Genomic DNA, 60,948 nt, shown 5'->3' on the forward strand with positions numbered 1-60,948 from the left:
TTCTGAGTTAGAGCTCTTCAGAAAGACATGGAAATCAAGAAGTATATTTTTGTACACTTTTCTATGCACTCTAGTGCACATAACTCCACTGCTGAATGAAAAAGAATGTTCAAACTTATGAAATAATGGGAGAATTTGTTCTGGTCAGATGACTCATTAAACACATCATATTTGGAAGGATGGTTCTACACAGTTCCTTAAAATCACAAAAGTTCCAGGTGGGAACCTCATTGTTTGGACTCTCTAAGGAAGGATGAGGAAAGAGTTGAGATCTTGTTATCCATTACCACAGTGGTACCCAGTCCTGGTCCTCAGGGTACACTGTTTGACACGTTTTACATATGTTTCCCGTTCAGCATGACTGATTTAAATGGTTGTATCACCTCCTCAGTATGCTGTTAATTCTCTATTAATTTAAACCAGGTGTACAGCAGCAGGAAAACACCTTAAACCTTTGGGACAGTGGGCCCTGAAGATGAAGACCATGGTGAGGGACTTCTGTGACAACTGAAGATTTAGCAACCTGTCAAAGTCTAATTGCTAAACTAACATAATTTCAGTTGGAAAGATGTTCATTTCCTTTCTTACCAAACCAGGCTAAGGTGACAAACCCAGGGCCTTCCTGCTGCAAGGCATCATGCGTCACCATGCAGGCCAATCTGACGAACTTTAAAATAAATACCTTCAATGGTTGTCTGACTCTCATAAGTAACATCTAGAGGCATGACATTGTTACGAGATTGCAATCCCTGATTGCAATCTCATATTTTGTGCAGTTATCCAATTATATATGGGATTTAAGCATTTATAAGGTAAATACTCTGATTACATATATACCACTTTTATAGTTATAGAAAGCAGTGAAAGCACTTTACAGTAGAGTCACATTCACCTCGTCACACTCACACATTCATTAACTGACAATATTGGTAGGCAACTTTTGGTATGCTCAGAGGTGGAAAGAGTACAAAAATAATGCACTCAAGTTAAAGTACAGTTAAATTGATAAGATTTTACTTAAATACAAGTAAAATTACCAGTGTAGATTGATACTCAAATAACAGTAAAAAGTACCTAATTAAAACTGACTTTTAAAATCCCACCTAACAGTTTTAAATAACTGACTCTAAACTAAGAACCTGATCCTCTGTTTTCAGCTTCAGCCAATACAAATTATAATCACAAGTAATCAGATAAAAAGTACATACAAATTGTACTTGATTACAGTGATGAAAGTAAGTGGTTATTTCCATCCCTGGGGCCCCTAGGGGCACATCAACATGTGAGAGGAGGAAACTGGCATCAATCAGTAGGTGTGTGGATATGAGACAATTTCTTCACAGCTACTAAATAGGAGTTAGTTACAGATGGTGATGGGTGATAATGAATGTCTCAGTGTGAATCAACCAAGGAGTGAAAACAAAGTCCCAAAAAACAAAAACATAATATTTCTATGAGATCCATTTCCATTGTCAGCAACAGATATTGCTTTTACTATTAATATTAGTTTAAGTAATGTAAGGTTGATATTAAAATAATGTGGGCGAATACTGTGGGGTGACAACATGGAACAATAAGGAACAAAGTAAAGCAGGACTCGACATGACAGATTTTTGCAGTGATACCTCAGAGTGAGAAGCTGCTGGGTCTCAAACCTGCTCAGGACCTTTCTCTGCTTCCATGTTCTCTCTGTGCATGTTTGATTTGGAAACCTTCCACAGCCTAAAACTGTGCATGTTAATTAGCACTCTAAATCTCCCTAAGTGTAAGTGTGTACTAACCAACCCCCAACATACTGAAAACCCTGGCAGGATTAAGTGGTTGAACTTGGATGAAATTAAAGTGTGAGAAACTCTTAAAATAATTACAGTCCAACAGATGACTCAGTCAACTGTTTATGGCTCTTGACTACAGCTGCCACTTTCTCTTCCTATAAGGCTCTTTTGTTATTTGAGGAAGCACATCTTGTCAAAGAATGTTCTCACCTTTTACCTGTCAGGATAGCAACGTGTCGGAACCCTTTACCACCAGTGCAAATCAAGTCATGTCTAATGACAGTGGTTTGCATGAATTGTAAGTCTCTGTAAGTATCTTATTCTCATCTAAAAGAAAGACATTGAGGAAACCCAGTTAACTCTGTTTTAATTTAAATATTTACATTTTTGTTAAAGTTCCATCAAAAGTAGCCTGACATGAGGAGGGTTAGGAGGGCTTTACTTAGAAATAGAAAGCTTGGCAAAAGTATTGTAATGAAAATAAGGATCATTTTATTAAGAAAAAGCTAAAGTTTTCTTTTCTGTATGTCTTTGAGACCAGCATGTCAATAAACATCTAATGTATGCTGGCATACAACTGAAAATCACAAACTGAAAAAAACCCCAACAACAAACCAGAGACCTAGAATGAGCACCTACTAGGTACTGTTAGTTCCATTACATGTTACGATGTTTTTAAATTGGTCCCAAACTGAAAGTGTGTGTACCTTGTGTTGAGTAGCTTGTTTCATGCAGTTGTCTGAAAAATTATTAATCTGACTTCCTCCACACAATCTCTCTGCAGTTTCTTTAAATTTTCACCTCTTCCATTTTCTCCACACACAAATGAGCTGTTCTAATGAAGCTGGTGAAACCATTCTGCACAGCTCTGTTGGTGTTCTACTTACAAAAGGTCTTTGTTGGAAGACAGTACCTTCTTGGTTCTTTTCAAAGGTAACTCCACTTCTCCATTCAACTTCATCCCAATGTCAAGGTATCACTTTCACCTGCCATGGCTCCCAGTTACACCATGGAATTCCAGAATAGGGTCCAAATGTAGGTTCACACAGCAGTATGAGGAAAGAACAGCTGCAGGGAATAAAGCTTTGAGGGGTTTTACAGTGAGTGCGGTGAGGAATGGAGTGTGTAAGATGGCTAATAAGGAGAAAAGAAGCTTGGAGAGGATTAGCAGTGACCTGGAAACAGCCTTGTGGTTACAGGCTGTGTCCCTTCTAGTGTCAAACATGAAAATGCTGACACATGGTTGACATTGAGCAAAAATATGAGTCCCTCCATGGTGTCCCTGAAAGACCGCTGACTAGAAAAACAAAACCGTGTCATAAAAATTGTTCAAAGAATCAAGGGTCATAATAACTTTAAAAATTCATCCATCTTTTGCATTTATCTGCTTATTCTTGCAAGATGGCAGGGTGCTGGTACTGGGAACACTGGACTGGAACTGGGAGGCTCAATGTCTCTATCAGTCACTGGACAGGTTGCCAGTTTGTGACAGTTTGTAACCCTATTCAAACCTAGGGCAATTCAAAGTCACCAACAGCAACCATAGGTTGCATCAGGGTGAAAGGACAATAACAACATCCCTAGGAGGCTCCATGCACAATGACTTCAGGCTGGCATTCGAAGCCAGTAAGAAACCAGTAGCATCAGTCACTGTGGAACCAAACAATTCACCTAAATATTCCAAATTTATTTTGAAATCTTTGGTGCATCTTTGGTGCTCTGTATGTGCAAATTTCTAGTGACCCATGTTCACTAAAAACATGGGTCACTAGAAATTTCTTTCCCTGACCCAAGGTCAGGGAAACAGTGCTTGATCTTTGAGGGTCCAGTTGTTGATAGTGAGACATAAAGTGTGTGTGGAGAAGATTTCTTTGAGCTAACTGTGTTCATTAATTGTTAAGCACATAGATTGTCCAACAAAAAAATAATTTAATGAAATGGTGGAATCCAATGCATCACTTTCTCTGCACATAAATTATTATACTCATAACTTCTTAAAACCATCAGATAGAGTTTAATGAGATAGTAACAGACAATCAGCCAGTTATATTTCATCATTGTAGATTACAAATTTTCTCAAACCTCATATTCATAATTGCAAGATCAAAAGCAAATAGTAAGTAACAAATTAACTGTGAAATAGAGCCATGGGGTAATACTGAAGCAAAATAGGCAGCTTTTTTACATTAACTGATGAACAGCCACCTGGTCATTTACATTCCTATCTAACCAAATTTGCACTGAGATGTGACCAGTAGCTTCTCTGTCTTATGAATTCATTTTGACTGTTTGACCGGCTTTGCTGCACATTTTGCTAGCACCATGATGAAACTCTATGGATTTTGTGCTGTTATTGTTCTGCTGTCTTTGGCTAAGGGGTGGAGTGCTGGTAGGATTCTTTTTTACTTTCTGAATAAACAAAGTGTGGATTTGTTTTGACTTTTCATATCTGCTTTTGTTTGGATCATTTGATAAAATCTTTTAGAAAATGTAGACTTTACAAACATAAGAGTAATCAATAACAAAATGACTTCACGAGGAAACTTTAGATCCATTCACATTTAAATGTAAATGGATGTCATTTTTGGAATCATGCCATACTTTCACCTTTCAGTGTTAGTTGATTAGTTCAAACGCTCTGGACATGTTCGAAGAAGAATGCTGAAAATAGTATACTTAGCACTGAACTCAATTAATTTTTTCTTAATTTCTACAGTCTACCCAGACACTTACTCTATTATGTTAGCAGTACATGCTTAACCCTGACCCTGAACTCAATTGAAACCTTAACCAATGCCTGATCCAGAAACAGTGCTTCTTCTTTCAGGGCCCAGTCATTGGGTCTTGAAATACTACGCTGCGTCTTCCCAAAATAGTATTTGTTGGAAAAATGGGGCTTTCAGTATATCAAATACAAGGCCACACCAACGCATATCACACACATGTGCTCAAAAGAATGATTTATGAAGGCATATGAACAGCTTATTCTTCAATGCAGGAAGTTCTAAAACCTCTGGGCAGAATTACAAGCATGTTTTTGCCATGCACTATAACCACAACACTGTGTTAAAGTTAAATAAGAGGTCAGCTACTCATTGCACTCTATGAGATTTCCAATGTAGAGTTTGTCCTTCACAAAAGAAATAGATGATCTCAGTCCTTAAATGATATTCTTAAAAAGCCTCACAGACTCACAGCAGAAGTTGGTCCTAATCTATCACAAACTGATTCAAAACAGCTTTAATTCTCTTTTAAAAATATAAAAGAACAGAACAGCAGTCTAAAGTGCTTTCACTGAAGCTTTATGTTACCTAACAAAACAATTTCTACTATAAGGAATTTGAACAAGTTGACTATAAAAAAAAAATCTCTTTGACTTAACATTACACCAATTACCCAAACATGGAAACAGCCAAATGATTTCCACTCACAGATGACTAAGCAGTCTCCTCTTTGGATAGTCCAAACAATCTAGGGTGACCAGCAACTGCTATTTAAGTTTGACAAAATGAGGACCTCTGGCGTTCCTGAGCAGAACTGCACATTCAAAATGGTGTCTGAAAACGTGGAGTGATTAAGTGTTTTAGCTCTAACCATGATTGATATGCAAATATTAAATATCTGAAAGTAAAACAGAAGATGTGATTATGGTTTTCTTTAACTTGATGTAGCAGATCATTTTGAGCAGAAATAAAGGTTTTTCTTCCCTACAAATACCCTTGATGTGAACACCATGTTCTTTCACATTTAACTTCAGCTGGGTTTTGTTTCATTTTCCTTTTCTGACATCCTTTTACCATGAACTGAAAAATAAGATACTCTACTACACATCTAAATGTATAATTTCAGATTGGAAACCTGAGAGAACACACCCAAGCTTCATCCCCCGAGACAGGTAAGCTATGATACAGCGCTGGTCTTTTTTAATTTAAATCTGGCAATATCTGGTAAAACAATGGCACTGTTTAAAAATGTAACAGCAAATTGCTATGTAAATGAGAATAAAGAAGAATATATTTCAAATATAAAACATTTTGCAGAATATATGGATTTTATGAACTAAAATGTTTGCGTCAAAGTCCAGTCAACATATAACTACAGATTTTATGAATGGACACATAGTAGCTGTCTAACAAATCTCATGTGACCTTTAGGGAAGATGGCCATATTTCCAGCCACCAGACTATCATTATAATGGAGGAAGACCCTGCTGTGATTGAATCAGCTACTTATCTGTTTGAGAGGAATCCATATTCCTCCACTTTGATGAAGTACCACAAGGGGGCACTGCATATACTAAGAGGTGGTCATTTGATTAAAATCAGAAGTTATGATATCGTACTTGTTGGCCATGGTAGAGAGGCTTCCACAGGAGAACTCTACTTGTCTGGTTATGGTGCAGAGGAAGTTGCCAGATTGGTATCCAGCCTGAAGACAGACACCCTAATTGATCTCATTGACACCATCAGCCTAATCAGCTGCAACCTTGGAAATAACCAGAACTTTGCCCTGAAGCTGCTCCAAGGTCTCCGATCTCTGAATGTGGCAGCAAAGCTGCACCTACACAAGACGCTCATATCAGTCTCCTCTGATGGGAGGATAATGAGCGGACGAGGGGGTGTCTGGAGGTCCCATGACTACAGCAGTAGAGTCATTGCTGAACTCAGCCCAACAAGTGACCTGTTGACAAGGCAAACATTTGGCTGTGCAGGTTCAGTATTTTCAAATTATAAAGGAAATATTCTGTTCTATTTTAAAAGTCTAGAGTGGCCAAGATATCCTCAAATGTTCGTCCCAATGGAACTGCGCAAAAAGTACCCTTCTATTAACTGCTTGGAGGGGCTCACTTGGAGTTTGTTCTTTGAGGAAAATGAAAAAAGACGCGCTCCAGATTATATCCCCAACGACCACCTGAAAGCTGTTTGGCTTGAAGTGACAGAAGAGAACAGCATTGTCCTTAAACATATCTCCAACATACAGGACCTTCTTGTGGAGATCCGCTACAGTGCTAGAGAGGAAATGGCTTCAGAACAGTATTATGTTCTAAATGACTGCATTTATAAAATACATGGGAAAAACTTGAGCTCAAGTCTGGTAGGAAAGTTCATGAGGACTGACAATGAAGCTGAAATTGAACTATTTCGTCAGACTTTTGGTGACCAGCAGGGGGAATCTTCCCTGCTGGAACTGCAGCAAGACCTTAAAGCATCCAAATTTACTGACTTCTGCCGCCAGACTTTTCAGTTCCAGCAGTGTACCTACAACTGTGAAAGGTGGGGACGTTACTTCATGGCAGCAGTTTTCTCAGCATCAGTACGCAATTTCCGAACCTTCTCACTTTTTCTGATGAGTGTTATCGGCTGTGAAGTGGGTCACACTCGAGGGACTGACAGTGCCCTGTGCACAGCGTTTGTCGGCGATGACCACCCCATGATTACTGATCAGCCCTGGCCTGACCATTTGAAGCGAGGATTCTACGGTTGCACTATTGACAACTATGAAATGGCACCACAGAACAGACGGATCTGGCTGGATCAAGTTGTTGCAAAGGAAAATTCGCTGTACATTAAATCAAAGCAAATGATGGATGCTGTGAATCACAATGACCATACTGAGTTGGAGATCTTTGGCAAGATTAAAGTCATGAACAAGTATGTGTTTTCATCTTATCTGGAATACTTTCGTGGTACACCTGAAGGCAAGAAACTCAAGAGAGGATGCACTCCCTCGTTCTATGAGAACTAAAATACACAGTTTTAATATGTTAGATTCAATGTGAATGATAACCCACCTAGTGCTAAGATGTCTCCCACGCTCTGCATTAAATAAAAACTTTTGTCATTAAACTTCTGTTATATCTTCCTAATTTGTAAGAGATTAGTTGTTAGCATAAATATGACATGTTTGTCACAGGCTTTGGAATTCTTTTACTGCGGTCTTTAAAGAATAAACACTGGGAATGAAATTTTGTTTTGATCATTTATTGGGTGTAGGTACTTTTGTATTATTAAAATGAATTCTCCTGGTTTCATAAAGACATGAGTGCATTAAAAACATAAAAACCAACAGGAACCACATAAAAGGAAAAGCATGACGGGATGTTCACGAGGAACCAGCAAGGAGTGAAAGTAGGAGAGGTGTGTAAATACTAGATGGAACAATAGCCCTGGGATGATTACCTAACTGGTCGCAGGTGTGATGAGAGAGAGCAGAAGGCAAACTGAGGAGAGAGAGAGAAAGAAAGGAGTGAGGGAGAGCACACAAATGGGAACTAAAAAATGAATCTAACTGTAATAATGAACAACTAAGCAGAAGGAATAACATAAACTAGAAAAGGACAGAAGTAAAACAGAAAGTCTGATCTAATCACTAATGATGGGTAAATGAGGCGTCATGAAGCGTTTCCACCCATAGCAAAACTGTATTGATACTGTGTCGATACTGTGCCACTGAATACTGACACCTGCTGGACATTAAAAATCTCTACAGGCAACATAGTTGAGAGACTGATTTGATGACCTAGTCTACACAATAGTATTTAAGTCATTGTATTTTATTGTATGTTATGTATTGTATTATGTTATATCTTCAGTTAAACTCAAAATATACTTGATATTCTTAGATACAGTCAATAAATAATGTGAACATGTACCATAAAGTGAAAATTTAAGTGAACATGTTTGGAATGAGGATGCTTGTGGACTGGGGTTTTTTTTCTCACAAATTTTCATTTAAAAAAATAAGTTTTCCAACATTTTGAAATTTAGTCTGTTACGCTTTTTTGACACAACTTCTCCTGCTGTAGAAAAAATTAAGTAAACAATACATTTATATGAAATAATTTATAAAAAGCAACTGAGTAATTTGTAGAATGGCTGTATACCTGAGTTTATGCTAGGTATATCTGGGACTTCATTCTGATGCCTGGCCTTATAATGCCTCAGCATTGAGGATGCGGATTTATTTAAATAAGACAGATCAAGATCAAGAATTCTTTTGGCAAATGCATCCCGTTGACAGATTCGCTTTCTTATAAAGACAGTTTGGTGCATCAGTGTCATTTCAAAACAGTTCCTGTATCGGTCATGTGACTTGCTGAAAGCAATACGAGCACCGACACGGGGTTTGTCTCTGGGCTTGACGCATGCGCCGACGCATCGGCGCATGCGTCTACTACACTACTAATCACAATAAGAACGGATATTTAAAAAAATCAGAACTAAGAACCCAGAAAACCCAAAACAAGCCAGGATCCTGACACTCGGTGCACTTTGGTTGCACCCAGTAACTGTAGTAGGCTAGACACTCACTTTCTCTGCTGGGGATAAAACTCCTCGTTGTAGTTCAGTGGAAAGCTTTAGAAATAGCTTCATAATGACTTATAGATTGATACATAGAAATTACTTTGTTTTTTTGCCTTGCAGCTGTCTTTAAGTTTCTTGAGACTGTGGAATGAGAAGCTGATTTCTCAGGAACCACAAATATATGGCAGGAACCACAAATATGGAAATTTGATAGCTGGGCCCACTACCAGCTACTCTGCTGGAGGAAGCAGAACTCAAGTCACATATTCATGAAACAGAGAAACTCTGGTGGGGAATGGTAGTGCAGGGTCAAAGGTCAGCCCTGTGTCTGTTGTGCAGAGACGGCCCAGTAAAGTGTCCAGGGTGGAACAGCAAGCAGAGGCTGAAGAAAGCCGACTGAAGGCAGGAGAAACTAACTCTATTGGTGAGGTACAGAATGCAAAGAGGAACCTAACGTATTAGATACATTATTCTGCTTGTTCACATTGCTTGCCAGATAAGTTTCTCTATTAAAATTTGGTGAAATTCTAGCACATGAAGAAAATTTCAGCTGGTAACAGGCAAACGAAAACATTGAAGTATATATATATATATATATAAGTATATATATTAAAAATATCTGGTACAATTTTTGCTCTTATTTTGTAACACATTGCTCATGATATGGAATTGAAACTGCTATGGTGGAATGCCCCTGGCACCCAGTCAGCAGGATGGGGTGTGGCCACAGAGAGGGCCTTTGCTGCTTTCATTGTTCTACCACAAGAATTTTAACCCCACCTTGGTTTTTTCAAAACCCAGATTTCAGACTCTAACATCAGTCTGGTTAACTCACTCTGCAACTTACTGAACATATGTCATATATATTGATTGAAGAACTCTGGTATTTGTACAACAAGTTTTATAACTATTAGAAATGCCTGTTCATTCTAAATCTAATGAAGTATAGAGTGTGAATTTACTGGTCGGGCAGCAGAGAATTCCCAAAAAATAGATTTTATACAGGTGAATGAAAAGTCAATTCATAAGAAGTTGAACTAAAATGTTTTTATTTTTAAACAAAGAAGGGTTTCAATTTGTGTGGTTAGATATGTTAACATTTATGATAAAACAATGTAACAATACACATATAATTTTCAGATTTTTTTATTGTTATGCTATGTTAACTTAAAAAAATGACATCGTTGTGTCATCTGTCAATGTTAATCTTGATCATGATGGGCCAGCTGGCAGATGCACATGTTTTTTCTTCAGATTGTTCACCTCCAGCAGACGAACAGCATAAAAATCTGGGATTAATAAAATATAGTTTAATTAAGTATACTTTCCAGTTGTATTTTATCTAAAAAAATGTGATTTCATGACAGTGACGGGGAATGATAATTACAACATGATTACATGATTTTATAACTAACCCCTTCCTTGATCAGGGCTGGAAACCATTTGTTGTGGTGGAAATAATATTGGACATTTGTTATATTGCTTAAAATGTAAGTATGAGAGATAGATCCATTTTTGAACTTCAGACTGAAAGCTTGCTGACGAGCTGAAAGCCTGCCCTTCACAGGAGGATGCAGTTGCAAGATGAACCCGCCTGGCTGAGGACATTATGCTGGCTGGAGGCGACTGACTCAATTAAGCTCCAGAAGTGTTTGAAAGAGATGCCCTCGCCATCTCCTACACCCATCTTCCGCAGAATCTCTCCCAGTCCCTGTTCTGTGTTGACCCCCTGTATGAACAGAACAAAATGAAGATTTCATTATTAAGCCATCAATCAGATTTGCAGCATAAAAGCAAACTCCAGTATGCTTTTTCTTCAGCAGTGGAGTCTTATGGAGTGAGTGTGAAGAGCAGGCAGCTGAGTTTGCTGTTTTTTCAATCACACTAATGAAGCTGCTAATACTGGGCCTTTCAAAAGCTCTTCAGAGGAGATCCTTGACTTTTGGGTACATTTTCTGCATATTCTTTCAATTTAAAGCACTTTGGTTTTCCATCATTCTTCTTCCCCATTACATTAGTAGTGACAAACATTTTTACAGATCATTAATTAGGACAAAATCAGCCATATTAAGCAGGATAGCCGGCGTATCGGCTCTCTGTGCCTATTGCACAAGCTTTCTGTGTCCAATAATTATAACTTATGTCATTACACCTTCTCACATATCACTTAATTTCTAGACTAATTTGTGTGGATTTCTTGTATGTGTAGATGACTGGGGTTGTTACTGGAATCTAGTGAGAAACATCACTAATGTTTTTATTATCCTTGCTGTGTGTGTCTTTGACAGCAGGATAACTGTACAAACCAAGAGAAACAGAAAGGATGTTGTGTATCGTTTTAAAGGCCTGGCCTTCATGTAGATGGTTCTCTGTCATTATCATCATCATCATCAAAATGAATGCATACTATTAAAATGATTCAAGAGGAACACATAAAGTTCCAAATTATGTTTCTAGATTCTCCAGACTTCAGCCGCCTTGGTCCTGTCTTAAAAGTCTTACTAAGCCTGACTGCTGAGGGCCCTGCTGCAGCTTCCAGGATTTAGGATGAGTCCAGAATCTGCTACTGACCGCTTGGAACCAGATTCCACAGAACACAGTCAGAGGTTCAGTATGGTTTAATAAGTCAATGTTGTTTAAGACCCAAAAAAGGGGCCTGCTTAATGTCAGGTTTGTGGTCCCAATATTATGTTAAAATGGCAAAACCTGACTAAATAAATCAAGTTAACCATAGTGTTCCCGTTCCTACAAATATTAGGTTTCAATGGATGCAAACGTTAGCAAAGCTGACTATTCTTAAATTTGGCCGTTAAAATTGTTTAATAAAAAAACCCTTTTGTTTCTATACAGTTTCATTTAGACATTCATGTAGTGGTACTCGTCACTAAAAGGTTTAATTTGAAAACCACTGGACATAAAACAATTTAACAAAAGGTACAAAACATTTCAGTGTTCATCTAAACACCACCATCAGCTTTAATTTCAATACAGGAAACGTCTCTGATAAATAACACATGGAAAAGGAGATGGTGGAATCTCATGCAGTCGCATGACTACTGGGAGTTGTATTTTTTATTTTTATTTTTATTTGAAAGAGAACAATGTTCCAGTAGCTTAAGATAGTACTCCCTCTGCTGGTGGTGCAGCGAAGGATTGTGGGAAGTTTAGCTGAAGCAGATAAACATCAGAAGTGTGTCTGTCTTTTCTTGCACTATATTATATATAGTGCAAAAATGTATATAATATTGGTTATAGGCCTTTGTAGATTGATACTGGATATTAATACCAGCAATATCCAGTGTAATTTTGATGGATTAATGCACAATGTAATTTTTCATTGTGCATCCCTGCTAATTAGAGTTTAGTGGGGATGCATTGAATTATAGTTACAGTATCAATCACTAGCCAATCACAAAGGGCTGCCTGGGCTCAGTATTTGGTGGTGTGCTATACTACCAACTGTCATATATTCCTGCGCTACATATACAGTAGCTACATATAGCTATCAGTATGTTGCTTGATGGGCACTAATCGGCCTTAATGGCCACAACAACATACACTTTTAGTGGCTGAGAATATTAAAGCTCATAGAGACTGTGACATTTTTGACACATTTTCCTAATATTGTGCTAACCTAGTTATTATACTTTACAATAATGCAAGTCTAATGAAAGAGAATTTATTCTCTCTCATTAAGAGAATAATTTCTGGAGTTTTCTTTTATCTGTATTGAATGTTCAAATCAAAGAAAGAATATGTTTAGAATGAACCAAGTTCCTACTTGTATAAGAAAACTGAAGATTGAAGAGTGTGTCTGTGTCGTCATTGTTTCTGTTAGCTGGTGCCTGTCTAACTCTGCTAAGCCTTTGTATGAGCTAAGTAAGGTGAGGCGGGTGGCCACACCCAGGTGTTACAGTCAACAGCAGATCTGGCGCATGGAGACACACATGCACTCTGATGGCAGTTTTACCTTCACCATGTTTGGCATGTTGGAGGACAAAAGACCTTTGAACTCTTCTGTTTTCAGTGTTGGACTGTTGTCTGCTGAAGCCGAGTGGAACTGGCTGACCAGAGTGTTAATGGCTTTCTCCAACTCAGAATACTAAACAGGAAAAGAGACAAAATGAAAAGATTAATTATGTTTAGCATTAACAACAACTTATAAGTGAATAGTAACTATTGTTACAAAAGGGTTATTTCAAAAACCCTTAAAATGTTTTTGAAATAGATTGATTTTATTTTCTTTAAAGATTCATCACAGTATTTGCAAGTAATCAACATATTCTCTGGCTTTCATTATTAGAATAATCAGACTAAAACCAGCTGTCAATCACGTTTACAAAACAGGCCACTACAAGGCTCCAATAAAACATTTACACAACCCAAGCTGAGACAGGAAAAAAAAGGCTGTTTTCCATGACAACTGTCTCCAAGGACACAAGTAATAAGTACCATAATGCCTGTGATCTTTACCAGCTGCTGTCATTATTTAAAACTTCTGTTGGATACATGAAAAAGAGCAGAAACCACTAGACCAGACACAGGGACAAACAATACCACAGGAGTTGTTTGGAATGTCAGAAACATTCCTGCTAAATGACAGTCAGCTAATCTGATGTTAGCTGGCATTCATGATCATGTTGGTTAGCTAATGTCTAATTATTGTCAATTAGACATTAGCTGCACTGTTTTCATTAACTATGTAATAACCACTAAGGCTGAATCTAATCTTCAATGCAAAACCCAAGTTTTAATGCTACCTATGATTAATTTCAAGAGCTTGATAATCTTATTGATCTGATCTTAAATAATTAATCATGCATTTAAATGCATGTACAATATCATACACACCTGATATTGAACAAATCACTGGTGTGGCTGCATAGAGCCATGAAGCATAATCATTTAACCTTCAGATACATTAAGAGTACATACAAAGAGGTCTTTTTTCCTTTAGAGAGCTACAGATGAATGAGTGTCTTAGAATGATTCCTCAGTTTGTAATTATTGTTTGAGTTTTGACGCCTGCATTGGTGATGTGCCTAGAACACTTGCTAAAGGAACTTGGAGTCCTCTGGAGTCTTAAACTCTTTCCTATCCTATGGAGCAACTGGGACATAGGAACCAGTGTCTAATTTTTGACTTTATCTATTGCTTAACTCAGTGGTGTCCTGGAGGGCCGGCATCCTGCATGTTTTAGTTCTCTCCCTGTTTTAATGCACCTGAATCAAATGAAGGCTCATTAAAAGGCCCAAGAAGAACATTGACATGCTGAGAAGGTTGTTGGTCACTTCTCTCCCACCAGGGAGAGAACTAAAACATGCACCACTGGCTTAACCAATCCAACTTTGCAGGAATTCCATTTATTTGATTAGCTTTAAAGTTAATTAACTGTTGCCTATTTACGAAAATTACACCAATATTATTCTATTTGGTTGCTGACCAAGGTTATTAGGGAAGAAACAAGTCAAATGGATACAAATTAAAACAACTGACTGATTATCTATTTGAACGCACACCACTATTTAATTTAATCAAGTGAATAGAAATTGAACACTCAGAGTAGACATAATTTTAACAGAATTCAAATTTCTTGGCCAACACAAAAGAACTACCAGCTTTTATTATAACATGAACACTGCTAAGCTTATTTGACCTTTTTAACACCTAAAGGCTCTGATGGGTCACTGGTGTCACATAGTGACCAAAATTAGATTATGTTTTTACCCTGACTGACAGATCACATGCTTAAATTACACAGAAGAAAAAAATGTCTCAACTGAAGTAAAGAAGAAAGCAAATGTTTACACTTTCATCTGTGGTACAATTATAAAATGAGCTTCAAAGAGCACACAGCGGACCAGTAATTGTTTGATTCCTTGCTGATTTTGTACGTTTGCTCACATAAGAAAAAATTAGAAGCAGTTGTTTCATTTTATTTTGAATAGTTGTGTTATCAACTAAAAATTTAGAAATAAAACACATTACATGCAATATCAGAACTGTGCAGCTTGTCATTGAGTAAAATAGATGTTTCACCCCCTTCTGAACTCTGACCCACAGCTGCGTATACAGTCATAGGGCAGAAAGATCCATACTGTATGCTATTACATACACTCCTCTTGACCTTGGTCATCCACAGTGACCCAGAACTATCCACCCAGGCTACAAAGGAGCGACTGCACTCATGAATCCTACATGAACTCTGCAGAGAAAATGGAATTAGCTTCTCTAAAGCACAGGTTCTGTTCGGCTGAAGGAATCATTGAGTATTATTGGTGTTATGAACTTGCATTTTTCACACTGATGTAATATTTGCCTCATGTCAGCAGTTGCTCACACCTGACACAAATACCATTACCCAAAATGAAAACGGTCTCAGAGTGATAGAAAGACAAGTAAGAAGGAGAGGAAAGAAGAAATCACACATATTGCAACTGATGTTGTTGGAATATTTATCAAAAATAATCACTATTGCAAGATTTTATAATATAATGCATCCCTATTGATAATTTTCCCAAATAAGTGATAAATCCAGTTTTCTTAACAATCTTTTTTTTGTTACTTACTGACATGAAAATTTGTTTTATCTCACTGCATTTTTTCTGTTTGGTCTCTTTACATGGAATTAAACTAACATAAAAATTAGATACCAACTAAATGAGCTGTCTTACTAAATTAAACAGAGTAATGTTCTTATTTGTTTTTATATTTTTTAACATTTCTATAACTGATTTTCTTGCTCAAGGTAAGAAAAACCAGATGAATAACAACATTCCAGTCACTCGTTACATTAAATTCTAACAGCAAAACGTCTGGCTTTTTTTTATGCTTTTTGTTGAAACATATCTTTGGCAAAGTTTCACTGTCAAGTTCTTTTTTAAACTGTGCAACTTCCCCACTTGAAAAGGGATGGATGACCCCATGCAGATTCTTAATGGCAGGGATTTTACTCGAAGGACCAAACAGTTTTCCTTGCTTTTACTTCCATTTATTTCAGTGTATGGACATATTCACCATTGATCCAGAGGATGCAGGTAAAAACCTTTAAACAAACCCAAAAAATAATAATTACTAATCTGTATAAATTAATTTCACTTAGTTGCAAATTATATAAATAATACCAAGCAACCCATCACAAATTAAATATACAAAATAATCAAAATTAAATACACAAGTAACTAAACTTATGTTAACTTTAACTTAACTTTAAAGTGCATTCCAAGTTAATATTTACATTTCATACACATACATTTCTTAGCATACAAACATCTGCTTCTCAACATTAATAATAAATATTTATCATAAATTTAGCTTTAAATTATTCTTTGAAGTTGATGGTAAATTAACAATTGAACTTGTTACCCAAATCCATTTCATCAATGCAATAATCAATTCAATCATAAAAGTCCATCAGTCAATGAACGGCAAGCGTCGCCGCTGCAATCCACCACCTCAGTTCAGCTGTCACTAATGATCCGATCGGCCAAACTGGATTGTAGACAACTTTGCGGTCCGATCTCATAACAACACAGTTTATATCTTACCGGCTGCCTCTCTGCTCATCTAAAAGATCATCCAGTTGTACACAGGTTGACTAGGATCTGTGATTCAAAAAGTCCCAAACTCCTGTCCTCTTTGTTTGACGGCTTTAACTTCCGTCTTCTCTTTTTTTCCTTGTCCGTCCCGCTTTTAGGTCCGTGTGGGAACGCACAACTTTTTTTTTTTTTTTTTTCTTCTTTCTGATTTGACTTCACACCTCCCACTCGATCTTTCCATTAATCAATGGGAAGATCGCAGCCCATTGTCATCTTGGTACATCTGGAGTTTTTTACTCTTTGGTTTGACTTTCCATTTGTTCCTCTACAGGTATTAAGACAATGAGCCTCCTAACATCCCTGTGAAGAATGGTGGTCTTGACTTTGTCTTTCTTTGGTGGATGAGTTGGTCTTTGCTTGACATGTCTTGTTATAGGGGTGCAATAACTTGGGACAACCTGGACATTTACGTCCCTCACAACACCCTTCTTGTCAGGACTTGCACTTACAACTTTGCCCAGCATAAACTGCCCTCTAAGCGCATTTTGGTCACACAACCAGACGATGTCCCCAACAGCCACATTTCTCTGAGAAGTGTGCCACTTACTCCTCACAAAAAGGTTAGGACCAGCCAGTTGCCTCCAACTTTTCCAGAACTTAGTAACCTCATTTTGCATAGCTCCAAGTCGTTTGAATGAATAGCTGGAAAAATCAAACATTCTCATATCACCACTCTGAGATGCTCGTCCAAGCAAAAGACTGTTAGGTGTTATGTACTGAATACAACCCTCTCGACTTTGTATTCTCGCATCAATTGGGCGCTCATTTGCAAGATTGGCAGCGTTGTACAGAATTGTATGAAATTCACTGAAAGTCAGTGTAAATTCTTGACCAAGACTCTGGAAAGCTTTTTTCACAATGCCAACAGCAGCTTCAGCAGCTCCATTTCTGTGAGGTGAGTCTGCGGGAAGGATTTTCCACACCCATTCAGTCCCATTCTTTGCTGCTGCTTCTTCCAAATCTGCTCTGTTTTGGGTGCTCAGGTACCTATACAGCTCCTCCATAACTGGTTTTGCTCCAACAAAATTGGTGCCTGCATCAGACCAGATCTTCTGTGGGTGACCTCGAATTGCAGTAAATCTCTGATAGGCCATCAGGAAACTTTCAGTGGAAAGCGAGCTTGCCAACTCAGCGTGAATAGCTCTACTGGCCATACAACAAAAAACGACTCCCCAGACCTTAATCGTCACCCTTTTCTTGACGTCATCTCTGACATAATAAGGTCCGAAGAGGTCGACTGAAGTGAACTTAAAAGGAGGTGCAGGCTCAGCCCTCTCAGGCGGCAAATCACCCATCAACTGCTGACACTTCAGAGCTCGAGCTTTCTTACAGACCATACAATTGTCAACAATCTTTTGGGCTATCCTTCGTCCTTTTACAACCCAGGCTTTTCTCCTCATCCTCAGTAGGGTTCCAGCAATTCCATCATGTGCAGCATTGTGAGCTTCTCGGCCCAACAGTGTTGACACCCAGGCATCATGGGGTATGATGGGAACTGCAGCTCTGTCTTCTCTAAAGATCTGTATCCTGCCGCCACAGACTAATAATCCAGACTCTTTGTCTTGATAAACCACCAACCTATCTATGGTTGTGTTGGGAAAGTTGGCACCCATCTGAGCAGCAAGAAAAATATCCCTGAGAGCATCCTCTCGTTCTCTCACAGAGATTACCCCTCTTGAGCAGACTGCCTCCCACTTTGGTTTAGCTGCAACTTGATTTTTCTTAATGAATCTCTTCGCTGCTCTCCAAACCCAGACAATTGTCTTGACCAGTCGTGTCAGACTGCTAAAGCGGCTAACATCTACCAGATTCTGTATGGATATTGATGGCCGCTGCTTCTTTGCTAATACCGCTGCTTGATTTTGCGGTAATTCTTGTTTGAGCTCTGATTCCTTTATCCCAGTCCTTGTGGTTACAGCAATGAATGCCTTCTTTTGCAACTTGATGATGCTCCCTTTTGCATCAATGGCAAGTTGTTTAGATGATTTAATTGGCCACTTTTCAACTGGAGATTTTAGAAATGCTGGGCCTTGTTGCCACTTAGAGTCAATATCAAGATCTTGAGGACTAGCTCCTCGGGTAATGATGTCGGCAATGTTTTGATTCCCAGGAATCCACCACCAATCTTGGATTCTTGTGTTGCTCTGGATCTCTCCAATCCTATTTGCAAAGAATGATTGAAACCCATAGCTTTCTCTTTGAATTGCTCCAAGAACTGTTTGACTATCAATGAGGTGATACCACCTCTCAACTTTGATTTGGCTGTGCATCTCAAAGTACTTCTTTAGTCGTGATGCAAACACTGCTCCGCACATCTCTGCTTTAACAGCCTCACCTTTTTGTTCCAATGGAGTAAGCTTAGCCTTGGATTCCACCAGCCTAATGATTGGGTCTCGGGCTGATCCCCACCTCAGATACAACACTGCTCCATAAGAATATTCACTTCCATCTGAAAACGTAATTGCTAAAGGGTCACTGCTGTTATGAAAGGGAGTTAATGCTCTGCTAAACTGGATCTTACTAAGCTGGGTGTACTCTTCAAAGAGCTTGATTGCATCTTCTCTAAGGTCACTTGAGAGTGCTAAATCCCAGGTGTCTTTTACTTGGCTACTCACATTCTTTGCCTCTTGGAAAGCTTTCCGCACCAGGATTGCCCCCTTCTGTTTTGCAGGAGTTACTAAGCCAACGGGATCATACAGACCAGACACCTGACTGAGGAGCTCTCGCCTTGTCAAAGGGTTTGGTGTTTGACTTCTGATTTGGTCCAACTGGAGGTCTTGTCCAAGTCGCATCTTTTTTTTCCTCTTTGAAAAATTTATGCTGACCATGACATGGAGTTTATCCTCCTCCACAATGTACCCCAGACCGAGTGCTTTATTGTCCTCATCCCGCATTTGGTTTGGTAGAACCATGGTCTTTACTTTCACTTCATCCTGCTTGTTGTTACAATTTTTCCTCCCACTTTGCCCAGAAAACACCCAAGGTTTGAGTTTGAAACCTCCAGCTTTGAGAATGCACTCCACATTTTCTGTGATTTCCTTTAGCCTGTCTGGGTCATTGTGGGACGTTAGAATGTCGTCAACATAGCTGTTATTCTGAAGGACTTGTCGCTCCTCATCAAGATGAATAAATGAGGGTAAACTTGCAGTTTCTCGCATCGCCAACTGTGCAATGCATCCTGCAGGTTTATCTCCAATGTTCACTCTTGTAATTGCGTAATCTCCAACTTTTTCATCCTCAGAATCACGCCAAATAAATCTGTGCAGGTGAACTTCTCTTTCCTCCAGCCAAACAGAATTATACATTTTCTTTATATCTCCTAATGCAGCATAAGCTCCTTCTCTGAACCTTAATAGGACAGCACGGATCTGGTTTAGGACATCTGGGCCTTTCATCAGCAGGTCATTCATACTTATCCCTTTAAATTTCTGGCTGCTATTCCACACAAGTCTTACAGGAGTTGTCACTGAGTGTGGATTTGGAGCAATTAGGTGGCTTACATACCACACTGGGCCGTTCCATTTATTGATTGCTTCCTCAGACAATTTAATTGCAGCTCCACGCTGAAGCATGTCATGCACTTGTTCAGTGTAAGCAGCTTTCCAGTCAGGTTCTTTAGCCAGTTGCTTCTCTGTTCTAAAAAATGTAGCTTCGACTGCATTTCTGTTGTCTGGCAGGGATGCTGGATCTTCCAACCATGGGTACCTAGCATGCCAGTGAGGTTCGTCTGTATGGCTGTCTCCTTCATTGTAGGTGAGGCCTTCCTTCACTACCTCAAGCTCCCTTTCTTCAGCGAGCGTCATCGCCTTTCCTCCCGGCTGACAGTTTCCACAACGACATCCTCCACACTTAGGTTCACAAGCCGTGCCAATACTGTCCCATCTCCACCACTCCAAGAAATCTTGGCTTGTAGTTGCAGTCTTTGATGCCTTAAGTTGGTTGGAGACCTGATGAATTAATGGCGGATGCTGTGGGATTTCATGAATGACTTCTTCATATCTCACAGCAGCTGTCCTCATTGACCTTGCAAAATGTGTTTTGGTTGTATGAGCTGTCATGGCAAGTTCCTCAAACAATTCTGGATGGGTTCCTCCAACCACTTTTCCTAAGGGCCCATCCCACAGTACAAGGTTTCCCAAAACTCTAATTCTTTGTGGTGTCAACTGACCTTCCCTGTGGCTTATAAGTAAGCTTATTTCTCTGGGTCTTACAAGTTCATCCAGTGGTACGTCTGGAAAAAATCTTTTCAGCTGCTTTGCTTTAACATGCTTATGAATGTCTGCAATACTGTCAAGTCCATAACAAACAAGCTGATAAGGTTTCAGGGTGCCTTTGGAGGTTTTCACACGAATTTTCAGGAGGTAACGTTTAGTCTCCACACAAACTTTCATCCCTCCAACTCCATGGACAATGAGTGTGATCTCCTCACTCTTGAGGTTTAATCTGCTTGCAGCCTTGTGTGTTATGTAATTTGTATCTGACGCCAGATCAATTAATGTGCCAATCTTTTGTCCAGCATTTGCGGTTACTTCAAGAAGCATCATTAACACTGGCAGCTCCTGCACTCCACTATCCATCAGGAAATTTAACTGATTCTGAGTTGTATTAAAATTTCTAGATGCAGTATTTGAAAATACATCTCTACAATGTTTGGCCAAATCAGGTGACAATTTCTTAAGAAATTCTTCTTGATCTTCAGTATACTTTCTGCTACCTTTGTCTTCTTCTGGGCCAATTCGGTTTCTCCTCTGGGTTGTGTTGCTTTTCTTAGCTTCAGCACTTGGGCATAGATAATAGTGATGTGGATCCTCCCCATTCCTGCAGCTTTGATTCTTGCACAAAAACCCAGGTTTGCAGTATGATTTGTCATCATGTATTTCCAAACATTTTATGCATGCTCCTACCTTCTTAACAGCAGCTCTTTTTTCAGTTAGTGTTAATGTTCTGAACTGTTTGCAAAAATAGAGTCTTTTCCTGTGTTTTCCATCACCGCAGACAACACAGCTTGCGAAGTCATCAATTGCTTTGACTGACTTGGTTCTGGCGTGTCTTTGCTCCATTCGGGTCTCTCGCCTACTTGGTTCTTCTTCTCTCAGTTGCTCTAGTTGCTCATAAATATTTTCTTGATCTTTCAGAAATGCAAGGAGGTGATCAAACCGATTCTCTGGTACCACAGCATTCCTTTTATCAGCTGCATAAACGAGCCACTCCTTCTTCAGAGCTTCAGGAAGCTTGGTCTCAACTGACTTTGTCACCAGAGGGTTTTTGATGGCGCCAGTATTTCCAAGGTCACTTAAATCCTTAAGAGCCTTTTCAACAGCTTGAATCAACTCCACGATTCTTCTTGGCTGGTGACCCCTAACTGCAGGAATTCTCTGTAGCTCCTCCACAATTTCAATTGCAATAGCTGTCTGATTTCCATAGCGGTTCTCAAGGACTTGAAAAATATCTTCTGGAGTGCTATAGGAGGTCAAGCGAAGGTCTCTTGTGATTTTCTCATCTAGACTGTCCAGTAGCTGCACTTTTTTCACCTCTTTTGAACCGGTTGGTTCTCCTTGTTTTTGAAGAGCTTCCCAGTCCCTTTTCCATCTATAAAAATCACGCTTGTTTCCAAGAAACTTTGGGAGAGATGTTGGTTTCAGCTTGATGGTTGGTAATGAATAATTTTGGGAAGCTACAGTTTGCTCCTTTTTTTCTTCATCTTCCTTTAGCTTTACATGAATGAACTCTGCTGTCCTGGAAACCAGCTTGGGGACTGTAAGTTCCAATCCTCTCAGTCGATCTTGGATCTCATCCCGTCTGCCATGAGGGATCCATCTTTTCCAGTGACAATGAGCTTCTTTTGCAGCCTTTACGAGTTCCTTCAGGTGGCTGAGAGTGAAGTCATATGCTTCTTTTTCCACTCCTGGTTTGATAGTGGCAGCATGCTCACATTCTGATTCTGCTACTTGAAGTGCAATTAACAGTTCAGTCCTTCCAAAGGTTCTCCACAGGGTCTCCTGGATTAAGCATTTGATTTCTCTTACTTTTGCTTCACATTCATTTGCAGTTTTTTCCAGGTCAGATTTCTGCTGTTCAGTCAGTGCAGCGTCGTCATCTTCACCCAATTTGGATTCCACTTCTGCGATGAGACTTGCTTCCAGATCATCATTTGCTGCCATTACTTTTCCAGCCTCTATGTTGAGCTTGTTGAAATTGTCCTTTAATTCCTCTTCAGTCATGTCCTCATGCGTCCGAGTTATGTTATTGATCAATCGAGTCAACAACCTCTTTGCTGTCGTTCTCTCCATCTTTAGTTGTTCAACAGACTTCTCATCAGCTGGTTCTGCCATCTTTTGAATCAGTCTCAGTTGTTCACAGATATGAAGCAAACAAATGATGTCAGCTACTGTCTCTTCTTTAACAAGATCCTTCAATTAGTTTCTTTCTCATCAGCAGTTTGTGGTCGGTTTTTCAATGCCGCTGGTTTATACTGTTGCCGGTTTTTTGGCCGGTTTTTACTGTCAAGTTCTTTTTTAAACTGTGCAACTTCCCCACTTGAAAAGGGATGGATGACCCCATGCAGATTCTTAATGGCAGGGATTTTACTCGAAGGACCAAACAGTTTTCCTTGCTTTTACTTCCATTTATTTCAGTGTATGGACATATTCACCATTGATCCAGAGGATGCAGGTAAAAACCTTTAAACAAACCCAAAAAATAATAATTACTAATCTGTATAAATTAATTTCACTTAGTTGCAAATTATATAAATAATACCAAGCAACCCATCACAAATTAAATATACAAAATAATCAAAATTAAATACACAAGTAACTAAACTTATGTTAACTTTAACTTAACTTTAAAGTGCATTCCAAGTTAATATTTACATTTCATACACATACATTTCTTAGCATACAAACATCTGCTTCTCAACATTAATAATAAATATTTATCATAAATTTAGCTTTAAATTATTCTTTGAAGTTGATGGTAAATTAACAATTGAACTTGTTACCCAAATCCATTTCATCAATGCAATAATCAATTCAATCATAAAAGTCCATCAGTCAATGAACGGCAAGCGTCGCCGCTGCAATCCACCACCTCAGTTCAGCTGTCACTAATGATCCGATCGGCCAAACTGGATTGTAGACAACTTTGCGGTCCGATCTCATAACAACACAGTTTATATCTTACCGGCTGCCTCTCTGCTCATCTAAAAGATCATCCAGTTGTACACAGGTTGACTAGGATCTGTGATTCAAAAAGTCCCAAACTCCTGTCCTCTTTGTTTGACGGCTTTAACTTCCGTCTTCTCTTTTTTTCCTTGTCCGTCCCGCTTTTAGGTCCGTGTGGGAACGCACAACTTTTTTTTTTTTTTTTTTTCTTCTTTCTGATTTGACTTCACATTCACATATCTGCCTTTCCACAAACACCCATTGCCTTAACCCAATCCCCTTTTAGTGAAAAATTTCCTTATATTCCTTATTATGTCACAGCTTCTGAATCAGTTTGGTCAACCAGATTTAGTTAATGTCTACCACACCCAAATCCAGGTTTCTGTTGTCTGAAACAACGATCCGGTGTACTTCTGTGATTTAGAGATTCAGATATTAGAAGAGTTTTGAGAAAGTTTATTTTAAGCTTTATTTAATAAAGTTTGTAATCTTACATGGTTTGCTTTCTGTGATTTATTTTAAGATTCAGGGCGTAACCGCCCGTTCAACAGCGACTCTTAAGTTTAAAAAAAAAAAAAAAAAAAAAGATGCTCCAGCAGGGAGAAGGAAACTGTTCGAAACCGAAAACCTTCGAATTTTCTCCTTGATCGGTTCTGAATTTGTCGTTAATGATTTCAAACGGCTCGCATAACGCCCTGAGATGGAAGGAGCTGCGCTGCGTTGTGCGTCATGTTCGCTCAAGGCCTGCACTGGGCACCGCCAGGTTACTACAGAGCTCCCTTACATTCACATCCTGATTCAAAATCGACCGAGTATTGAACATTCCTGAAGCTTCCAAAATGCCCGGACAGCACAGCAGCCACATTACAGAGGAAGATTTGCATGGATCGCGTTGTTACGCTCTCCTGGCCTCACAGGAGCGGCTGACGCTGCTCGCCTCTTCCTAGGGAGGGGCCGCTGGCTCCAGGCGCGCGCGCGTACACGCGCACACACGCACATCTGGAAAGTTTTTACTCGGAACAAAAGTTCGGAAAGAAACTTGGTCAAGTCGGGCTGACTCTTAAAACTTTGAAAGAGTTCAATAAACCGGAGCGCTTAAAAGCTACTCGACTTCTGTTTTCAGCGGGTTGATCCGACAAAGAGCCGAGATGTGTGGAAGTTAACCAGCCCAGCGGCGGACACCGTCCCCCTTTACCGAAGTCCCTGATACAGAACACAAACAGCAGCAGCTTCATGCAGCGCTAACTTGCAGGCAATGGTCGAATAGTTTGAGTTTCTTACCCCAGGCATGTCGGCTGTACGGAGTGTCTTTCCTGTAGAGTCTGCTGTGTCAGTGGAGCACCGCGTCTGTCACCAGTTGGCAGCTCTCCTGGATCCTCCCTCTGCAGGTAGGAGGAGCTGGGAGCTGTCGCAACGCCGCCAGGTTACACCTCTGAAACAACAATGCAACCAGATGATGCACCTTCCATTCTATCAATCATAATCTCATGCATCAATGTGCTAAAGGTTAATTTAGAAAATCTGTTTCAGGAATTATCCCAGCCATAGCTCTCTGTCAATACATGACACAGTCAACATCTGGAAGTCTTTAGTGAAGACTTTGCATTTTTTACATGAAAAATGCCTGCAAGTTTGGGCTGGTATTTCCCTTCCATTCTTACTGTTTGACATACATCTTGATTAACTTTACAGAGCCAAATTCATTCCAACTGCTGTCCTAATGTCTAAAAGTTGAGCTTGTAGGTTTTCTCATAAAAAGGGAGATGGAGACAGGCCGAGACAGAAAACAGAGAGAAGGGAACTGGCAAGACCACATTCTTTCTGTCTGCTTTTCTGACTTAGTTCACACAGCTCACTCTGGTCTCTGTACAAACAGGTGGAAAACCTGACTTTTATTGACTTTGGAGGCTTTGACCATCATGGCCCAAGTTCAATGAGGAGTCAAAGTATTTGTTGTTAAACTGAAAAGTAATTTGGCAGCAAGGATGTAAGGGCCTGCCTGCCTCATCTGCAATTACAGTTCATACCAAGAAATATGTGGGTTTTACACTAAGAAATCACCATCATGACCAAATTTATGAGTTCATAAAAATGTGACTAATAATCTTTATTATTACACTACATCAGATTTTTTACCCAAATGACTTCCAGCATTTTCTTATTTTTTGGAGAGACAAAATTAAAGATTAAAGGTATGTTTTTAAGATCCTGTCTGACTGTCATCTAGAGTGACTTTTATGTATTCAGTGTCTTAAAGAACAGGATACTGACAGCAATGACCATTGATGTTTGCAGAGCTGAAGTCTCGTATTTGTCTTGTAAACAGTAACCTGGCCCTATGATGGGTTAAAATGTGTCATTATGGCGGGGTGTGTTTCAGAAGTAAGTGCAAAGGTGGGAAATTTGATTCAGACAATGTTTCACAATGACCTGCTGACTATAGTTTCACTTTGTTTGGGAATCTCTACAGTGTATTACAGTCCACCATGACTGGAGACAGATAAAACAGACAGAATGTAACCAATAAAACATTCTGACTGTTTTAGTGGCCAGAATAAAACCAATCATCCATCCAGAATTTATTTAATCTGGATGGATATTAATCCATAAATCTGGGCAAATTTATGAATTAAGTTTAACAACTAAAAGGAGCCTAAATCAAATCTCAAAGAGTTTAGTTGTACCTACTCAACTAAATTTGTGAAACTCAAACCAGTTATTCTGATCATGTTTTCTTTTCTGGTTTTCACTCAGAAACCAAAAATAAGAACTGACATATAAAACAGAGCAACTCTAATCTAGTTAAATTCACTTTAATTAATGTTCCAAAAATTCTACACTCTATACACAGCAAATGAGAATTCCAGTTACACAAACGTCTCCTGCTACATTCCAATCACAATGTTTAGGTACGACTTGTCAAAAATTGCTACTGCTAAGCTTCATTGAGCTGTGAGGCATTTAAGCACTAATTGAATTGTCTTTAAATCTCCTTTTCTAGCATAAAGTACATTGAACATAATAGAAAAATTCAGCCCTGACTGTGTGTCTACATGGTGGTTGAATGAAACCAACATTTGTGAATAAATGAGACTCAGGATGTCAGTGAATCCCATCAGGGATACCATGATGGGATGTCACCTGTCCAGTAATGACATTTTCTGTCAGAAGGTAGTGGGATTATAACAAAATGGAATTATTTGGGAAAAAGAGCAACTGAACCATTCAGTGGTAGAGTAAGAAAACCAGGGAGTGGGAGCAGAGGATGCTGCGGTGCCCAGTGCCCAGAGGTCAGCAGCTACAGAGCTCCAAACTTCATGTGCTCTTCAGATTAAGTCAAGGATAGTGAATTGACAGCTTCAATGATCAAGTGCAATGCAAAGTTTTGTGTTCTCCATAAGGACAAATCATTCTCTGGACGTGTCTGGGTTTGGTAGATACAGTCTCCTGATTGCATTGTGTCAAGTCTAGTTGGTTGGAGGGAAGATTATAGTTAGAGGCTGTTACCTCTAACTATTAAATTGGGAGGGCCCCTTAAACTCCTTTTCCACTAATACATAGACAACTCAGTTTGACTCGATTTTTAATGTTTTCCATAAGGTACTTATAATTGGTATCAACAATGTTTTATTATCCACTCAGCCAGCAGAGTTAAGCTTACAATGCCATGTTAAAAGACTGCTGGTCACTCACTGGCTATAGGGTTATGTTACTGGTTGAGTCACCAGAGCAACTCTTGTTACAGGAATCAACCCCACATTTTTATAAATACTAACAATGACTAAACATTTCAAGTTTCAAGAAAATGTCCAGACTGAAATCAAAACTGTAGTTCAGCATGGAGGTTCAGACATTTTGTGCTTGGTGGCTGATGATCAAATACAGAAGGAGCTAGATAGTGGTTTGTAGCAAACAAACCATGTTTTACCTGGACTGAGGATGAAAAGCCCTGGACTGGATGAGACCTCAGTGGTTCAGCCTTTTTCAATCTGAAGTAAAGTTTGAATTTTCTTTGAAGATCAAGGTCTCAGAATCTGGAGGAAGAGTGGAGAAGCACAGAATCTGTGTTGCTTAAGAGTCCAGTCTGAAGTTTCCACAGTCAGTGATGGTTTGGGTCGCCATGTCATCAGCTGGTTCTGGTCCAATAGGCTTGCATAAGTCTAGAGTCTGTCTGCTGACAGACTGTATGGAGATGCTGATTTCATATTCCTGCAGGAGTTGGTGTTGGCAGATACTGCCAAAGGCACCAACAGCTGATTCAGTCACCATGGAGTTCCTGCTCTTGACTGGCCAATAAAATCCTCTGACCTTTAACCCCGTAGATTCTAGAACATCTCTGGGTTGTTGTCATGAGGAAGATGAAAGGCAGCCGACCCAACGAGGCAGTTCATCACACCTACACAGAGCCACAAACTGATCTCCTCCATGCCGCGGTGCATTAATGCAGTAAGTCATGCAAAAGGAGCCCAAACCAAATACTGAGTGCACAGATATGAACCTCCACTTCAGAACCCCGATATTCCTGTTTCAAATATCCTTTTGTATGGATCTCATATAATATTCACATTTTATGAGACATTGAATTTTGGGTTTTCATTAAGTGCAAGCCATAAGCATAAAAATTGCAATAAAATATGAAAGTGCTTCACTCTATGTGTAATGTAATGAATGAACTTTTTTCATCACTATTATTACTCTCAGTTACATTCCTTGCCCTCCAGGTGGCGTTCTCACCACTAGTTCTAGGCTGATTCTGCAGTCATCTCTGTCAGCACCAGCATCAGTCTATTTATGATCAGTTATCACTCTGTGTTGTTTCATTTTACTCTTTTGGTGTTTATTTAAAGCTTTGTTGGATCTCTGTGCTCACATTTCTTTTGTTAAGATTGTATTAACTGTTTATTCATCTCAGTGTGTTGAGTCCGTTTTATACCCCATTTCCATATATTTTTAAGGCCAATTGGAAACACAGATGTTTTGTTTTGTGGCTTCAGCTTTTTGTATTTAAGAGAGGCACTATTTGCTTTAGACGCTTTTATTGGCAAATATTGGAATCGCAAAAAGTCATTTTTACATTGTTGATACGTCTTCATTTTAACTTGCTGTTCTTCACTTTACAGGCTGGATATCAGCCTCTAAGTAAAGCCCTGATTGGCGCTGACCAGGTCTTCTAGTTGAGCTTGGACTTGATCATCGCTTGCTGGGTTTTACTTATCCAGATGCTTTTTGAACTGACTGCATTTCTCTGAGAAGCTAAGATTTAAGAAGCTTTTTTACTTATAGATTCCAAAATGCTACTTCATCATCATCTAACTGGAAAACAAACAGATCTTCACAAAATGATGGCTGCATTTTTGGAAGAAGTTGGTTTTGGAAATTCTGGTGTCACTCTTATGCATTGAAGCATGTTTGGGCAGATTTGTAAGTAAGCCCACTTCTTCGGATGAGAACCAATCCTACATGTGGATTATATCTGGACTAAGGGTGAACATTTATTTTGTTATCATTTATTGTCAAAAATTTATTTCTGTCGTGATAGGAATTTTAAATTCGATTATTTCTCCTCTATTTTTTGAACTGTTAATAAAAAGCAGTAAAGTTTGTATGTGCAGTTTAATGAAATAACTCAACCTTCTTTACAGATGTAACTTTCCTATTTCAAATAGGAATGTTTTTGAGAGCAGCGTTTATGTTTTTGTTGCTATGAATGCTGTGCCGTGCAGTTACCTAAAGAAGAAGTAATAAGTAGTTTATTATCACAGTAGTAATACAAAATATTGTGATAAAATTCTACCCACCCCTAATCTGGATGCCTTATCAGGACAGATCATCTAAAAACGATCATCTGGATTTATGGAAATACCAGCAAATGCATCAGCTGCAAATCCTTGTTCTTTCTGCAGAATTTTAGTCTGTTAAGGATTTTCTTGGACAATGTAATTTTTTGCTGCCAACACATTTCTGCCAGTCAGTGGAGGCCGATGTGCTCACATGAGAAGTTGAGTAAGCTCTGCACTGGTGGCAGGACTAGCCTGTAGCTTCAACTCAGTAAACAGTGAGTAATAATGTACACTTGTTTCACAGTAAAAACATGAGAATGAATTAATAAGCACCTTAACATTCTCATGAACAATGAGAAAAAAAAATTAGTTAAGTTTAAAATTATTCATACCTCGAAAGGATTTAGGTTTAAACAAATTCAAGTAGTTAAATTAACTTAATTTTACCCTCAAGCTTCTATTGTTTGAAAGCAATTGTGTTTTCGAATGCCCAAGCTGGAGAGCCGTCTTGAATCTGATACACAATCTGTAGAGGGAGCGAATGATTAGGGTGATGGTGAAGAGGCTCAAAGACTTGGTATTCAGATAAATTCTGACAATATTAGTGTTAATATGCAAACAACTAATTAGCATATATAAGAAGGGTTTGATTGCTGTCATGCCTATAAAAAATGTTCTATGACTTTTTGAGTGGTATAAATGATATCGGACATATAATAAAAATTGATGCTGTTTTTACATTGTTTTCATCTCCTCTGAGAGATGCCTATCTTATGTACAATTAGACAGATTTTTGAGGCAAATAAAAAATGTTAACTATGGTTAATAATTAAATTAAATCCAACTACATACAAAGTACAGCTGGAGTAGTTAAAACACAAATACGCTGACTCAGAGCCTGTTTTCTTTGTTCATGCCAGAGATACTAGTAAAAACAGACAGTACATCATTTTTATTCAAACAGAGACCAATGGCAGCGGCACCACAGGAGCCACCAGGTGATGAGGATGAGGAGGGAGGAGGAAGATGATCGGAGCTTGCCCAGGGTTAAGATTCACTTAGCTGAAATACAAAAAGTGTTCAACCATGAAAACTTAACGTAGCTCATCAGAACAGAATAAAGAAAAGCTTTAGTCCAGATTTTGTGGTGTTCTTGGTGTAGTCCTGTCCAGCAGTTCTGCTTTTATCTTTATTAAGAAGAAATCATATTTTTGTTGATGTTCTAACTACTTAAATCTAAAACACATGGTTTCAATAAAATTTTTCTAAAAGTAAACAGACTATTGTGAACTTAGGCTATCATCCTCAAGTACATGCAAGCAAGAAAGACGGTTTACAATTCTGCCTTCTATTTAAATCAAAAGTTGCGATAACATCAGGAAGCTGGGCCTGATAACCTCACACAGGTCAGCACTTACATGGAGGTCATGTCATTGAGGGCGTGGTCCAGCTCCTCACTGATGGCTTTGTACTTGAGCTTCTGAGCATAAAGCTCATCTGTATGTGCACACATAACAAACAATGTGTGGAAAGATGAAAACTGAGCAGAGAAACAGAAACAATGTAGACAGACGAAGAAATAAAAATCCTCAGGAAACAAGTACAGGATTTGGGTTTTGTTTCAACACTGGGTGCCTGTGGCTCAGTGGGAGAGAAGTTGTCATGCAATCAGAAGTTTGAAGGTTCAATTCTAGTTTTCTTGTGCCCGTCATCCCGCGTTGCAGTGTGAATGCAGCTGCAGTGTAAAGTGCTTTGTGCTGCATAGATCCAGTTCCTTTACCATTCTTGTCTTTATTGTCACTAGATGAGTTTGTTGCTAACATGAAAGGTTAAGCAAAAATCTTAAGCTGTCACGGCTGCAGTGACGTTTAGTCTGTCTCCTTCCAAAGTTTGCAATTCTACCGTTTCATCTCATGTTTGCTACTTCAGGGTTAAAATGTTAAAGACTTTCCTTACAACCCTGCTCCATCAATCACAAATCATAAACACGTTTTACACATTCTCTACAGAAATGCAAAATGAATGGTTTTATAAGATCTACATATTTTTATAAGGTGCAGCAGTACTGTCTTTTTGGTTATTGTAATTCCATGACTGTAGAAGCATCACAGAGTGATTGTGATGAGGAGATTATGAAACATGTTAAATTTAGATAAATCTGATGAAAAATAAATATATTTTTGAAGACCTTCATTGTGTGATGGTGTTTCTTCTATTAGGCTTTAAAATGATTGTAAAGGATTAGAACATTGTGTTTGATTTGAGGCAAACCTACACTTATGTTTATTATTGTGTAATTAGCAATTAGTTCACAAGTGTTCTATGCTCCTATTTTTCAGTCTGCATATAAAAAATGTAATTAAAGTAAAAATAAAAATATAGTAATTAAAGGATTCACATCAATGAGTCGCTGTCTATGGGACACAGGTCAGTCTTCAGTTCCAGGGTTAGGAGAAGATTCAATTACACATTTTGTTGATGTCTATATCTACGACGTAAAACCCTAAACTCTAACTTTTAACTCGAGTCGAGCAAATCTCAATCTCGTTGTAATCTGTTGATGACAATGACAAATAAATCTTATCTTATCTTATCTTATCTTATCTAAACCAGACTGCAGAGAATAGAACGCTGGTATGATATTTTGGATTAGTATAATTTAAAAAATAATAATTTTATTTATAATGCTCCTATCTATCAAATTCAAATCTCAAATGGCACATTCACATGATGGTTTGCTGATGTGGGCTACAAAGGTCAAGGGCAGACCAGGAACAGAACTGGTAATTCACCAGTTTACCAGAGAGCCACCGTCATTTACAACATTCTTTCATGAAATGATGCATTTGGGGTTAAATGTGATTTTATGCCAGCCATACATTTGTCATACATTAAGATAGCTGTATGTTAGGCTCTGCTGCTTTAATGTATTGTAGCAGCCAAAGTAGTGGGCTAGGGCAACGAATCATGAGACAGTTTCTCATGATGTCATTGTGTTGAACTTCTGGGTTTACAGTTAATGCAGTTACTGTTATTTGCCATGTAAACACAGAGCACTCTAGTTTGTATTTCTGCTTGAAGCAGCATCACCATGACCTCAAGAACTAGACCCTGGATCCAGATGTTTAAAATGAGTCGACTCCAGATTGGGTGACTTAGTCTCAGAGGAAGCTAGAGCTTGGCATGAAAAGGTGTGTTATCAATACACCTCCTAGATGGAAACCCAAAAATGACAGTTGCCCAAAAATGACGCTGGGGAGAGGGAAGTTTGGTTTCCCTGCAGGACTCATTATCTCTACTACTCATTTTTGAAACTTGGAAGACAATAGGTGATACATGTATCATGTAGAGCAACTGCAGATGCAATGGGCAGCCATTAATCTCTGTTGAACAGGATGCAGAAGACCATAAGAAATCTCCCTCAGTAATCTGTGATGTTGTTATCAATTGTATCTCAGAAACTGAAGTGGAAGGAGGTGGAAACTAGAATAGATAATCCAATTCACCAATCAGTCCTTCTTAGTTGTGCACAAGCTTAATCAGAAATCTTGCTTCAACATTTTGTTTGCAAATTCAGTATCAGAAAGCTGATTGTTGAGAAACACTGCAGACTTCATGGCAGGTTGGCACTTGTTCAAGTCATTTTAAATAATACACATGCTGATAAATTTAAGAGACAATTCTCTACCTTCCAGATCATCAATAGTCTTCTCCAGCTTGGCTACAGATCTTTCAGCAAACTCAGCTCTCGTCTCAGCCTGAGAACAGAATAAAAGAAACGTCTGATCACAAAATATCTGAGGGAAATCCTTTGTGAGAGAAACAAACACCTGAATATGTATGTAATGGTAACTTGTGAAACATGTTTTGGATTAAAAACAGAGCAAAATTATTTGATGATGAAAACTCAGTCTTCATGCTCACCTCTTTCAGCTTGTCAGTTAGGATCTTGATTTCTTCCTCATACTTGTCCTCTTTTTGAGAATACTGTGAAGGGAGAGCAGCAGTGTCATCTTGAGCTCTACTGTTCCATCCCTCACCCCTCTAGATCCACCACCAGTATTAGACTGGAACTGAGAGGCACTAAAGATTATTTTTCAGACATGAACTCTGATCTTGTCCTGATAGGATACTGGGAGAAATCTACTGCATCAGTGGTTCCCAGAGTCAGGCTGTGGCTCTCTTCAGAAATCACACTATACCACACATATAAGTGTGGTAAAATAAAAAGCATCTTGATGCTGGAAATATTTCAACAATTACAATTATATTTCATGTTGATGCTGTTTGTGATGCTATTATTCCCTCTGTTTAATTACCTCTTGTTAATATTTGCATGTGTAAGCAATAATTTGGAGGTTCAGTACAACATAATGTTATAATGACTGTGTGAGCATAATTTGCCCATTGGGTTTATGGGTAGAATATAATCACTTTCAAAAGACAGATGAAGAGATGCATTATGTTGATCAAAGCATATCAAATATCCTAAATTTAGTTTATGTCAGTACATATGAACTAGGGAGCAAGAATCAGAAAAACATCAACCAACTACTTGCTCACTGTGAATTCTCCTGAGAACATTCTAGCCATTTGGACTGTATGTGTGCTACTGATGATCGGACTTTGAGTTCACATCTAATGGTTCTGCAGCTGGTGGTGCTGTCCCACCTTCTCAGCTTGTGCCTCCAGAGACTTAAGGTTGTTGGTGACATTCTTCAGTTCCTCCTCCAGCTCTGCACATTTTCTGGTTTTGATGAATAAAGACATAATGTTAGTGGAGGCAAAAGTGAACAGTTTGATCAGTCACATTCAGACTAATATTGTAAAAAGTCCCTTAAGATGTTAACATTTAGTCCCTATGGCAACAACCTTAGAAAGGACTCTGAACAATAAATGCTGTTAGATGTAGCTTTAGCTTTGCTGACAAAATGGCTTCCAGACATAAGGAAAAAAGAGAACAAACTACCTAAACAAATCAGTGTCAGTGTCAGATATCTGTTTAATGACAGATAGTGAAGCTAGAGGCTATGTATTTTTCAAGTTAGTCAGGAAATGGTCTCTCAGGGCAATGCTTTAGTCTGAACAGGATCTTATTCTGAGAATGTCAGAGCTTTGCAGAACTTTACTGCAGTTCAAAGAAAATAAATATTCATGAGGTGAAGACAAGAGCTATGAAAACACATATTACTGTTATAAACATATATAAACCATTTTAATTGACATCACATGACTCAAATATTCTCAACAAACTCATAAGAAAGACAGAGTCAGTTGTGGGGATGCAGCTGGCTTCACTGGAGGAGGTGAAGAGACCACAAAATATCTTAAATCCCATGTAGTAAAGATGTACTGTTGCACCATTATGGAGCCTGCTATAGCTAAAACCAAAGAAACGATAAAAAACCTCCTCCACAAATGTCCACCACCTGTGAGGACGGGTGTAGAGGTTTGGTGCAGACTGTGCCATTTCTCTGTATTAAAAGAAGTTAGCTGATGTTATCAGGTATCTTATTTTAATGCCTCCTGCACACCTCCCTTTGGAGGACATATCCCACTGGAAAGAGACCCCAAGGCTGACTCTGAACTAACTGAGGGGGTCAATAAGTCTCCTCTGGCCTGGGAATGCTTTGAGATATCCTGGAATATGGTGAGAAACATTGCCGGTAGGAGGATGTCTGGGTTTCCTAAACCTTCCACCTCCTTTACCTTAGGAGAAAAACAATTGGAGTTTTGGTTATGTGACTGATTTTCACAAGGCAGCAATGCAACCAAAACCATTAGCTGCTCCCTCTATTAGCTGATACATTTCCACTGCATAAACAAAAGGTCAAGACTATATCAGTCACCGCTGGCTGATCTCTGGTCTGAAGTATCCTGAACGTTTCTAAATAAATGAATTACTTGTTAACCAAATGTGTGTGTCACCTGGGCACTGCCTGCATGAACTGCTGCATTAATGGTTATATTTGTTACGTATTATAGTGAGACACTCACGCCTCAGCCAGTTCTGCTCTCTCCTCAGTCCGTTCCAACTCTCCTTCTACAATCACCAGCTTACGAGCCACCTAGAAAAATGCATGTATAGAGTTAGCTTGTTTTACAGGAAACTTTCAAACACAATAAACTCACTCAGTTAAGCACCAAGTCAAACGCACAAAAGGAGTGGCTAACCATAGGATGGGAATTTAATGACTTAAATTTCCAAGCAGCTTTGGCCTTTGTTTAGGCCAAACAGAATGACAGACAGTGTTTACACACTGTTATCAGAGCATCCAGCAGCTAGTCAGTATGGTCAGCTACGTTCACCAGACACAGGTAATGCTTAATTCATACTCCAGGTCTCATTAAAACAACACCAACATGTCTTACTGTCACTTGTTGATTATAATAAAGCACTAATTGAAAGGAAATTCATGGAGTTCAGAAAAACATCCCTCAGTCACACTGCAGTCGTAGAATCACCTCCTCATATTTGCGATCAGCTTCTTCAGCAATGTGTTTGGCTTCCTTCAGCTGGATCTCCTGGAGTTCCATCTTCTCCTCGTCCTTTAGGGCCCTGTTCTCAATCACCTTCATGCCTCTGTGCAGAGAAACAATCAGTCATTTCTTCTTCATTACAAACAATTGTTAAAGTTAGTTTTTTTTATCTTCCTTAAGAACAGTTGTTGGTTCTTCCCAGTACTAGCTAATGAGCCAGAGTTCAGGCTGGTACTCAGTTATTTTGCACCTTTCCACGTATTTTTCCTGTATGATTTGTGGTGGTTTGAAGATTTCTGCACATATCACTTCAAACTTAGTGAATTTCAACCCAAAAATGAAGCAACTGACAGAAAAATTTTTAAGGCAGAAATTAGAAATTCAATGAGAAACAAAATAACATGACCTCTGGACTCTGATCCTATTGACACAGAGTTGCTGACTTCATAGTCCAACGATTATGAAATGCTGCTTTAAATAATCTTATGGTTTCACCTAAAGATTCTCTGAATGGATCCATGGTGCGTGTTTGTTTTTGAGTTAGAGATGGAAAGTTACAACTTTTATCATTAGTGGGGAAAAAATTGTGTGACAAGAAATTAATTGATAATGTTTTCAAACTTCAAATAACCACTGTCCAGTTTTGCTTTGTGAATTCATTTTGTTTGCTGTTGGTTTTCAATAAGTATTAAAATATTTGCATATTTATTGCAACTTCTGTGTACAACTTAGGTGGACAATTGCATTATTTCTTGTAAATGATGTACAGAAGAAAACTGTTTTATAAAGAGTGAGTGTTATCTCTAGAGTAGAGTTTGTGAGACTCTGGCTGTAAGCACCATTGTCAATTCATAAATGTATTTTACTGTTATTGCAATAATTACCACAAAATATTATGAAAACACAACTCCTTATGTCCCCTCCTTAGTGTGAACACAGGCTGACTGAACCAAGCACCAGCTTAAAATGAAAGAGATTCAAGTTCTACAGCCAGGAGTTTGAATTTAGAGAGACGTGGTCTTCACTGGACCACCCACCAGAGCATCAGCAGCAGTTCTGTTACGTTTTTGCAGTTGAAAGATGTGGCCTCCATATATGTTGCTTGTTTTTTTCTAGCAAACCCTATAGATTTATTTATGATAGGACTGGAATCTGAAGAGTTTGGAATGAAGACGTCGAACGTCTAGATGGGTTTATGAGCCACTTTCTACCATCCAGTTGACATGGGCTAGTGTCTACTTTAAGCACTCTTGGTCAGTAAAGTTATAGGTATTCCTCATCAGTCTGTTTTTTATGGAACAAATAGTGTTGGACAGTGAATTTGGCTATTTCAGTTATCTAAGTTTTTTTTTTATCCTTTATTGTTTTTGACAGCATTAACCAATTTCGGCTCGTTGTCATATTTAGTTTTATTGTTGTCAACTTTTGTTTCATTTGATTTGCAAATTTGTTATGGCTTTTGTCCAATCTCTGCACACACAAGTACAAACCAGAATATGTACATACCAGAGGAGTTGTAGGTAATGGAGAAGCTGCTGTAGCTGATCAGGGTTCAGTGTTGATAAATATATAAAAATGTGGCACAGAGGTTTTAAAGAACCACTTAGTCGAATGTTTGAATGTTGATCTATTTACCTGGAAAAAAAACCTGTTACAATAAAAAGACTGAAATGTTACTACTAATATGTAATTACTATTACTATTTATATTGTTACAATTTATAGTTTTAATGTGTTTTTCTCCACTTTTGAATGCCGACCTTCTGTAGCTCCCTGTCAATAATTGGTTGCCTAGTGGATTGAAAATTCTTTGGTTTTCTGTTGTTTTTGCTTGACCCCTCTGACTGAATTCATTTATAGGGACACTGATGCCATCCCTGCTGAATGAAATGTATCATTTGATCACAACTGATTAAATTTTTCCATTACCCAGCATTAGTTTGAATGAGCGGTTGCTGTAAAGTCAACAATACAACACAAGCCAGCGATTGTTGCTACGTGTTTGTCAGGAGGAGTGAATGATGCAATCTGCTGAGATTCTTGACAAACATTTTACTACTCTGTATAATTAACTGAGTTTACTGTACTGTCTGAAAACTAGGATCAACTGGAAAGTTTGTGTGACTGATTTGAAATGATTTTTTTTGGTAATTGACTTGAGATGATATTTGTTGTGAATTGAACTATGGGAACTATGTCTGCCACCGGAATTAAAATACAACTCTTGTATTTATTGCTCATACACAACCAAAGGGGGGAAAAAAAGTTTGTTGCAAGCCCAGTTAGACGTCACCTCTCGCTCTCATCAGCGGCTTTTTCAGCTTCTTCCAGTTTCTGCAGGGCTGTTGCCAGTCTCTCCTGCGCTCGGTCCAACTCCTCCTCCACAAGCTGGATACGTCTGTTCAGGGAAGCCACCTCTGCCTCGGCCTACATCCAGACAAACATGGTGTGGATTCATTCAAACATGAAACATGACCAATATCAGCTGTAAAAGACTGATGCACCAACAGTTTTTCTTTCTGATAGGTTTTTAGTTTCAAAACCTAGATTTAAAATCTGGATCCCTCTGTGACAAGTGGAGATGTAGCTTCTGTTGTAGCTTTTAGTCATACAAAAATTTTTTAAAAAATTAAACCAAAAAATATCCAAAGTAAATGGCAAGATATTTGGAAAAATTATTTGAGACAATTGCTGAAATAAAAATTGCTTGCTTCTATATTTCCTGTGGAAGAACTGTTAGCTTGTTAGCTAAACAGTCTAAACTGTGCGTGCTCTGCAGGTATTTGCCTGGGTGACAGCTGTTTCATCTATATAGAGACACTGACAAATTGTTCAGTAGTGAGTCAGGGTTCATTCAGTCGCAGAAGAACAGAGTCCTGAAGTAAAAAACATTTTTGTATTTCTTTTCTGGTTTTGATTAAACATAGATAACAGAGTGAAGAAACAAGAATGACCCATTGATCTGTCTGTGGCTGAATAGGACTCCATTGAGACCACAGTGTCAGACAACTGCTAAGCATATTTAAAGTAATGCAGAAAAATTCTCTGAGATAATAACATTTTTTCTCTTTGAACCAACAGAGCAACACAAAATGAGTATGATAATATTTGCCTTAAAAAAAGAGGGTAGTAGTTGCTGAACAGTGACCTGGGAGCCGTGGGTAGAGCCCCAAAAATGGACATGAGCCATTGTCAAGGTTAAGCAGGTGACATCAGAATCAAAATAGGAGCCTGAATCCTCCCAACAGCTGTGAGCGTTCCATTCAGGGCACCATGAGAATGGAATGTGACACAGAGAAAAGAAATCAGATGAGCTCAGTTTGCACTGAACACATTCAAGGTTGCATACAGTGAGGTCCTCAAATTCATGTTGACATCAAAACTAAATGAAAATAAGATTAAACAACTGATGAAGTTCTGAATCCCCAGGACTATCTGCCTCTTCATGACTCAGAAACCAGTAGAACCAGTTTAGCTCTCCACTCTACACCTCACATCCAACATTAAACACAGTTGAAGTTGCTTTATTAGAATTATAAAATACATATTCCTTCTAAAGCAAAAACAATTTTTACTGCCAGTTTTATGACATGAAGTACAGTAATGTGTTACTGTATATGCTGTGTGTCTGTCAGCTTACAGCTGTTCTTTCTCCAGGCAGAATTCTAAACTGGAGGTCATGGTAAATGTAACTGCTGCTACAAGAACACAGTGTAAATAAGCATTATGCTACTGAAGTCACTAAAACTTAATGACTCCAAATCTTATCTTGTGACATAGTGCCTTGTTGTACTTTGTGCTGTCATGTGTTTTGGGTTTGTCTACACTATTGTAAATGATATATTTGATCTCCATTACACTTATTAAACTTAATGAACAAGCAAAAATAAATTTTCTTGAGCTAACTGAAACCAGGTCCACATTCAATTCCTTCTGGTCAAAGAAGAGAAAATGCCCTCTGAACATGTCTGAGTCTGTGTAGCATGGCTTCGCTTCCAGAGGTGTGTCACTCACATCAGCAGCCTTTTTGTCAGCAACCTCCAGCTTCTCCTGGGCATCCTTAAGGGCTTCTGAATATTTATCCAGCTCATCTTCTGTCCCCTTCAGCTTCTTTTGCATCTGCAGAAGTTCGTCTTCATGCTGATGGTGTAAAAGACCACAAAGGATCAGAAGCACTGCAACCATGTATAAAATTATACTGACTTAAACTTTTTAAACTAAAAGAACATTTATTGATTTCTGTTTAAAAATTCCTCTGGCCCTTGTTAGGGAACAAACTTGATTCCACACAATGGCCACTTTAAGGAAGTGTACTAAATATAGTACATATGTATTATATATATTTACAATTAATCTGCATTAGATTTTTTTAAAGTAAACATTTTTTGTTCTTGTTTTCTAGCAGTACATTCTGAAATTGTCACTAAACCCATTCTAACCCGACTGTTTCTACTTAACCACAGATATTAGCCTCTGTTGGAGCCATTTTGTTGTCGTTGAGTCGTGTTTAGGTTTGCTACTATAAAAAAAAGAAAGATTTTTTTCCCAGTAAAAAGATAAAAGCAGACAGTAGATCAAAATCATAAGTACATTTCTAAAGACAGATTGGTCATCTTCTGAAACTGCAGGCAGGCCAAGTCCAGGTGAAACTTTCAAGTCTGTTAAGAAAATTTAAAAAGATAGATCCAAATAATCATATAAAAATGTTGTGGTTACTGATTGCTCCTGATGGGGCCCATAACTTGGGCCCCATAAGAAGCGGTGCTGTTTTTGGTTTAGGAGTTAGGTTTAGGACTAAGGTGTGAACTGGTACTAGTTAAGTTTAGGGTAGGTGTCAGGGTTAGGTTGTAGGAATTAAGGAAAAATGAATGGAAGTCAATACAAAGTCCTTGTGAAGATAGAAAGACTGGGTGTGTGTGTGTGTGTGTGGGTGTTCCATGACAGACCTGTTTGCTCCTCTCCTCGGCTCCTTTCTTGTCTGCCTCAGCTTGCTCAGCCCGGTCCAATGCATTCTCCTTGTCCAGCTTCAGCATAAGCATCTTTTTTTTGATGGCTTCCATGTTTGCTGTTGGGGGTTGTTTGCAGACTGAAAAAGACTAAAGATAAAGACAGATTTCTGCAGGGTGTGGACCTGGTGGACCTGGTGGTCTGGCAAACTAGAGGACAAACCAAACAGTAAGCAGTTCATTTATATGACAGACACTGAGACCCTCCCATTACAAAGCCCCTCCACTTACTGACTGGGATATAACGAGTGACAACTGTTGGGAGTCTACAGTTGTCTCTCTGTGTGACGGGGTCAGTCAGGAGCAGTTTATTAAGTTTGGGTGTAAACCATGCATGGCTAAAATTAGGCTAAAAAACACAAAAAAAATAGGTTAGAATATTCCATCCATCTTCTGTTCACCCTTTGTCCCTAATGGGGTCGGAGGGTTGCTGGTGTCTATCTCCAGCTACGTTCCAGGCGAGAGGCGGGGTACACCCTGGACAGGTTGCCAGTCTGTCACAGGGCAACACAGAGACATACAGGACAAACAACCATGCACACAGGGAGAATTTAGAGAGACCAATTAACCTGACAGTCATGTTTTTGGACTGTGGGAGGAAGCCGGAGAACCCGGAGAGAAACTCCATGCAGAAAGACCCCAGCCGGGAATCGAACCCAGGACCTTCTTGCTGCAAGGCAACAGTGCTACCAACTGCGCCACTGTGCAGCCCCGGTAGAATATCATAATATATGAATATTAGAATATTTATGTTCAAATTCATTTATCATTTCCATGACCTCTGAAAAGAACCCACAAATGAAACATTTTCCCACATTACAACCAAAATTCAATTTTATTGTAATTTTATATAATGATAGAACAACACAAAGTAGACTATTACTGTGAGGTCTAAGAAAAATGGTGCAGTTTTATTTTCTTTTGAATAAACACCTAATAAGCGTGGCAGGAAGTAGTTTTCACTTAGCTGGATGGCCATATCTTGGCAGGTCCATCATCCATATTCAGCCCTCTCAGCGTTCAAAGCTTGGATAATATTTTAGAACCTAACTCTGTATTTTGTCGATGCTTTCTCTCTGGTCTGTCTGCTGTGTTCCGTCTGCTGTGTTCAGGATAAATCCTTATGGATTTATGCAAAGATAAAGTATCTGGAAAGTATTCACATTGTTTTACTTATTAAATATTTTTGCATGTCTTCATGTTAGTTTTATACCTCAAATCTCTAAACATAGTGACATCAATGTGAAAAGAGTTTGTTTGACACTGACAAATTTTTGAAAAATACTTAAAAATGGTCTGTGATGGACTGGGTTAGTGTCCAGGGTTTACCCCACCTCTCACCTGATGACCTCTGGGATACACACAGGGCCACATGAGGCAGCACTGATAAGCTGACAGACAGTGGATGGGTGGATCATAAAAAATGGTTGCCCACTGATGCTGCCCATGCCACCTGATTGACCCTGAGAGGATGCAGAGATGATCTGTAGAAATTTCCCTCAAACCGCTCCACCAAGTTTCTAGAGATATTTTCCAAGAAGATGTCAGGCTGACAGCTGCCAAAAGTGCTTCAGCAAAATCCTGAGTGAAGGTTATATTTTTCATAGGAGTTGGGAAAGGAGTTTGGGTATTCAACTTGGGTGCCTTCTGAAGGCAACACAGTCTCTACAAGATGAATTCAGTTAGTAAAAACAAAACCATCTTGAAATAAAAACCTGTTATTAGCTTGTCTCCAGTAGTTTGCTTTGTTTTCCTTCTGAACACCAGAAGGTGGAGCGGTGATAACTGAACAGCAGCAGTAAACATGACATCTGTCGCCTCACTCCCATCACTTCCCTTCTAATTAAGCACACAACTCCTTCAGGAATTACCCAATTTTCTCCCCTATCAACTTATGAAGATGCAACTATAATTCATATTAGAAATGCATGAATCTTAACTTAAATCTGAGGATCATTTGAAAAAGAAAGTTATTTCAGATGACATTTAAAACTAAATGAGACAGGTTGTGAGCTACATCAAACACAATAGAAACTGAAGCTCTTCTGGTTGCTATGCCTGCCCAGTAACAGTACTCCAACACCTGACCTGTAATGACTATTACTGGATCTCTCTAAGGGATGGATTAGTAACAAGACCACCAGGGTGGATTCGTCAGTCGCTCCCTGTTGGTCCAGCTTGGGTTATTAATAAACAACTTTTGGCTGACATTGTCAGGGGGATTAAAATTATACAGTATGCCTGCTACAATTACCTGTCAAACAAATTTGAATGTAGGGAAACAAGATCTAAGTCATCACATCACCCATAATTGTGTATGAAGTTTTAAGCCATAATAGATCTGGACTATATCCGTACTGAGGCAGAACAGGCGTTTAAAGTTTCACCACTGTGCCGTGAAAGACACAAAGAAAGGAGGAGGTCTGGGTCGCATGAGATAATGCTTGGTTATCCAAATTAACTTCTTTGTTCAAACTTTAGTTCACTGTGACATATGCAAGTTGAATTAAACATCAGTCAAGTTTAAAAGCTTAAAGGACATCTGTTTCTGCATGTTACCTGCTAACAGTGCTACATCATGTGTCCAATTAACTCTTCTGGACTGCAGTTATGAGAAGCATGCAGATGTTTTATCTCGCATATAAACCTGCTTTACATACAGCATGTGCAGCAGGACCAGGGCTGATTATCATTTAATAGAAATCTTTAGAAAGTTTACACAAAAATCCTTTTTCAGTCTTTTGTTGCAAACTGGTCAGCGAAATTCACTTAAGTGTAGTCCTGTGATAAGACTTTTAAAGAGACCAGCTGTTTTAGCACTGTAAATACTGAGTGCTAAAAAAGATGAGCAGAAAAATGCTTGAAATGCTTTGCTGTGTTCCCATCTGTCTCCTCTAAAGGAAAGCATACAACCTGTGTTACTTTCCACTAAGTGGCCCCACATGGAGGAAAACTGCAGTTGCTGTCAAAGAATTTTAGCACAACAGAAGTGTCATTAGTTTCTCTTACATATCATCTCATAAGTTGTTTGAGAATTCTGAAAAATAGTTTTTCTGCAGAATAAAAACTATGTACCACCATAAGCTTTGAGAACTAAAATGTTTGTTGTTTATCAGCATAACATTGAACCATGTAAAAATATATCATATAATCACAAAAACCCCAATATTTCTGACTAGAATTATTATAATCCTCCCCTTGCTTTTTGCTGAAACAAAGAAACAATAAATGCAAGTGTGCAGGTTTCATAATTTTATTAAATACTTTAAACCCAAATGTAAAAATAAAGTGCAAACAAGATCTGGTCTAGTCAAAACCAACAGGTTAAGAGGTTTTTTAAAAGAAAAGTTGTTTTTGCTTGACTTAAATAATTGCTCTATTATTTACCCAAAACTGTGTTTAATAAAGACGCCTAGCAGAATTTAGAGAACTGTTTTTAAACAAATATCGAACAAGACATTAAACTGCAAATCTGTTTCATTTAAAGCAGCATGTAAGGAGATTAGAATGACAGTTAATCACTGTTTTAGTATTTCAAAAATATAAAATAAATGATAAAATTACATCAAAATCATGCAAAAAGGACAGAATTCATAACATATATCCTTAAAATAGCTTAGAACATAAAAGGGAATAGTGATGAGTTATGTTCACATGTCATGAGAACAACAAAAAAACTATTTAAATTCACAGGACATCCCATAATTTAACAGCAGGTCAGACAGGGTCAAATGTGTTAAAACTATAAACTCTCCAACAGTGAATGATTTCATAAAGTCTCGTTTAGACAAACACTCGCACTTTCAGAGGTGCGCGGTGAGCGTCCTGTGAGAATAATGTATCTTTGTGAACAAAGAATTATGTGTGCATTTACATCTCACACATGCTGATGCTTATTAAAAACTCAATAGACATGAAATGGAAAAGCTTGGTCTCTACCAGATAAATTAAATCTCCCTGTTAGTTCCTCTGTATCCAGTTCAGTAGATTTAGTTCATCATACAGGGCCGGTCTAAAGTTGTATGAGGCCTTGAGCAGAATTTGACTTAAGGATCCCTCTTTCTGCTAAGAACATCAGCACCACGAACAGCATTTCAACATAGATTTATTAAATTCTGGGAGAAGAAGGTAGCTTAATTGGCCGAGCTTAAAAACAATCAGTTATAATTGTAATTTACTAAGCTGTATTTGTGAACAAACAGAGCTCAAACTCCCAGATTAAACTCAGCATCAGATTGTAGCTATGGTAACAAACAATGAAGATTGTTCTTTGAACTTTTACAAAGTAAACTTTCCAGCTCCTTAAAATCTTAAATTTAAATGATTTAAAATCATCAATCAAAACCAAATTTACAAATTTAACAGCATTGTCATCCTGAATAAACAAATGTTGTATTGTATTTTTTTGCTTTGTTGTTTGTAAGCTGTGGGTTTAAGCATTGTGTGCAATGTCTTCCAGTAACTATAAGTTCTTACAGTAGGTGATGGGGCTGTGAATGGAATCTACTGTTTCTGCAGTGCAAAGAAAACAAAGGTAGTCTCCTTTCTGCATGACACATTGACTGATAACAGAGAAAAATACTCCCACACTCAACCACTGACCATCCAAACACTCAGAACCTAATCATAGACATTGGAGCTATGATTAGGTTCTAGCCAAACAGAAATCAGAAATTCAGAAACATGACTACAGTAGTACATCAAAATCATAATTGAAAACCTGAAAGCAAATGTGCTTATCAGTGGACCAATATTGAAAGCTGGACTTGGAGATGAGATCTACAGCAGACTCAAGCATAACTTATTAAAGCCATTTAATAGTTCTTTTGAACCATAATAAATTAAACATTGCACTCATCAAAATGTCATGTTTGTTACTGGTTTTCTCAGTTGTTGATTATATAGTGTGTTTTATGACTGTATTTTTATGATGTAAAGCACTTTGAACTGTCTTGTTGCTGAAATACCAAGATAAACTTGATTGATTATTTGTAGATAGGCCTGTCACGATAGCAAATTTTGCTCAACGATTAATTGTCTCAAAAATTATTACGATAAACGATAATATTGTTTGAAGACCTTTTTACACTGATTTAATGGAAATGACGTAATAATGCATGCGATTTCCTGTCAAAGATAGATACACTTTATTTTCAAAAGAACACTTAACACTTGAGCTGATAAACAAAATAAACAAAACAACCAAAAATAAAATGGATTCTCAGTCTCCATTAACAAAAAAACTCACTTGAAAAAAAAAACTAAACACCATAAAGAAAAAGTGGAAATAAATACTGCATTCAACCAAAAGAGGGCAGATTATGAAGTCTGTATACTATGTTGCCCTTCAGTAATAATTAGATTTAAATAGAGAAGATGGGCACATCGACTACCTGATGCAATAATTCACACTACATGATTTTTTGCTCCTATTTTTCCGTTACAACAATCTTAAAACGTTGGTCTTTCTAAGATTGTGTGGTGTGTTACGGTAAGACAATCTCTTGCCGCTCTGATCTAAATCAGGGGTTTTCCCCGACTGGGAACATTCGCATGTTGAATGTGACAGGTAGCCAATCAGAAAGCGCGGATTCTCCTCCGCGCTTTCTGAGGGGAAATTACAGAGGGGAATCCCAAACAGCTGACACGGCGCAACCCGAAGTCCAGCGGACATCGGAGATGATACGTGGAAACAACATTAATGTTAATTCAACATGCAAAGAATATAGAAATGACAAGGGGAGGAGTTGGAGCCAAATTGCTACCGCAGTTGATAAACCCGGTAACTTTTCAGCTGTTCTTCGTTAACGTGACGTAAATAGGTTATAATGATTTTCATTCAGTCAGGACTTTACACTGACACTAGCAACATGCATTGCAGGTAGATTGTAGTAAAGCATAGATTAATGCCTGATTTTAAAATTAGTTCACTGGACTTGTAGCCATTATTTTGTGCCCATTGTTGGACACCATACGGCAGGAACGAACCCGATCGAACCGTTATACCTAGGATTTCTGTCGGGTAATGTGTGGTCTGTCAGGTTTTGAAAATGGGCCGACAATCGGCCGACAGCTCGTGTGCCTGGGCTTTACACTAAGTAAAATGAGGAAGGGGGGGTCAGTGGAGAGCACCGGAGTTGAGCCTTTTTTCATTCAGTGTCATCAACAGGAAGAGGAAAAAGGCCGGAAGAGACGATAATGCCGATAATTAAAATGACGTCCATAGTTCTAATTTATCGTACGATTAATCGATTTACCGTTTATCGCGACAGGCCTATTTGTAGAGCACATTTTAATATATTTTGGTGCGAAGCAGTTCAGAGATTTATAAAACAAGATCAGTATTTTAAAGTCTATCCTCTGAGCTTCAGGGAGCCAGTGGAACTGGGTGATGTCCTCTATCTTCCTATTTAAAAAGGTTTACTTATAAGAAAACAACTATTATTAGTAAGGTTGATTTTAGTAATTGTTCATAACTGTTCATTTATATAAGCTAGAAAATTTTTTTTATATTACAATTACACTTTCTCTTCACTTACAAATATTTATTTGTCATTAATTTTACTTTTACACTTTTGTGACTGAACACAGCAAGTTTTGAACATTTACAAAATCAAAACATGAACCATGATGGCGCTAGCCTGAGTGAGAGCCATTACTCAGCAGGGTTGCCAATAGGTCGGGTTATCCCTCTGATGGTGGTGGTGTTCCCCCCACAGTCCACGTACTGATACATCTCCTCAGAAATCTGCTCAGAGTGGCCAAAGTATGTTGCTGTGATGGTCACGCTGCACAAGGTGGAGAGGAATGTGGTAAAGCCAAACACACACTACAAACAGTGACCACAGACACACACTGGCCACTTTATGAAGCAAACTTGCTCAAAACTCTGCTGACACACAGGAGCCAATCTGAAGGAAAGCATCAAAATGGATTTAGGCAACTAGAGAGGTCGAATGTGTTACTGTTGCCAGATGTGAGTATTTAAAAAACTGCTTGTAAGGTTTCTACACACAAGTACCCCAGGTATACAGAGAACACCCAAAGTAAATAACTGGTCAAAGAAATGCCTTGTTGGTGTGAGAGGTCAGAGAAACACAGGCAGACTGCGCCTAGATGATGGAAAGGGAACAGCAGCTCAAACAACTTTGATTCTATGCTATGAAGATTTATAATAGTTCTGAAAGGAAAGAGGTTCCAACCCAGGACAAGAAATGCCTAATAAAGTGGCCAGCACATGTCAATTTGGAATTGCATGTGAAGAAGTGACACGGTCAACTTACTGAGTCATGACAACAATGTTGTGTACCTTGATGGTTTCCAGGGTGCAGTATTCACTAGAAAACATTAAATATGTTTGAAAATTGATCCCAGGCAAAGCAGTTTAATCAGAAACATTTAGTTGTTTACAGGATAAAACACTTAAATATAAAGATGACAGTTTCTTAGGGTTCAATATGGTCCCATTAAACCAAAGATGACTATATGTTGTGGCAAACAACATTTCCAAGCAGGAATTAACTAGTAACTCTTTAAGAAGATACTAAAATGACACATTTCTCAACATCACAGTGAGCTGCCAAAGAAGAGCAGCTATTCAAGAAGTTCAGAGATTCTCCTGCAGTCAACTGTGGACAAAGTTTAAGCCACTTCCTAAAAACTAACTAAAGAAACACAAAATCCTAATACTGATACTATTGCTCCACTACATCTCTGGAGGTAAATTTCTGTGACATAGCATGAAAAAAAAAAATCTGCACTTACTACATGTAGCTTAACTCATCTCCAATGACAGTGGGGACCATATAATCAATCTGAAAACACAAACAGAAACAGGTAGTTCAAAAAGGTCGATGTAAGAAGTGAATGTGCAGACAGAGGAGGAAGACGTTGTACCTGTTTCATGTCCAGAGGACGTATAGTGATGACGTTACTGATGCGAGAGTTACCAATCACCGTCCTGGCAAACTGCACCTGCGCTGTGATGTTGGCCACCTCCACTGAATAATAGTTATTGTTGGTGATGTTCAGAGTGTTCTGTGAGGATGACCAGCAGGAGATCAGTGCTATTTTTAGTTTACTGCTTTTACTTAAAGGGCCAGTATTATGTTCCAGGCACATAGTGCCATTTTATAGCACAATAGAGTAACTATTGTTATCTTCAGTTCAAAATGCTATATACATACATATATCAAACATGACGAAAGAAATTAGACTTCACTATTTAATGCCTTGAAATTGGGCATCTGTCTCTTTAAGAAGCTCATTCTGTAAAACTCCATCTTTAGGAAATCATCACAACAGCATTTCTCTATCGAGCTTTTAACATGGTTCTTAAGAGTGTTTCACTGAGAAGTAGGTCCTATAATGAGCTCCTATCTCAAGTTCTCAACCTAATTTCCTGCAGATTCTGGTCATTCAGAAGTTAAAAATCTATTTTGTTTGCTTTACTTAGCAGGAAATCAGCAGCTAAAAGGCTATAGTAAGGTTTTTAATTTAGTCTCTCCTTACATTTGACCCTTGATTTCTCATCTGCACATTTTTATGTCTACAATGGCTAAAATAATCTAAAATACAAAGCTAGACAATAAATAAGAAAAGCAACACAAATACAGATCAAAGACATATGAAGAATTTGAAAATAAGAGAGGAAGCTTGTGAAGATAGTCTGTACTTGCCAAATAAATTACTGCCACTCTTTGTATTGTATTAAAACAGTGTTCAAAGTTTGAATAGGGCATTTCTTAGAGCTACAGAGAACTTTACTTGAAGAGAACAAGTTGGGTATTCAGGATAAAATGAACAACTTCAGGTAATTAGAGAATTTTGATCAGAGTATTAAAGGATCAATCTTATGTAGGCCTGTTATTAAGCAATAAATCAATTGAAACAAAGTCAATAATTTCCATTTGCATGACTTATTGTTTTTCTCTTTTCTCTCTTTCTAGCAAAAACTGGATTACAACAGTCTTCAGGTCTTTTCTGAAGGACAGTTTTGTTTGCAGAGTCCGTAATTCATTTGTTGTTTGGTTAATTTTGGATATTTAAATGTCTTCCAGTTCCAGTGTTAAATGTTCATTAGAAAGTTTATTGATCTTTGAGAATGTGTTATTGCATTGTTATGCCATTACTTAAATTTTTGTTTTGAAACCATTTTCAATTGTTTATCGCAATAACTGACAATTACCATTTATCATCCAGCACAATTTGTATGGTGGAAGGCTTAGTGTTATGTATTTTTCAGGCACACAAAGCCATTTTAGAGCACAATCAAATAACTATATTACCGTAAGCTGTAAATATGCTCTATATGTCAAACATAACTCTGACTTCACAATTTGATGCCTTGAAATTGGCCTCTGTCTCTTTAAGTAGTTTCCACTCAACAAAACAATGTTTGTTCATGATGCTGTTAGGAGCGATGGGCTGAGAAGCAGTTCATATGATGAGCTCATCAGGCTCATCTTACCAGATGTTGGTAAAATTCTCTCATAATTCTGGCATTTAGGAAATTGAAATAATTTGGGAAATCCTAACTGACCTAAAACAGAAAACGTTTATTTTGATTTCATGTCAGACATTGTGAAAAAAACATGTGTTTTTATTATATATTTTTTTAAATCCAACATGTAGATCTCTAAGATGACATGAGATCTACATGTCTCATGTAGATGTACATGTCATGTACATGTCTCATGTAGAAGCCTCTAAGGACACTTCTGGACACTTTAACCTTTGCTTAGTTCCACTTTTCAGTCTTCACAAGAAAAAATAATATTATAATATTGTTTACATTACTGAATTGTCTTGCAAAATTATTCTAAACTCTGAACTTTTTCACCTAAGGTCTACAAACGTAAATTTATTTTTTTGGGGGGAGGAGGGATTTTATTGGTATTTGTGTCCCTGTATTTTATCCCTCTTCAACTCGTATATTCTTACTTACATAAGTCATCTTACTTATGTGATATTCTGCATATGTAATATAAATATTTAGTTACGCTAAACCTCTGTGCATGTAGGACACAAGTGTAGATAGCCCAAATGAGAGATGATGATGCTAATGATTATTCTAGATTTGTAACAATGAACCATGCTGTTCCTCATTGTCTTGGAACTCCCATGACTATCAATCAAATGCACAGAAAAGTAAACTTGAGTCTACCTACAGATGAGCCACAACTAACTGGATCAGTAAGTATAAAAATGTTTAAATAAATTTGATAAAATAACAGTAGCAGGAGGATTCTGCTGTTGTTACAATTAGAAGTTTATTCTGATTTGTAGCTCTTGACAGATCCGTTCCCGTTTGTGCTTTCCCAGCTGAAACAGTAGTCAAGTGATGTTAGAGCAGCTTTGTATGTCTTAGGCATGATTAATTAAAATAAAGCAAAGAAGCCCAATACTGCTACTATAAAAGAATAGGAAGGGGAGAAGAGCACACCAAACTCACCGTGATGTTGAGATAGACGATGTGCTGATCCAGGTCATAGGTGACATAAACAGACTTGACTCCCACATTAGATACATCAATGGAGCGAGGGAAGAGGAAGAAAACAGCCAGACTGGACAGCAGCAGGCAGAGCACCACTGATGCACTTACATACAACTTCCTGACAAGGATCAGGAAAATTATTAGAAAAAGTTGGACAATTTACATCAGCACCACTAACAACATTTATGGAGCCCAGGAAAGTCTGGGGGGTTTCTAAACTGCTGCTTAGTTCACTTATGCCTTAGTCATCTCTGAATGTGACTAGTATTACATAGACTGTTTAACATCAAGCACACAGCTGATCAACTAGCACAAAAAAATTATACAATTTATATTATATTTTTTTGAGCTGACTTCTTTTAAGACTATATTTGTGTGTTTAAGTATTGTCAATAATGTCCTACAGTAATATATAATTACCTAGTAATAAAAACAGGGCATGTTGTTGGTGGACCGCCCTAGAGCTGCTATCACAGAGTTTAGCTAGTTTTCTGGGGGAAGCTCTGCGATCCATACAGCTGCAGTTCCTCCAGGACGTCTATACGCCTTTGGTTCAAACCTTTTAGTCAAATGTTGCTTTCTTCTTCTTGGTGAGGTGAGGGGCTTTAATTGGGGTAAAACAAAACAATGATCCGATTGCAAACCTCCTGTATGTCTCTGCAAGCAAAATGATGTTCGACTATCAGCTGAACTGCATCAAGCAAGGATTGGATTACCTCAATAACCCTAATCTTTTGTAAAGGTTTTGTAAAAACTGATATCATGAAAGATTTCAACTTAAACGTTAACTTTTCTGCAAGACTCAAGTAAATTTTTACAAGTTTGGGCCCTCAAGCATGAAAGAGTTTGCAGCTTATTGAAAGCTCGCAGTATGAAGAAATTCTGAAACCTGCGGTGCACAAAACATGCAGATGTAAAAATAGTGTGCAAACCTGGCATTGTACTCATTGTATTGATAAATCCGGATTTATAATAACCATGGAAATGGTTTTAGTTTTCTGAACTACTACTAATAATGACACGTTTTATTTAAAAGACATCTATTAGGGCACAATGGGGCACCTTACAAAAAAATGGAAGCAAAAAAAAGTCAGACAAAAAATTTAATAAAAAAATAAAAGTTAGGGAGTAAAATCATCAAAGTGAAAGTGGTTGTTTAAACAGTTTTCAGGCAGGGTTTAAAAAGAGACAGCTTGGAGTGAGTGGGGAGATCAACATGCTGTTGAAGCTGATACTGCAGAATGAAAGAATCATGTGTTGTATAGGCCAATGCTCCATGACTTTTATTAGGACCATTTGTGCATCACATAAGTTGCACATTTACAGAACTGAGATGCTTTCTATTCACAAAGGTCGTTCATTTACAGACACTCCCTGTATGACTGCAGCTGACAACGCCGATCATGTCAGGAAATCAGCTCAAAGCATCAGTTTGGAGTTTAGGCCCCGTCCAAATGGAGACGAGATTAAGTGTTTCTGCAAATGTATTTTGTTTTGTTTTGGCTGTGTGTCTACATGGATCTGGTGTTTTGGGAGACCAGAAACCATTCAATTTGGAAGACAGGTATCAGAATAGAAAAATGTCAACATATGGTTTCAGGTTTGAGTGCCCCAGATGTGTCTTCAAAAAAGGTCTAAGAATACTTACGTCCTTCTTGGCCGCAGTCTTTGGTCACTGTATGGAATCAATGCCACAAGTTGATTCTCCTGTTCTGGAAAACAGGAAGCAAACAGTGATGCTGGACATGTTCTTGCTGTTGGCTTTAAGTTGGCTCCAATCACAACTTGATTTGCTTCATCATCTTGCTTACTTCTATATAAACTGATGTGGTCAAACACTGAAAAAGCTTCATTATCTTTTCAAGAACAGCTTACACATCGGGTGCAATATATGAAGTACATGATCACCTCTGGGGATCCTCCCGGTGCCCTGACATGTTGGACACGTCACGCTGTCTCTTCCTGTGAATTCCACGTAAGGAAACTGGGAGACGTCAGGCACTCTGTCATTCTCTGTCGTTCCATCTTCCACAAGAGAAGACAAGTTGCCCTCTTTGTCAATGAGGGTTGTTTCCTTAGAAATCCAGGAAACTGAAATCCCCATAGTCACAACTGGAGAGAAATAGATCAACAAGAAATCTGTATATTAGAAGTATATCTGTAATTAGAAGGTGAGTCTGTGGAGCGTGACAATTTCTAACTGAGGAACAAATGAATGAATATGGACTGGCGACCTGTCCAGGGTGACCCCGCCTCTGGACCGTTAACCCGCTGGAGCACCCCTCACAATCCCACTAAGGATAATGGTGTTAGAAAATGGATGGATGGAAGGATGGATATTCTATTCAATTACAATGTCTTCCCCTGAGCATCAGGGTTTTAATTGTTAAGATTAGTATCAGTTGTGAGTATAAAAGTGATAGTTTATCCAAATGGGCAAATACAATACTATATAAAAGGTACAAAAACTGAAATATTATTGCCTGTCAAATATTGCATTCAAACAGCTAATGTAATATGGTACTGTATTTTGCAGAACTATGATCTGGAAAATGGGTGAATAAAACAGGTTCAGACATTACTTTAAGCTTATAATTTTTGTGTTTTGTTGCTGCTGTTCTCTGTTTCCAACCTTAGCTAAAACAGTTAGTTTTAGTTTACCAGCACTAGTTAACTACTAACTAGTGCTAATCTGTGGTAGGCTAATAAAATGGTTGTTTAAACCATCCAAACATCTATCATTTATATTAACTTCAAAATCTAAAGTAAAATAATTTCAAGTCGTGACGTGTCAACCCAACCAACACTGATATTTCTGAGCTAAAACAGATGTTCAGTTTTAACAGCCTGACTCATGAGTTTGATTTTTTTTCAGATGGCTCAGTCAGTGATTCCTCTGACCGAGCCCGGCTCTGAGCACCAGAGCACTGAACCTAGTCTGCTCTGAATGCTGCCAGACAGAGCAACCTGCCAGAAAGCAAACCACCACCTCAACTTTCTGCCTCATCTGGACCTCGGACAGAATAACTAGACGTAAGCTTCATATCCACTTAAAGTAACAAACACTTGAAACAACTGAATATTTGTGTTTCAACTATTGAATGGCTTATACAAAACCCTCAACTATTTTTCCCGACCGACATGCATTGGTTCGAAAAACGTTTTGCTTTAGTCGAAGAAAAAAATAGTGACCAAAGAGTGACTTAAAAAAAACAAACAGTATCATTGGCTTACATTTTAAACATTAAAAAACCCGATGTTAGAGGCGCTTAACTCTGAACTGGCGGCTTCACATAAACTACAACTAACAAAGCAGACAGTTAGCCAAGCTGCTAGCCAAGGTGTTAGCCTCAGAGCACACAGGTACCCGAGAACATTAATGAAACCTTACCTAACCAGCTTTACCAACAAGTTCACCGACAACAACTTACTCACTGCAGTCGCGCCCAGGTGTATTTGAAAGGACAAACGTACCTGAACAGAGCTACTCGTATCAGCATAACCTCTTAATAAAGCAGACATAAGACACCACAACTTCTGGAGTCTTGTGCGAGACTCCAAATGTTTCAGGATAACAGCTTTTGTTTACTTCTTCCTCATGGATCAGGTGGGAGGAACCAAACTATGGCGTATTGCTGCCCCCTTCAGTAAACGCAGAGACGTTGCAATCAGATCTTTACATATTTCTACTTCTGAATATTTATGAAAATATTGTATCTCAGTACCTCAGCACACAGGTTAAACACATCTTACAAATTAAGTCCCCACAAAGTGTTTTAATAATTTTATTTGTTAATAATTCTTTAGTTTTTAAAGAATAATCAGTCATAAGAAACAATTAGACATAATAAACTAAAATCATCATTAGAATTATCAAATAACTGACTAAAGTAAAACTGAAACAAGGCTGATCTAATCAAAGAAAGAGACTGAAGAACACAATATAATAATGAAACTAGAATCAATAAATCAAGCTCCAAAACAACTAAAAAAAACCCAGGACCTGACAGAACCAAAGCAATTATGCAATTATAAGGTAGACATTCAATAAGATAGAATAAAAACAACACATGTAGATTCTAGTCCATTAAATATGTACATATATACAGATGTCCATCCATCCATCCATCCATTTTCTGACACGCTTATCCCTTATGGGGTCATGAAGGTTCTGGTGTCTATCTCCAGTAGTAAACTGGTGAGAGGTGGGGTCACCCTGGACATGTCACCAGCCCATCGCAGGGCATATACAGATGTATAAAAATTTATGAATGAATGTGGATCACTTCAAAAGCTTACAGAGTTCAAACAAGAAGAATGAAGTAGAATTAACTGGCAGGGATCTGAAGAAAAAGTTTCTTATGACAGGTTCAGAGACATAAACTATGTATGATTTGAAGAACTCAGTAGCAACCTCTGTTGGATAAAACATAATTTCTGCTTAATCTGATGCTGAGATGAAAGCCTTGAGTAAAAGTCTTGGTCAGAGTGTAAAATGTGTGCATATGTGTGATGTTTTCCATCTGAAACAAGCAAAGGTTTGATTTTGAATGGCCTTTCAGTGTTTTCTTTCCTGATCAGAGCTCTCACTGTCTTCTTTTCGATTCTCTTGAACACTCCAGCATTCAGTGCTCTCTGTGTCTCACCCATTGTCACATGACTGTACTGTCACCACTGTGACCCTTTTATCCTCAAACTCACCAACAATTTGCTTTTTTTCTTACAAGTGAAAAGAGAACTAGTGTTTCACGGCATTGTTCCCTTACAGGTTTAGAAAATTTGCAACCTATTAATTTTTAAGCAGCAAAGAGACATCAAAATATGATAATCGAAGTCACATACACTGATATTGATATAACATAATATCATTAGTATTTTAGCTATGTTTCAAGCGTTGTGCTTGTCAGAGAATGCAACACAGGAGGGGAGCACAATGACTATTCAGGTGAATGATTTGTTGTTGGCTTGTTCTTATTTTGTTAGAAGTGTTTTTGGTGAGAAGAAGAGATGACCATGTCCAAATTTATTCTAGCAGGGAAGTTTAGGTTCACCAACTCAAGCGAATAGTTGTATTGGAAGCAGAGGTTTATGCACTTGACAAAAAAAAAAACAAAAATTGTAAAAAAAAAAAAAAAGGTAGTGAAGCAGAAAAGATTTTTACCTCTTCTGAGTTTGAAGTGGAGGCATACAATAAAAATTCTGATGTCGTATTCAAGAAGTTTGATGATGACTTTATGCTGAGAAAAAACAAGCGGACATACTTTCATCTCTGCTTTCAGCTTTCTGCAGTGAGAAAAATGAATCTGTGGTGAAGTAAATTTAACATAACTGAATGTGTGAAATCAACAATAAAAATTAAAGTTAGTACCTTCACACAAATATAAGTAGTATTGTGGTCAAGATACAAGATATTGTAGTTTTTTTTTTTAAAGAAAGTAAATCATTTAAGTACTAAGAGTCTGTCTTTTTAAGTTCATCCACACAACAAAAAACAATCTTGTTATATTTACTGTGTTTCATTCAGTGTTTCAAACATCAAATACTACCAATAAGACATCAGAGTTCCCAAGCACCAGCAGAGCAGCTGTGATTTGAAGTAGTAGTAGATAATTTAGAGTTAGCAGAAGTCATTAATTTGGAAATAAGTACTTTAAACAAAGAACAATCTTTCCTGATAAACATAAATCAATTATCCCAGGGGTCTCAAACTCCAGTACTCGAGAGCCGTTGTCCTGCGACTTTTAGATGTGCCTCTGCTGCACCACACCTGAACAGAATAATTAGGTCATTAAGGCTCTGGAGAACTTATCTACACAAGGAGGAGTTAATTAAGCCATTTCACTCCAGTGTTTTGTACCTGTGGCACATCTAAAAACTGCAGGACAGCGGCCCTCGAGGACTGGAGTTTGAGACCCCTGCATTATGCAAATAGTTGCCTTAATGTTTTTAAGTAAATAGGCTGGAATATTTTACTAGTGTGGAAAGCGAGGAGAGGCAAATAAGGACTCTGCTTGACTTAGCAAACTACACTGTAAAATGTAATTTAAAAAAATTATGCTAACTCATTTACCTAAAAAAAATTAAGCAAAGTAAGCTTAAGATTAGTGAGTAAGTAAACTTAATTTATTTTAAGTAAAAAGTACTAAATCAAGTAGTACAACTAACAAAAAAATTCACGTAACTTATGTGTCATACTTCATGTTAACTTAATTTTTAATTTGTGTGGACTGCTTGATACAAATGTAACCTCGCATAGAATTGATGAATACCTACAACTTACTCATTCTTCAAGTTCACGTAAATTGAACAAACCAATTTTCTTCATTTTGTCCTTGTCTTCCTCTTTCTCACTTCTTTTTTTAATCAAGGTTTCATTGGCTCTAGAGGTCTTTATTTGCGAGACAGACTGGAAAGTAGGTAATGAGAGAAAAGGAAGACATGCAGTGAAGGCCACCAGGCTGGGACTCAAACCTATGACAGCCACGTCACTAAGGCCTCCATACATGGGTTGTGTTTTACCTCTGCGCCACTGCAGCACTGCTCAATCTCACTTCACTGAATTATTAATTATATCAAATATTTGAAATACATAATTTATACAAAAAATATTCTGTTTGATATAATATTCATGTCTTCCACCTCTTTCATTACGCGTTTTCCTGTCTAACCACTCTCAAATAAAGGCCACTACACCCAATTAAACCTTAATAAAAATAAAGAAGTGGGGGAGAGAGAGGAAGGACAAGAACTCAATCAAGAAAATTGGTTTGTTTAATTTAAGTTACATGAACTTATTTTTTTTGATAATTGTACTACTTCACATAGTACTACTTGCTTAAAATAATTCGGTTGCTTACTTTGCTTAATTTTTTTGAGGCAATGAGTTTGCTTATATTTTTAAGTAAGGTGAACTAATTCGATTTTACAGTGTTCCATGCTCTGTGATTTTTGCATTATTGAGGATAATTGAACATTTATATCATCCTTGTCAAGCAAAAATTATCTCAACCCCATTAGTACATTACCAGACAATCATATTTTTTCAGCCTATCAAGTAGCATTTTATGATCCACTGTGCTCAAATATAGAATAGGATAGAATTCAACTTTATTGTCATTGCAATGAAATGAAGTTTGCATCCATCCAGAAGTGCTTAGCAATCGATTAAAAATATATTACAAATGTAGAGAAAAGTAAAAACAAAAAGCTTAAAACTGGAAGTATATGTATATATACAGGCTGAGTGAACAGGAGTAGATTACCTATACAGTATACACATTAGTGACTTACAGCACTGATATTGAGTAATACAAATAGAGGTTCTAGACTAATTAGTGCTAAGATGAATTTAAATACATTTTTATGCAAATTTTACAATTTAGGATGACTGACATATTCATGATAGTAGTAATTAGCAATAGTTAGAGAAATGTTACAATAAATCATTTATCAACTTTTAAAAGATACATTTCCAAATCTTGCCATGAAGTTGTCCTAACATACTATAGAGGACCATTTCCATAAGTCATGATAATTTTACTTTTATTGTTTTCTTAAGAGATTTTTCCACCCACCATGCAGAGTGCTAACCTTTACAACAGTATACTCTTAGAGCATGTGCTGAAACAATGAGTGATAGTAATAGACTGGAAAAGCCAGGGGTGAAAACAAATGAGCTTTCATCCCTCCCCATTAACATAAAGACATCTGTGACTACAATAAAAATGCATTTACAGCACTGAAACATTGATAGACTGTTGTTTTGTTCTTTAAAAATATGATTTTTAAAAAAGTTTTTTTTACATAACACTGTTTAAATATCATACATATTGCTCTGATTTTTCTCAAAACATTGGCATTTCCTCTTTATAGCTCCAGAATATTCCCAGATCAGAGTGCAGAATTCACATGAAGAATGTCCCATCATGACATTCATGGGCAAATGGAAATGTGAATCTAAAGCAGATTTTTAATGTGTTGAAACGGATGTACTATTAAATGTTAGAAGTTTCATTTACCCTTAAAGTCCCACAAGGAATGTAACTTGTACTTTACAGTAATGGCTAAAACATTCCACATGAATTAATCAATTATTAAAATGATAAAATTTTATTATTATGATAACTTTATTGTATAGCAGTATTCTAACACAAATCTTGTCATACATGGATGAACATTAATACTTCATAATTCAACAACAAGAAGGGCAAAACAGCTTAACATTAAATTGGCATCATCACATAATTGTAAATGTACATTGTTTTATATATTGTATATTTAGGCCTCCAAAAAGTCAGTTCATTTGGGATAATTATAATAAATGCTATATACTGTATATGCAATTAGTCTTCGCAGGGTTTTCGCTGCTGGGCCTAATGAAACATGGAGATACAAATTGATCTAAGCTACACAAAGCCATACAAATATTATAAGGAATAGTCTCAGTTGCTGTATACTTCTGGTGAGTGTAATCTGAACTGAACTTATTACATTTTGTAGATACAATGTTCACTCATCTGTGCTAGCAGTGTGGATACAGCTAACTCAGTGTGAATCGGCTGCCCCCTATAAAGGATAACTTTTTTATCTGCCAGCGTTGTGTTATTGTTAAAAATAGATCCTCTTTTTAGTAGAAGTTCTGTGTGTTTCTGTTAGTTTCCCCACCAAATTAATGTATTTTGTTCTTATGACATGCTGTACAGTATTTCATTCTTGTTGCTGGGTAAATTAACAGGACTTCTATAATCTTAGTGAAAAATTTTGTTTCACACTTTAAATAGGGAAGATTGTTGATCCGATTTTGACTTGGGCATCTTTCACTGCACATACTCAGTGAGTCTCTGGTGTGATACAAAGTCAGACTTGAACTACTTCCTTTGCATGACCTGGATTCTTACTGTAAAGTCCAGTGGGTACAAAGAACATAAAATCCTTCAGATTGCAATGACCCATATATAACGAGAGCAGTTTGTTTCTAGGTTCTGTATTTCCTGTACTGCTAATTATCTAAATTATAAACAAGGCAAAAAAACTAAATAATTATTTCTATTTGTAGTAAATTCAGGGATGCTTGCAAATATACTGCTTTAATTTAACAGTTTCCTGAAGTGTAATCCCATTTCCACAATACAACTTGTGTGAATGATCTTGACATTAAACTGATTGGATTGTATTTAATCCTGAGCCCATTGCTATGCATATCCTTTCCAGCGTCTTTGTGCTCTGGTAGTGAGTCAGATGATACATAGCTTACCAACAATCCTTATTTTGATTTTGGAATGCAGTGTTTGTAGATACAAGACATTTTTAACACAACAGAATGATAGATAAAACTGGCATGTGTTATGA

General features: G+C 37.9%; 4 protein-coding genes across 4 annotated transcripts; 1 reads left to right on the top strand and 3 right to left on the bottom strand.

The window, feature by feature from the left end:
* Positions 1-3,631: 3,631 nt before the first annotated feature.
* LOC116731083 (uncharacterized) lies at positions 3,632-7,736 on the top strand. The gene is made up of 3 exons (XM_032580577.1): positions 3,632-4,164; positions 5,625-5,670; positions 5,930-7,736. Exons 1-3 carry the CDS (start codon positions 4,098-4,100, stop codon positions 7,518-7,520), a joined length of 1,704 nt encoding a protein of 567 aa, XP_032436468.1. The 5' UTR covers positions 3,632-4,097; the 3' UTR covers positions 7,521-7,736.
* An 8,993-nt stretch (positions 7,737-16,729) lies between these two features.
* LOC116731082 (uncharacterized) lies at positions 16,730-25,115 on the bottom strand. Its single transcript, XM_032580576.1, has 2 exons — positions 23,860-25,115; positions 16,730-23,357 (listed from the first exon to the last, which is right to left on the bottom strand). The coding sequence occupies exon 2, from the start codon at positions 23,007-23,009 to the stop codon at positions 16,911-16,913; it is 6,099 nt and encodes a 2,032-aa protein (XP_032436467.1). The 5' UTR covers positions 23,010-23,357; positions 23,860-25,115; the 3' UTR covers positions 16,730-16,910.
* A 5,411-nt stretch (positions 25,116-30,526) lies between these two features.
* On the bottom strand, positions 30,527-41,290 carry tpm3 (tropomyosin 3). Its single transcript, XM_032580578.1, has 10 exons — positions 41,046-41,290; positions 40,114-40,239; positions 38,393-38,526; positions 36,086-36,203; positions 35,618-35,688; positions 34,292-34,367; positions 33,545-33,607; positions 33,309-33,378; positions 31,039-31,117; positions 30,527-30,682 (listed from the first exon to the last, which is right to left on the bottom strand). Exons 1-10 carry the CDS (start codon positions 41,157-41,159, stop codon positions 30,679-30,681), a joined length of 855 nt encoding a protein of 284 aa, XP_032436469.1. The 5' UTR covers positions 41,160-41,290; the 3' UTR covers positions 30,527-30,678.
* A 6,093-nt stretch (positions 41,291-47,383) lies between these two features.
* LOC116731713 (transmembrane protein 106B-like) lies at positions 47,384-55,202 on the bottom strand. The gene is made up of 8 exons (XM_032581530.1): positions 55,075-55,202; positions 53,509-53,712; positions 53,249-53,312; positions 51,559-51,718; positions 49,002-49,142; positions 48,870-48,919; positions 48,389-48,442; positions 47,384-47,893 (listed from the first exon to the last, which is right to left on the bottom strand). Exons 2-8 carry the CDS (start codon positions 53,702-53,704, stop codon positions 47,761-47,763), a joined length of 798 nt encoding a protein of 265 aa, XP_032437421.1. The 5' UTR covers positions 53,705-53,712; positions 55,075-55,202; the 3' UTR covers positions 47,384-47,760.
* Positions 55,203-60,948: the final 5,746 nt, after the last annotated feature.

This window comes from Xiphophorus hellerii, chromosome 13 (genome assembly GCF_003331165.1).
Source record: "Xiphophorus hellerii strain 12219 chromosome 13, Xiphophorus_hellerii-4.1, whole genome shotgun sequence".
In the NCBI taxonomy this organism is placed as follows: domain Eukaryota; kingdom Metazoa; phylum Chordata; class Actinopteri; order Cyprinodontiformes; family Poeciliidae; genus Xiphophorus; species Xiphophorus hellerii.

Excerpts from the sequence above, each read along its gene's own strand:
- LOC116731083 (XM_032580577.1), top strand. The coding sequence starts at position 4,098 with ATGATGAAACTCTATGGATTTTGTGCTGTTATTGTTCTGCTGTCTTTG. Across the intron at positions 4,165-5,624 it reads GGCTAAGGGGTGGAGTGCTG|ATTGGAAACCTGAGAGAACA; the intron begins GTAGGATTCTTT and ends GTATAATTTCAG. Across the intron at positions 5,671-5,929 it reads AGCTTCATCCCCCGAGACAG|GGAAGATGGCCATATTTCCA; the intron begins GTAAGCTATGAT and ends TGTGACCTTTAG.
- LOC116731082 (XM_032580576.1), bottom strand. The coding sequence starts at position 23,009 with ATGGCAGAACCAGCTGATGAGAAGTCTGTTGAACAACTAAAGATGGAG.
- tpm3 (XM_032580578.1), bottom strand. The coding sequence starts at position 41,159 with ATGGAAGCCATCAAAAAAAAGATGCTTATGCTGAAGCTGGACAAGGAG. Across the intron at positions 38,527-40,113 it reads CTGACAAAAAGGCTGCTGAT|GCCGAGGCAGAGGTGGCTTC; the intron begins GTGAGTGACACA and ends GTCTGGATGTAG. Across the intron at positions 35,689-36,085 it reads CTGATCGCAAATATGAGGAG|GTGGCTCGTAAGCTGGTGAT; the intron begins GTGATTCTACGA and ends GCATTTTTCTAG.
- LOC116731713 (XM_032581530.1), bottom strand. The coding sequence starts at position 53,704 with ATGGGGATTTCAGTTTCCTGGATTTCTAAGGAAACAACCCTCATTGAC. Across the intron at positions 53,313-53,508 it reads CACCGGGAGGATCCCCAGAG|AACAGGAGAATCAACTTGTG; the intron begins GTGATCATGTAC and ends CCTGTTTTCCAG. Across the intron at positions 48,443-48,869 it reads GATGAGTTAAGCTACATGTA|TGAATACTGCACCCTGGAAA; the intron begins GTAAGTGCAGAT and ends AATGTTTTCTAG.